Source organism: Brachyistius frenatus, unplaced genomic scaffold (genome assembly GCF_029030835.1).
Source record: "Brachyistius frenatus isolate BFR_SWC_R1_liver_20210118 unplaced genomic scaffold, ASM2903083v1 Contig_225, whole genome shotgun sequence".
Lineage (NCBI taxonomy): Eukaryota > Metazoa > Chordata > Actinopteri > Embiotocidae > Brachyistius > Brachyistius frenatus.
Genome location: NW_027210824.1, coordinates 1 through 72089, shown reverse-complemented (window position 1 = coordinate 72089; position 72089 = coordinate 1). Strand labels below are relative to the sequence as shown.

At 42.2% G+C, this 72089-nt stretch overlaps 4 protein-coding genes across 9 annotated transcripts; all 4 read right to left on the bottom strand.

Moving 5' to 3' along the window:
- Positions 1-17793: 17793 nt before the first annotated feature.
- Positions 17794-37001, bottom strand: LOC138633528 (protocadherin gamma-C5-like). 6 transcript variants are annotated; one of them, XM_069719804.1, is made up of 6 exons: positions 36455-37001; positions 34397-35805; positions 25977-26035; positions 24946-24999; positions 22297-22394; positions 17794-20569 (listed from the first exon to the last, which is right to left on the bottom strand). In XM_069719804.1, exons 1-6 carry the CDS (start codon positions 36846-36848, stop codon positions 20286-20288), a joined length of 2298 nt encoding a protein of 765 aa, XP_069575905.1. In that variant the 5' UTR covers positions 36849-37001; the 3' UTR covers positions 17794-20285. The 6 variants fall into 6 exon arrangements, with proteins under 6 accessions (XP_069575905.1, XP_069575906.1, XP_069575907.1 ...); XM_069719805.1 differs by lacking the exon at positions 24946-24999 and having other exon boundaries at positions 36455-36999; XM_069719806.1 differs by lacking the exon at positions 36455-37001 and having other exon boundaries at positions 34397-36397.
- Positions 37002-37674: 673 nt separating this feature from the next.
- Positions 37675-55263, bottom strand: LOC138633541 (protocadherin gamma-C5-like). Its single transcript, XM_069719827.1, is given in 4 exon segments — positions 37675-40093; positions 52744-52751; positions 53574-53740; positions 53743-55263. Coding segments are annotated over 4 exon segments (3987 nt in total). The 5' UTR covers positions 55151-55263; the 3' UTR covers positions 37675-37689.
- Positions 55264-60304: 5041 nt separating this feature from the next.
- Positions 60305-64060, bottom strand: LOC138633531 (protocadherin beta-15-like). Its single transcript, XM_069719808.1, has one exon. The coding sequence runs from the start codon at positions 63809-63811 to the stop codon at positions 61343-61345; it is 2469 nt and encodes an 822-aa protein (XP_069575909.1). The 5' UTR covers positions 63812-64060; the 3' UTR covers positions 60305-61342.
- A 3759-nt stretch (positions 64061-67819) lies between these two features.
- Positions 67820-70365, bottom strand: LOC138633533 (protocadherin beta-15-like). The gene has a single exon (XM_069719811.1). The coding sequence runs from the start codon at positions 70253-70255 to the stop codon at positions 67820-67822; it is 2436 nt and encodes an 811-aa protein (XP_069575912.1). The 5' UTR covers positions 70256-70365.
- Between the last annotated feature and the right edge of the window lie 1724 nt (positions 70366-72089).

Genomic DNA, 72089 nt, shown 5'->3' with positions numbered 1-72089 from the left:
CACGTGGACGATGAGGTCTGGTAAGCCTATTACACCCCCAGAATCGTTTTGAGGCAATTCATCTAACATGGTGCGCTCACTCTGGAGCCACTAGGGGCTTGACAGAACTTCTTTTTTTTTCCCACACTAGAGCTTTGTAAAACCTGCAAACAGACCTGATGTGTAAAGCAGCTTAAATCTCAGGGGGGGGGGGGAATAAAAACTGTCTTCAATGGGACAATCACAAAATATATCAGCCATCTCCACTGACTGACTCAGAAAAGTGTCCTAAGTCATGCCTTCTCCTGATCTTCTCCCTTCAGTGGCCGGCCCACGTCAGTGCTGGCCCGCTGTAACAACACGTCCAAGAACTCCCTGCTGCATCATATCAGCTGCACAGATGCCTGCCAACGCAGCAGAAGTTTCCCTGGTCTCAGCTTTGTTCTAAAAGGTGAGCGGATTCATTTCTTTTAACATCCTTCCTTCCACGTGTCCTCAATATTTCACTGGCAGGATATTCCCGTTTGTTGCAGCTTGTTCAGAGGGAAACCTGTGCATCTGCTTTTCATTTAAAAATGGAAACAGAAAAACATCAATCTTGTCCCGTGTTCTTAAGACAGTGCAGTTTATTTAAATCTAGCTTCAAATTTTTCGTCTTTCTTTTGAGTACCAGTCCGTTTTTTTTTTTTTTTTTACTAGTGAAGATGATAGATTCCGCCATCTCAGTCGGTCATGTTTATTTGGCAATAAAATTTCCAGGGGAAGCTGATTGGCGCACTTAGTTTATGGATAATGTACCTCAGTATGAGCACAGTTGGAGGGTTTTATTTCACAAGTTTAAGCCTTTAATGTTAAACTCATAACGTGTGTTCAGCGTTGTAAAAAGTATATTTAACGTTTCTGAGATAATCCATTTTTTATTTTCATGCCAGTATTTGTCAAAAATGGCCAGACTGTCTTTAGCCTGCCTTTTCATTTTAAATGGAGCATCTGCTACGTGCACGGTCTTTCAGAAAATAATGAGTTCTTGGGAAGTCATAATGACTTTTGAGAAAGTATTTCACGTCAAACACCTGGAGAATGGGACTCCATTTCCCGCAGCGCTCCCGTGCGCCGTGAACGAAGGCCTCTGCTGTTTAGTGAACCTGAGCAGACACTGCTGTCCTTTCACCTCATTTACTGGCCTTGTTAATTTAACCAGAGAGCCCCGACTTCCCTTTCATCATTTATGACCTTTTCTTTGGGGCACACACATGTAGGCCATAAGGCGGTAATGATTCTGGCTTGACTCTAAAGAAGATGGTAAATCAAAAATAGTTGTGCATTATTTCTTTTTCATATCTGCGTGTGTATCTGTCACACTTCCTGTTTCTTTGAACACAGAAATAGGCCTCGCATCTGATTCTAATCGACGCAAACTCCAACGGGGTCAGTAGTTCTTTGCTTTTCAGTGGTATTTGTGCTCCTTATGTTCTGCACATGAGCCTCATTGACGTGATTCATGTGTCTCTGTGTGGTAGACCTGCACTGGGAATGTTAGTAATGCAACAGCATAATTAGTTTTATTAGTATTACTAAAAGCAACATGGCAAATATTTAGAAAATGTTAAACCTTTTAAATGACAGAAATAATGTAATTCCCGTACCTCCGTTTCATCCTTATAGGACCTGATTTACGATACAAATATTCCTTTTAAATATACCTCAAAGTAAAGTAGTTTTATCCCCTAATCATTAACATACAGACAGACTAAGGAACATAAAACAACAACAGTTTTTCAAAACAAACATTTAGGAAATAAATTTCTCTTTAAGATAAGATGGATAGTTAGATGCCTTTGTCCCCTCATGTCGGTGCGCTTTAGCACTTCTCTCTGCAGAATGACTACAAAACATCCTTGCATGTTACTGCTTTTCTAAATGTTATCACTTGTTCCTCTGTGAAATGACCCCGACTAAAATACTGAAGACACCAACTAGTAAAAGAAAAATATGTTAGCCCTCAAAACTATATCATAAACAAGTTTATATTATGCCACTCGTTCTTTACTTTAAAACGGGTTTCTTTTTGAAGGGGGTGGGGTTTCACAAGTTAATTCGTTTTTGTTTTCTTCTCTTTAACCTCTTGACTCAGTCCTTTAGTTTATACAGTTTTTCCTCATTCACTCTTTCTTTCTCCGTTTAGCTTATGTACAAGTAGGAACCTGAATTTTGTCCTCAGACGATCATGAACATTTGCACTGCACCGTATGTCCATCACGGGGAAACATTTACTTCCAAACCAAAGAAACGAGGACGATGAGGCTTTTAAAGACAAGGAGGGTAACAGCTCTGCAAACAGATGATTTACACAACAGCAGCATGAAGAGGTCCTCTGGAGAAAGAGAGCCTGAGTGACTACCAAAGTTTTGGAAAGAGGGAGGGAGGGAGAGCGGGGAAGTTTGAGAATGAATGAAAAAGAGGAATTACAGAGGAGCAGATGAGAGAAACTGGGAGACTGAAACAAACAGAGTTGATGGGAGGAAAAGTTGGCCATGATGAAGTGATTAACTAACAAACAAAAGCGGAAGTCTCTGGATTAAAAGGCTGCAGACTTTGTTCTCACACTGACAGACAGCTGTGTGTGTGTGTGTGTGTGTGTGTGTGTGTGTGTGTGTGTGTGTGTGTGTGTGTGTGTGTGTGTGTGTGTGTGTGTGTGCGTTCTGGACTCATGCCTGCTGTGTGTATATCCTCTTCTGTAGAGTGTATTTTGCACATTTGCAGCCTATAGGTGGGCGTGTCTGAGCATAGGCTTATGTTCTGTTCCACTCCTGCTTGTGACTGTGTATGTACCCCACACATGGTTGCGTAAACATGCGAGCACATCCTGTTCATGTTAGCCGTAGGGAGCCTAATGCAAATTCGGTTTTTGACTGCTAGTTTCAAGTTTTATTGCCGCAAAGCAAAAAAAAAAAATAAATAAAACATCTCTTTAAAATGTGAGCGTCTGAAAGCACAAACAGGATCTAGTGATTTCTGACACAATAAAGGCATGTCGGCATAGTTTGACTGTTGTTCAGTATTTGTCTCTTACAGGTTCTACAGGTTGTTCGGGCTGATTCGACCCCCTTAGTTTACTTATCGTGTTGACTGCGGAGCTATATTGTGTCATTATGTAGGGTTCAGGTTATTTTTCTTGCGTGATGTCAAATGTATGTTGTAGTGACTGCACACTCAGCGCATTATAATCAAAGGTTTTTTGTTTTTTTTCCTCCCCTGAGAAGAATTATCAATTTTCACAGCAAAAGAGATATACTCAAAAGCTTTTTCAAAATGAGGGGTGGCACGCTTCAGACAAACTTTACAAACATAACAAATAAGCAAAGAGATGAAGATTATACATAAAATGTCTTTGCAGATTAAGTTTTTTTTCTCAAATGAGATACTATGAATTGATCAGCTTTTTTTGTTGTTGTTTTTTTTTTAAAATTGAATCTTATCTGCCTGTGTAAATGTGATTTAAAGTTAGAATAAAATCACTCGACTGAAGTCAAAGGCAGATTGTGGTTGTTGGTAAACGATACAAATGCTGATGCTACCAGTGGAGCCTGCAGACCACAGGTGTCGTGAGGGAGTTACACTATATGAACTCCACGCACTGCTCTTCCTCCTTAACGTTGACACTAAACGGAAATCAATGAATTCATTGGAAACATTTGTATTAGCAGATATACAGTGATTTGTCCATTACCTTTACAAATAAACAGTATATTTTAAGATTCTAGTTCAGTTTTTGTGTTAGAAATGTTTCTATTAATTTAGGTTAGACATATGGTTATAGTTTATATTCAGTGTAAGGATGGAGGCTTGATTGTGGTTGGATCCATAATGATGTCTCATTACTATGAGTTTCAGGTCCTCCTGATTCCCAGACTCCCTGGGTCTCTTGTTGTGACATTCTGAGGAGTTGGGGGAGATTTGTATATGTGTGTGTCTCTCTCTCTCTCTCTCTCTCTGTGTGTGTGTGTGTGTGTGTGTGTGTGTGTGTGTGTGTGTGTGTGTGTGTGTGTGTGTGTGTGTGTGCGCGCGCGCTCTTATATGCATGAAGGGGGTCTGCTGAAGAAAAGAGGTCTGAACAAAGAAAGGGGGCAGTATAATTGGCTTCAACACTGCCAGACGACACAATGACACTGCCATTGATAGTGGAATGGGTTCCTGGGAGCGGTGGACCAATGGAAGAGCAGGAGGCTGTTTTTCACAGCCTCTGATTGGCTGGCGGAGGGAGGCTGTCGGTCTCCAGGTAGCAAAGTGAACCTCGCAGCATATCTGCCACCTCTCTGCCTCCTGGAGGGAGAGAGGGAGAGAGGGAGGGAGGGAGGGAGTGACAGATAAGGAAAAGGTGTGACCTCAGCTGTGGAGAAAAGAAAACAATGAATTTACATGCACAGAACATATTATCTTTTGTTCTCTGCATCATCTCCTCGGTTTTATTCCTCATCTCTTTTTTTATTTTATATTTTTTACTGCTATTTTATTGCTTTTCTATTATTATCTTATTATCTTATTGCTTATGTATGCTGCTGTAGCGAAAAAATTTCCACTTGGGGATTAATAAAGTAACTACCTACCTACCTACCTCTTCTCGATGAAGCTGTCTTTTCCCCTGACCCAGAAGTTTCTGTGTGTGTGTGTGTGTGTGTGTGTGTGTGTGTGTGTGTGTGTGTGTGTGTGTGTGTGTGTGTGTGTGTGTGTGTGTGTGTGTGTGTTTGCATTTCTCTGACTGCCATTAGCATCACCATGCCAGGGCTCTGAAACAAATGTGTTTCATTTGACTTTAACTTGGCTGTACACTCCACAGCTCCTCTGTCTTTCTCCCAGTCTCCAATTCTGAGAACTGTGCTGTTTAGATTGGCCATTTCTCAACTTTCCCGCTGCTTCAGGAGAGAAATACACACTACTGTGGCATTTAAACTGCAGGCAAACAGGCTTTGAGTGACTGCTGATGAAAGCAAAAAAAAAAAAGGGCCTGTCTGATGTTTTTGAAAGACAGTATGTGTATGAGTGTGCACATTTGAATATGGGCTGAATGTGTGTCTGTGCTTATTTGCATTGCTTTGAATTTGCCTGCAAATGAATGCATAAATTCACACGCCTGCATGTTGGCCTGTAAGTGGTCTGTGATCTGCCCATTTCATTCAGTCTCCCTCCATCGGTCATAATAGCTTTAATGATATCTCCTTGATCAAATTATTCGGCTGTTTGTATAACACCCTTCCATGTGGCACGCAATTAGCAGATAATTAACATGGGCCAGGGAGTGTCAACCGATTGGCTGTGCCATCACACTGCTGAGTGACATCTCCATCATCACAACGCTAGCCGTGGTCACCCCAGAAGCAGCGAGGTGCCGCGATAAAGACCCCCCCGTCTCATGCAGAAATCTGTCAGTCCGCTTCTGTGTCCTTGTATTTCTGTTGAGCTGCTTTCAGTATTTACGATTATGTTTCTCTCTCTCTCTCTCGTTAAATGTCCACGCATTCCCATGTGAATACTTCGTTTGTCATTGCGTCCACTGTATTTTTTCCGTCTCGCTTCCTCCACGCTCTTTTCCTCCTGGCTTCTTACATCCCTCCATCTCTCTTTGTTTCAGACTGTCTCTCCATCCCGTTCATGCAGGTCATCAGATTATTATGGCTATTTGTCCTCTGTTTGCTTCTTGTTTGTAGGTTTGTTCATGTGGAAGAGAAGCATGTCTTGCACTGAAACAATGTGATGTGTCTGCTGAGAGAACAGCATGTCAGCATGAACTTATGCGACTGGCATCGTGTGTGTGTGTGTGTGTGTCTGCCTGTCTTCCTGTTGTCCTGTCTGTCTTCCTGTCTTCCTGTCTGTCTGCCTGTCGTTAAAGAAAATTGTGCACAATCTTTTTTTTTTTTTAGAAACAACGTTTGACTTTTGAGAGGCTGAAGAAGAATTGAGTCCTGTTCTCAGCGTTTCTTCCTTTCTGTTCTCCTTGTTTGCCTTCTTCTGTTTTTACCTCCTTTTCTACTTCACTTTTCTTCCCTGCTCATCATTCATTCCCTATTGTGTGTCGTCATTGTTTTTTGGTTTAATTTACAGGATCTTTCCACGGTCCGCTGGCATGAGGAAAATATGAGAAACATCATACTCAACATGCATTTCTGCACCAGGATGTATGTCCGCAGCGCCATTTCAATTTTTAAAGCGTCCCGCTCCTCTTCTGCCCGACATCACCGCCAGCCGCACGATTCCTGACTCCCTTCAAGACACGTAAATATGTACAAATGCTAACTCCACAACTTTTTCTTTTTGAGCATTTGTCTGTCCGTAACGCAACCTGTCATGGGCTCATCCCAGAAGATCTTTGTGTCTCTGGGGATGAATTTCTCCCCCAAATATGAGCGAGACAAAGAGGGAGAGGAGGGTCTGCCTCCTCTGCAGGCTGTGCTGAAGGCTGATGCAAACAGAATATCAATAAGCACCCGAGGTTACACTGCCACATTCATGCCCGTGGTGCTCTCTTTACCCCCTCACTTTATCTCTCTCTCACGTGAGCTGATATGGACTGCATTGGTGTGGACACAACAAACCTGACATTTGATATCGCACACAGCTCGGTGACAAGTTGACAACACACAGCCAATGTTGAGTGTCGTCCTGTGTGAGCCGTGCTTCCTAATCTTGTTGACGGTCCTGACAATGTGTTAATGTGACCAGAGCTGACCAATGTAAGCCTGCATTGTGAGCCAGTACACAGTATGTGCATATAAATGTGTGACATTGAAAGCCAAAACGTGCAGCCACAACTCGTCCGTGTCAGTGGGTTTACATTTTTGAGTAAAGAATCACGTCCTGCCCTTTTTAAAGACGGATGATCCTTTAGTTACTTCTGTGTTTTTGAAACGGTGATGTTCTTTAGCTGATCGTGAATGTTTGTTTAGCGAGTTTCTGCAGTGGATTTAAATCATAGTGCTTCTCTTTTGTGTTTCATGATAGTGTAGTTTGTTTCTTAATATGCTTTGTTGGATTGTGCTAAAGTACATGTTCTCTCAAGGCAGAGAGAGAGAGAGAGAGAGACAGAGTCTCTTAATGAGACACAAACTTTGATATAAAAGTCCCATCATAACCTCAATATACTCTACACCTCGGCATGAGGATGGCGAATGTGGTGAAGCAGTAGATGATGACTGAACAGTGATGTGTAGAAGATGAAATGATCCTATTGTCCATGTGGAACCCCTGAGGCTGTTGTGTCTGTCTGGAGGACTCAGGGTCTGATCACAAGGGTCTGAGCCCCCCCCCCCCCCTCCCCACCATGCAATGAGATCACCCTGTTTGCTTACTGTATGTTGTGTGTTATGTTGTTTCACATGGTTCACTTTGTTGTGTATGATTACATTTTCATGTCATTGGGATAGGAGCGATACAAATCAAAATCAAGTGACTTTGTGTTTCTTTGTGTGTGTGTGTGTGTGTGTGTGTGTGTGTGTGTGTGTGTGTGTGTGTGTGTGTGTGTGTGCGTGTGTGCGTGTGTGTCTGCCCTTCCCTCTTGCCCTTTATATGTCCATACACATTGGTGGAGGTGGGGAGTTGTCAGTCAATTGACCTACATTAGCTGAGCATGCAGAAGTCTGATTTCCTCTGGGTGCAGTAAATGTGTGCGCGTTAATGCGCACAAGTCTTGTAAGTGTGTGTGTGTCCGTCCGTCCGCCCGTCCATCCCCTATAAGTTACCATCCCATTTCAAGTGGTGAGTATGGGGTGAAGACAGCAAGCCTACATCTGCAGTAACATTTAGAGGTTAAACAGAGCAGATTCAAACACAGAAATACACGACTCTCTCAAAATTTCAAAACCCTAAAGATGCAAATGGATCTTTATTACTCGATAAATCTGTGCAGCGATGCTTCCGAGTGTCTTTTTTGTCGACAGTTTCATCCTTTATGATGATGTGATTATGTAGAAATTTGTGCAGATGTTCAAGTGAACAATGGTTTTCACCCTGACACTTGTGATCTTAAACCAAAACACACACACACGCTATTTATTTTTACTTGACTTTAGTGCTGAAAGGCATTGTCAAGAAAATCTGTTAATTGTTTCAGTCACCTGACATAACCAGTGTAGACTCTGAGGATTGACGCCCTGTGATCCATTTGGATTATTGGTAGGACCAAACAAACTGAATAACACCAGCTACTACCAAGAATATAATGATGGGAATTTTTTTTTTTATTATTGATTGAAATTTTGAAAACTAAATGATAAAATTTTTAAAAAAAAAAATACATCAACTGATGAAGAAGATGCATACTTGTAGCCCCTTGGATATTAAGACAGATGTTCTGGTCTGTGTGTGAAGGATAAGAAGAAAGCTAATGGGAATTGTTTCAGAAAGTGGGAGTAACTAAGATCATTTTTCATCATTTATATTTAAAGGCTAAATAAAACACAAACACACCCTCATGATAGTCCTAATTTTTCCTCTGATATGAGACGAACTGCTGAGAGTGGAGACAGACGAGCCCCCCCCCCCCCAAAAAAAAAAAAAAAAAATCCCACCACAATGCCAACCATCTATTGGAAGCAATGACATCACGCCCTTGCCTGGTAACCATGGTTACATTTACCCCCTGCTGGCAAAAATCAGCACTCATACCAGACTTTCCTTGATTTCTTTTTTTTTTTTTTTTTTCTTCTTCATTTTTTCCTCCCCGCCTGTCTCGTCTGCTTCCCTCACCTCTCTCTCTCTCTCTCTCTCTAATTCATTGTTTCCTCTCTCATGTCTTTTCTCCGTTCCTTATTCCTTTATCCTTTATGTCCTTTCTTTTTCAATCACATCTCCTCCATGCATTCCTTTTTTTTTTTTTTTTTTGGGTCGTATCCTTTGCCATATATTTCCTACAGCTCCTCCGTTCTCAAAATATGCTGAGGTGATGTATTTTATTCTTTCACCCCCCCCCCCTCTTTAAAGGACTCTCCTCCTTGGGTTTAATGGTAAAACGGGGGCTAAGATGGCATCACGAGAGGAACGGGAGAGAATGAAAACAAATACACACAGCTAGAGATGACCCACATGGACTGAGAAAACACAATATGTGAACATGTAGCTGCAGAAGAAAAGGCAGGGCATCTTAAACCGAACGCAATAAACACAGCAGATGATGCTCGGTCAGGCATAACATAATGACCGGAGCAGAGGCGATGAGATGAAAAGATCAGGGCTGTAAACAACAACTGAACAGAGATTTGTGGACGGTTGCAGCTGGACGTGCAGACGGTACGAGTCACCGCTCTATACTGATAACATAAAGGACAGATGGGTCAAGTGCTCCATTTAAAAAAAAATCTCTTCCAGAGATGCAGCTCTGCATAAAAGGGAAGGTTCAGAAGCTCCCACTGTACAGAAGTACATGGGGATAGGGGGCAGTGTGCTGCATTACAACCAGTTTCACAGACAGACGGGCAGACAGGGTGGGGGGTAAAGGAGAAGTATTAGAAGCCATTGTGCAGCTGTATTATAGTAAGCAGCTTACAGGCCCTGTGCAGGGCTGCTTCTTTATGGGTGGGGGGGCAGAGAAAGGACAAAGAGGCGACACAGAGAAGAAGACCAGGGGGCAGGGATGGCAGGGGGGACAAGGAGACTCGTCCTGGAGTCATCCCCAGTCGGCAGATGTTTTTTTTTTTTTTTATTTTTTTTTTGTCTTTCACAAGCACCAAACCTCCTTCGTTTTCCTTTTGTCCTCTGCTTGTGCTCTCATCTATACTAATTATTTGTAGTTTTTCCCCTTTCCTCACCTCTTCACGTGCTTCTGCCGAGTCCCAGTGATCGACTCCACGTGACGCCAACACCTCTCCCCTTTATGCTACATGTTTCCAGGGAGGTAATCACCCCGCCACCATCCCTCCCCACCACCCGACTGAGTCAAGAGGGGAGGGGAATGGATGGTGGAGGTTGCCATGGAAACTGGGAGTCTTCTGCCAGCCGACATCATCTGCTGTTGAACGGCACGGAGCGGCACATGAATATTTGAGCTTTATGGACAAGGACAGACGAGTGACACAAGTACTCTCTGGACTTCCACCGCCCCTTTGGATGGAAATACAGAGAGGTCACTAAAGCAGGAGAGGAGGGAAGGCAGCGATGGATGGATGTGCTAAAGAAAGGCGGGGTCACAAAGAGTGACTGACAGACCTCCATTTTATCTAGGGCAGAGTCTGGTTATCGAGGTTAGCAAAAGAGAGACAAGGAAATGGATGCAGGGATGACAATAGAAAAAATTAGGGGGGAAAAATGAAAGGATTTTGACCAAGGAATTTACTTTTGCGTGTTGATTGAAATGCAGAGTACAAGATTGGAGGGGGAGAACAAAGGGAGTGAGAAATGGAGGGAGGGATGGTGGGTGACGTACCATGAGAGAAGTAAATTAGGGCACTGGAGCTTGTTTTTCCTCTCTCTCTCTCTTCCCTCCTCCTTTTTTTTTTTCCTCTTCATTTCTCAGAACATCCTGCAGTATTTTCTAATTAATCCTCTCGGAGGGTTGTTTTCCCATCCTGCTGTTGGTGCACACACAGACACGCATTCATGTAAACAAGCTAGTCATGATTCATGCAGATTTTCCAAATGAGACAGTGAACTGACTTTGGAGGTTTAATTGTGTACAGTCTGACTGCACTGCGTCAAAAAGCACAGAAACCAGAACAAATATGTTCACCGTTTTCTCATCACCGGCCCACCGCTCTCAACCTGGCTTCACAAGGATCTCCTGGCACTCATAAACTATGTTCAGTTTATATAATAGAGTTTATATAATAGAAAATTAGCCTTTCATCAGTAAGAATGTGACTACCTTTTTGGTACGGTGATCAGTTTAATCCTCTGGTATGTCTTGTATCTGAGTTGAATTCCCATAGTTCCAGAGTAAATTACCAGTTTTCTGAGACTCCTCCTCTGCTGATGGCTTTAACACCTGTCCCTGAGGTCCTGCCAAGCAACAGACTCCCTCGTGTCCCACCAACACTGCTAACATTCAGACCACTGTCAAAAGCATGAGATATAGTTCTTAAAGTATTCCCATGCTCCCGTTTTGTTGATTTCATGTGTTTAGGCCCAGTTTGTTATTCCCCAGTGTTTCACAACTATGCAACTTTCTCATATTTTCCCGTCGTGTGTATGTATGCGTGTTCTGCTTGGCTTTCTTGATTGTGGATTTCTATTGTGGTTAGAATATCTGCTCATTCCGGAGACATTTGTGGAATTTCTAATAATGAAAACATTCGACCTGATTGTACCACTGCTAGATTTTAGTGGGCAAAACTGACACACTAGTTGGTTCCCGATTAATTTGACATGGACGAGAAAAACACTGAACATATGGTCCATCAGCTCATCATCACCAAGTACACTAAAAGAAGAACTAGGAATAAGATGGTGTCAGTTTTATTTGTTGTTTAAAAAAATAAATCTGCCAACCTGCACAACTAAAGCTCAAATTATTCATTATTTAATCTCAATACAATGCAAAATGTAAAAGTTTATTTTGCTGTATATGGACTAGAAACTAAATGTAAATCATCAAGAAAAGAAATAATTTAAATCACACAAGTCATCTGAATTTGTATTGTTTAACTTGAATAACTGCAATGGATTTTAGGTTCTCCAGAAACACTGTGAATGTGCTGTCCAGATTCCATCTAATATACTTACACTACTGTAAAGTAAAACAATGTTGCAAATGCAGTATTTCTGCAATTTCTATCGAGACATAATAATTATAATCCAGATGACATTAGCTTTGCTTTTGGGTAAGGATTCGTTTAGCTAACAATAACTATCACGCCACAATTATTTAAGGAATTAAGCAAGCAAATGTTTTGTATTTTACACATTTTAATAACTAAGATTTAATATACTTGTCTGGATGGCATCATATGTTGTTCCAAAACCTGGATATATTAGATTAGATTTGACTTTATTAATCCTACAGTGGGAAAATGTATATATATATATATAGTATATATCAGCAATAATGGTGCCTTCCCAGGTGTTCAAGCTACCCATGCCATGTGCACTAATGCACCCCCATACCGTCATGGATGGTGTGTGCTGATAATGAGCTCAATGGTCCCTCTCCACTTTAGCCCCGAGGATGCAGCGTTCTTGATTTCCAAAAAGAATCTCAAAGTTTCATTCGTCAGACCACAGGACAATGTTTTCCACTTCTTGTAAATTTATCTTCTACAGACTCAGGCCCAGAAAAGTCAGCTGCCTTTCTGGATCATGTTTATGGTTTCTTCTTCGCCTGGTAAGAGTTTTAACCTACATATGTAGATGCAACAATGAACTGTGTTCACAGACAATGGTTTTTGGAAGTGTTCCTGAGCCCGTGCAGTGATTTTCACTAGAGATTTGTGATACTGTTGTTTTCACCTTGCAGGTTTGAGGCCCAAATTAATAGTTCAGGATTTTTCATTGAACTGTAAAAACGTAGGTGTAAATAAATAACATCGCCACAAAAAAAAAAAAGACCTGTATAAACTGTTGCATACCACCTGCCAATCTTGGTGATGCTGCAGATCAATGGGAATGAAGGAAATGGTTAAAAACCGACAGACAGTAGGGGCATGTGGACAAAGTTTGCCTTCAGGGCTACACAAAGTGCTGATTGGTCAAAAATGATTTCTGTGAATTTGCTCTTGATTGCCATTCCTTCAAGACCTAAATGTGTGGCACGAAGTGAAATTGAATTTTAAGAGTTGAATTCTATTTGTGAGAGTTTAATTTTCTGTGAGGATCAAACACAGTTTTAGAGCAAATAAATGTAATTTCCTAATCGGTCAAAAACATGCAGACAGAAGGACACGAGGGAGAAATCTGCCTTCAGGACTACACTGGGTCCTGATACAATTTCAGAACAAATGAATGTAGTTTCATAATATTCTGTACAATTCCAAGTTTATTGAAAATCCCTTTAAAACTAATGTATTCAATTTGAAACCATAATAGTTAGATTTAGATTTTCAATGCAATTATTTAAGTTAAATGGTACAAATTCAAATGATGTGACTCAAATTCATTCGTTTCATGCAAAGTTGAGAAATTCAAATATGAATGATTCAAATTCAGTTTCTAGTGTCGTATTTTTGCCCGCTGCTGTAACTGAGCGCAATGACTCCCTGGAATGATGTTGCTTTGTGGCGTACGCAATAGCTGTTTGTGGAGTAAAAGTTACAGAACTCTCAATTCCAGCAGACATTGGGGGTGAGAGCAGTGGGATCATTCACAACTCTGACCCATTTAAACTATGGGACGAAGTCACAGAACGTTGACAACAGTTTCTAATTTGTTTAAACAACTAAGATGCAACATGTTAGTCATTGAACTGAAGAGGTGTTGTTAGGCAGATATTTAAAGTTTGGACAGAGCCGGGCTCTAAGCCAAACTCCATACTTAAGAATGCATTAGGGCATCAATCTACTCCTCTAATTCTCTGCATGAGTAAATAAGAACAATTTTAGAAATGTCTGACGATTTGTCAAAGACATGAATCAACCTTTTCAATGAGATTTAAAGTGTCGATGTTTGCGTTGCATAAAATTGATTATTTTGGTAATGATATGGCTGAAAATGGGTATTTCCCGTCAGTTTTACTTCCTTGTTTTGAATATCTTTATTATCTCTCATCTCTTATCAAACAGCCAGTTTACATAAGACCACAGTATAAACAGAGTTGTATGTTCAAGATGGCCTCCCCTCTGAATTTCCAATATAAGGCGGGTCCGTGTTGGTTCAGGGGGACGGAGGGAAAGTGGAGAGTTGCTTGATTGTGCACGCTCGTTAGCCTGAAATATCCATGCAGCAGCTGCACCATTTCCGCGGCAACACCTGTCGCCATGGCGCTGAGTTGTCGACATGCCTTCTGTGTCAGTGTCTGAATGTGTCAGGAGCTGCGCATTCGCAGCGTGCCCAAACCTTTGGGAGCGCACACACTGACGCACACCTACTTCCCCAGCTCCAGCGAATGCCCCGGCATGTCCAGAATTTAATACGTACAGCATGACATCCTTCGTGTTCTGCGACGCCAACATGTTGCCGCTTAAATGCACACGCCTCTGTCTGACAGCAACGTTTAATGAAGCATTGAAATATAAAAGCAATGAGAGTAAATCGGTTTATTTTCTGGTTTCCTCTCTGCTCGTTCTATTCTTTCTATCGTCATTAAAAAAAATTGGGAATTTTCCGTTACCATGACAACCGCAGCGGCGAAGGCAATGGATTAGATACTCTGCACTGTGGTGAGGGTGTGGTGGCTGGATGTGTGTATGCGTGTGTGTGTGTGTGTGGGTGGGTGTGTGTGGGTGTGGGTGAAAGAGGGTTGCATGGGGAGGCTGGGGTGGGTGGTTGCGTATGGGGTGTGCGGCTTGTAAAGAAGGATTGGGGTTATGGTTGAATGTAGATTTTAGTGTGTGTGTGGGTATATGTGTGTGTGTGTGTGTGTGTGTGTGTGTGTGTGATGTGTGTGTGTGTGTGTGTGTGTTGGATAGTGTATAGCGACAGGGTGGGGGTTGATGCCCTCAAACCACATTGCACCAGATGGAAGCTTTTGATCTCTTAAAAACACTCATTGTCCTCTCCTGTCGGGCGAACTGAAACCAAATTACAGCTTTTAATTTAGCATTTTCTGGCCATGTCCTCTGAGGAGATCATGTGACTTCACTGTTTTACAGACATGCAACCGAGCAAAATAAGACCCCACGCAGCCCTTCTTTTTCTCTCAAGCTAAATCATAACGAGACAACTAACCCGGTCTCTCCATCGGCCTAAATGCACCCCGCTCTCTCCCTGAGTCTGCCTTTCCCTGATTCATTCCCGTCTCGCTCCGGTCTGATTTCCATCCTCCCAGCTGAGAAAACAGGCACAAGAGCTCTTGGCAAAGGAGAAGAGGCGAGAGAGGGAGAAAGAGAGCCACTGAAAGAGTAGAGAGGGGGCTTTTCAAATGAAGAGAAAAAAGGTTTGCTGCTTTGAAAGGGAGCATTGTGTTGTTCTTCCACATTGCTCTATCTCTGCGATTTAGTGGATCCAGCAACCAGCGCATTACTGTGTCTCTTTAAATCAGGGTAGCGTTAGCCGTAGCAACGTTCCGGCTCCAATGCTGCTTCTCAATGGCCTCCTCTCCTTTTTCCAGCCAAAGACCACTGAACTTGTTAACTCTGCCTGATGGGCACATTCCTCTCAGCTGACATGAAAACAGGCTTTTTGGAAATGATGTCGAAAAATTGGTAGTAAGTTTAGCAAAGCATAAAGATGATGATGATGATAAAGAATATAAAAGTACATTGAATGCGTGTCTTCATACTTTGTTATGCAGGGTTGTCAGGGAGTATTTTTAGAGCTGGCTAAGTGTGCCAAAAGTCCTGTTCATATTTTATAAGCAACCTCCATCCAAAAATAGCAGAGCCTCTTTGACTGTGACTCTGCATTTCATGACAAGAAATCACATTAACCTGTTTCCGGGTCTCTGAAACTACGTAATCTCCATCAAGTGTGTCATTTGGATTTAGGCCCTGCTTAAGTTGACCTGTGCATATAGGCATGATCCCAGTTTGATTCCCTGCTAAAGTCCAGATTAAGCTGGTCTCTATCACTGCTGTGTTTCCACTGTGCATATCCACAGAGCAAAGCTCTGTCCTCCAACATGTGGTGACCCAAACACTCTGCAGAGACAGCTGCAGGATGGGAGGAAGGAGGGGGGCAGGGAAGGAAGAAGAGAGGAAGCCAGTAAGAGGAGGGTGGGGGTGGACTCTGACTCCTTCCTTTCACTTCACTACTGAGCAGGGGGGAAAAAACTGTAAAACAGGCGCGGAAACTCACTTCCTGTCCCGCCGCTAGCAGCCGATTACATCACGTCCTGCTCTCTCCTCACACTGATCTGATCCTCCTTGGCCTGAAATAAGATACTTGTTTCCTTTCGGTGGACGTTCCTGGCAGCAAGCACACTGAAAAAAGGACATGAGGCAGCCCAGCTCTTAGTTCCTGTCTTGTAAAAAGAATTTAGATAAATTAGAATACATTTGATTACGAGGCTATTCAGGAAATGTGCTTCTCAGCCCTTTTATTTGTGGGTGGGTTTTGAATGTCTGACTTCTTCTGACTCATTGAGTGACCAGAGAGCTGCCACATGCCTGCTCGCATGTACATATGCTACATTTAGGATGTGACGATGCCTGCTTGTCTGCCTCGCGTCCAGGCTGTCTGACTAATGTTGTTACCGCACAAAGCTGCTCCATTGTCGAGCTCCAATCTACCAGGGCTCCCCGTCTCTGGACAACTCCGCTATACATCACTGGTTTGAAGTTTTTTGCCCGAGTGTGACTGTGTTTGGGTTCACTATTGTGTACACCCCTGTGCGCACATAATCAGCAGGAATGTGCTTAATTAAGCGAGATAGAGTGGGGGGCACGAAGGGGGCAATAAAAGAACAATCTCCCCATTCTGTTGGGTCTTTCCTCAGGGAAATGGGTGACACATGGTGACAGTGAGGACAGCGGAAGTCTCTGTGAGTCACAGGGTGACAACCATCAGCTGACAAAGTAACTCTAAAGTCATTTTAAATCCTCATAGTATATGCTTCATGTACCCCGATGAATAACAGTTATGAGTTTCCTTTGGTTGTTAACCAGAATCAGAACAGCTCTCAAATGGAAGCTCAGACTCGATCTCCAGTGAAGAAAACAGGGACGAACCCACAGTGCTTCATTCCCTCTGACTCATGCACTGGTGTCTCTGTGTGGGATTTTCTTCACTCGGCTCTGCTGTGTTTCCTGCATACGAGTCTGTGTGTTGCCAGGTTTGACTAATGGAGGAATATGTTTATCTTCCTGCAGGTCATTCAGCTCTGCCGGGGGCCGACCCGGAGCCAATAAAGGCCACTGCACGGGTCTGTCGTGAAGATGTGCAGAAGGGAGGAAAAGTATCCATGGGCTGACAGTTGCCGTGGCAACCATAATATAACACAACGGAGAAGCGTGAGACGAGTCAGCCATTTTGGGTATGAGATTCTGCAGGGACTGATGTCGGAATGCCGATGAGTGAATAGCTGTTGTCAAATTCAAATGATTTTATTTTTATTTTAAAAATAAAATGTTGAAATAATAAAATATTTGCGTTCGCTGCAGATTTTTTTTAAATTTTTCTTTCAGGGATGCTGACAAATGTCTCAGGAGTCTTGCATAATCTTCGGGCTGTAACCTTTCTTTAGAAAAAACCTGCCTCAGCTGGCGCTACTGTGGCCTGATTCACGAACAACACTCGCATCATCTCCATCCCTCCTTCCATCCCCCAACATATGCAGCAGCAAGTTAAAGCCTGCTCCTTTTGTTTTGCTTCGTGACATCCCATGTCCAGGGCTATTTATAGGGACGCATGTTATTGTGTAAGACCCTGTGAAAGGCACAAAGAGCCTGAGCAGCCTGCCATGTTCCCCTATGGTGTCCCCAGGATGTGTGTGAGAGTGAGACCAGTCCTTAATGAGTCTATTTCTAACTGACAACACCCCTGGAAATATTTTGTGTCTCCTCATATTTAGTCTTTTTCTGTCTCATTCAACCCTCTCACAGCCATAAAGACAAACACCTGAGAGTGCTGCAGTCACAGACAAAAAGCCCCAAGAAGGATTTTTAAAGCACAGCACACTGCATTTTCACAAGTGAGTCTTAATTAATTAATAGGATTAAAAGTGTAAATGAAGCTCAAAGTTAAGCTGTAGCTAGCTGAGAAATGACACATATTAGCATTAAAACAAACCACACATGTAAGTACTTTTAAATGATTTCAGAATCTTTTTATTTGAAATGTCAGTGTTCAAGAGAAAATAAAACAGCAATATAAATATTAGCATAAAAATAAGAGAGTAACACAGGGGTAAAGCGTGGGGGGGGCCTAAGCATTTGATAAGAAAGATAATACAGGAGGATAGAGTAGTATTAATTCAGCAGCGGACGGACTTACACATATATAATATTTATAATCATTTGTTCATATGGACAGAAAGAGAATGAGAGGCATTCTTTCACAAATGCACGAGAAAAAATTCACCGCAAAAGAACATTAAGAGGTTACAGAAGGATAGAAACATTTCCATATTTTTTTTGTTGTTTTGTTTCTTTACAGGGTGATAAAAGATAGTAGAGAGAAAATAAACACAAAAATATGCGCAACACATACCACAAGTTAACTAGTCTACGTGTGTCACTTTGTTTACTTATCTAAAGTTATCTTTAATTAATTTATTTACACTGAAGAGTTAGTTGGCTTCCATGGTGCTTAGTTACTACATTGCAACACAAACTGTTGAAGAACATCTCAAATTTTTATTCATTGTTAATTTTTTTTTATTTTTTTTTTTTTTTTAACTGGTTTTCTTATTTTTCTTGAAAAACAAAATGCAACACATTCCAGTAGTAAGCCACGCCTTGTGGAGAGGGACTTTTATTTTTGAAAATGTTGGACGTGGTCCCTACTATACAAACACCTGGCTCATACCAATCGACGGGACTCGTGTTTATTTACAGTGGGGAAGAGCCTCACAGGACAAGGGAGCGGGTGGGGAGAGGCGAGTGGCAGAGAGGTTAAGGTTTCCCATTGATTTCAATGGAGGAGAGAGATTTCAAAGGGCTTGTGAGTGGTTATCTGCTCACCAACAGGGACGACTGTTCTTGGCTCTGTTGACCTCTTCCTGGGTCAGTGCATTAGAGAAAGTTCATGGGGTGGGCGGGTCAACAGTGGTTCCTCTGTACATTCAGTGGGTAGAGCCAAGGTTGTTTACCACCCCTCTGGTCAATACAATGGTGCCACCTCAGTCTGTTTACCTCTCACCGCACCCCGTCCACTCCCCTTGACCCAGCCTGTAAGCTGCCTTCTGTTCATGCAGTTGTATCTGGCCAGGGGGCCTGACAGACAGATGGATGGCAAAGTAAAGACTTCATATCTTATACAGTTCCTCTATGCTATCGAATCAGTGTCGCCCAAAGGAAACAAAAAAAATGTTACTGTTTCACATCAAGAAGTTTCTTCAGCACTTCAGGGTAGTGAAGGCAAATACTCCATCAAGGCCCTAGAGGCCTACAAAGTGTCTAGAAACTCCTAAGCACTTAAGTTTACCACATCTACATGTATTCCCTAAAGACTGAAGCGATTACTACCCCTACTTTATCTCATCTTCATAACACGAACAGTGCATTTCTCTTTGTTTGGCTCTCGACGTGGGGTAGTGAGTGAGGGAAGGACACGAGCTGGGTGTGAAGAGGAGAGGGCAGGGAGGGGGGCGCAGGGCAGCCATGGTGTGTTGGCGCCCAGCTGGAGGTGTAATACAAGGAGCCCCGTCCCGGCTGCTGCACCACCTGCGTGGCTCAGCGCCGCGCCGCCCCGCCCTCTGCCGGCCCGTACTCCGGGCGCATGCTCAGGTCATAAAAATATCAGAAGATTAAAGTCTTATATTTTTGTTTTTAACTATGATTACAAAAGTAATTTTTCATTTTGTGTCAAGTAAATGCTACATGTGCATTATATTGACTTGCGATTGGAGAGAGGATAATAGATTCAGGATGTCCTCCTCTTTGCTTTTGCAATGCATAGTTTGCAACTCTAAACTAGTACGTGTGGTTTGAACTTTAATGAGCATGCAGAAGAGTTTGTAATACCTGTCAAGCATCAGCCTTATATTCACCGGACCTATGCTTTAAAACCCTGCAAGGCTGACCCCATATAGAAATCTAAGGAATGGTGACTAGCGTACTTTACAATAGCTGACTTTCCACGTCCGGGGAAAGCGCACAATAAATCCAACATGAAAGACATTAACGTTTCATTTCTGAATACATCACTGCGTATAGCCTTGTCATCCCAGCAAGGTTCCTTACACTGAATCTCTCTGTCCAAGTTCATTTTGTTTTTTTTTGCCAAAAGAAAAAAAAAAAAAAAAAGGGGGGGGGGGGATAAGACGATAACCCCCCATACCCTGCCAAAAATATCTACCGACAAAGATTATGTGAACAACACTAGACCTTTAGCACAGCACAGGTTAGAAACACTAACAGCCTTCAGCACATTCAGATTCTTTGAGCCCTTCAGGACACTTTCAAAGAACCATTAACATCGTCCGTGTGGTCAAAAGATTTGCCGTCAATGTTTAGACTGGCTACCATGTGACAGCAAAGCAGTGAGATACCTAATGGTGAGGTGTGGGGGGTTGAATTTCTCTTCAGATCAGGCTGCGTTCACCATTCCTTCCCCTCTCTCTCCGTCCAGATCTACTTCTTCTCCTTCTTGGTGGACTTCTTCTTGGAGGCGGGGGTCTGGGCGGCCTTGGGGGGCTCGGGCTGGGCCGAGGCCTGAGGTGGGGGCAGGGCCTGCTGGGCGGCCTGCTGGGCCGTAGCCTGCTGCTGCTGGGGGTTGGAGGTGAGGGTGGCCGTGCTGCCGGGGATGTAGACGTTCTGGCGGTAGTCGGGTACGTGCTGCAGGGTGAACTGGGGGCTGTAGCGGGTGCTGAGGCCCATGGTGCCAGGCCCGAGGGTGGCCGTAGCCTCGCTCACTTCTGGGGGGAAGAGAGACAGAGTGGGGGGATAAGGGATGAGGAGAGGAGAGGAGAGGAGAGGAGAGGAGAGGAGAGGAGAGGAGAGGAGAGGAGAGGAGAGGAGAGGAGAGGAGAGGAGAGGAGAGGAGAGGAGAGGAGAGGAGAGGGATGAAACTTGTTAGACATGTATTTGAAAGTTTTAGTTTGACAGTGTTACACAGAAGTGGTGACGTGAAAACAGGTCATAGAAGGAGATCAAACTAATTTTAATTCAAGCTTCTAGGGATACGATGCTTGATTGAAAGGAAATTCAGCATGAACATTAGATCCAAACATCCTCATAGAAAAACATGAAGTGTAGTAATGAGCTAAGCTAAAAACAGAGACCATGAATGGATACAAGTATGAACAAAAGAGGCAGAGAAGATGTTGCAAAGCGGTTGATTGTGTGCAGATGTTATTTTTTCTTTAACAGGATTGATGATATTGTCTCTCTGACACACTCCTCCGTGGTTCTGGTTTTCTATCCGGCATGGTCTGTGCCTGTGTGTGCATGACGTAGCAGCTCGGCTCATAATTCTCCCACAGCCCCTGCATTGCAGAGCCAGAGACAGGAACGCTCCCTCCCCCATCCCGTAGTTCCTCTCAGCCTCTTAAACACACCACAATCGTCCTGCTAACTGCGCTGCCTTCCAAAGAGCCAAGGTGATAACAGAAGACAGCATTTTTGAATACTTTCTCCTCTAATGATAGTCATAATGATTTGATTATGCATCGTGCTTATCAACATGTTGATGTTAAAGAGAAGAGATGACCCTCAGTATTTATCACATGCACATGTTGTTCTTTTCTCCCTGTTGGCTCTCATTCTGTCTCCGCAGTGTGTTACCATCATGCCCAGCACTTTTCTCTCTCTGTCTCGTGTGTGCGTGTGTGTGTGTGTGTGTGTGTGTGTGTGTGTGTGTGTGTGTGTGTGTGTGTGTGTGTGTGTGTGTGTGTGTGTGTGTGTGTGTGTGTGTTTGTGTGTGTAGGGAGATATGACTTGTTGAAATAACACTGGAAACAATGACTTGAGCCTGTTTGGCAATTAAATCTTGTCGAGTTTGTCCCCCCCATCATCTCTCTGTAGTTTGGTTTAGCCTGTCACTGGATTGGGTTTTGCTCAGCCTAATTTTAAGGCCAATTTTATGTGTATTTTTCCATGTGATTACAAAGCTCTCCACAGTGACAGCCTGAAGATGAGTCACTGTGTCAGGACAGGAGCAGAGGAACAGGACAGGAGGAGGAGGAGGATATGTGTTGTGGAATATGGAAATCTTTAGTTTGGGCAGAACACGAATGCTGTATGTTACATAAGTGTTCATGCAGTGCTGCTTATAATAAAACAATGGGCATGTGACTGGTGTGTACAGTGGAAACCTGTATTTCTCATGTTATTAAGTTCAACACGTAAACTGTTCTGTATGAGAAGAGCTGCTGGTAGTTACGTCTACTGTTTGATGATCTGAGGTGTCCTCTGGATTGTTATTAGCACAGATCCACTACATGGAAATGTCAATATGGGCAGAGAGCACTTTATCAATGAGTGAGTCTGGCCAGTTGCCCTCCAACCAAACAAGGAGCTAAATAAACCACCACTTCCCACGCATCCTGGTGGCACATATGCAAAGAGAAATAAATTGGTTGCGAAAAGAGAGGATGAATTGATTAGGCAGGAAGGAAATAAGATGACGAGGTATAGGACTCACCGTTAGCTGCAGCCATCAGGGCCTGGAGCTGCTCAGCTTCAGTAGGGGGCTGGGGCCAGGGGCCAGTTCCCATGGCAACCTCAGGTCCTCCAGTTGCCCTGTAGCAAAAACAAGGAAAGAGCAAACTGTAAATAACTGGTGGTTTATCCTCTACATTGTGTGTGTGTGTGTGTGTGTGTGTGTGTGTGTGTGTGTGTGTGTGTGTGTGTGTGTGTGTGTGTGTGTGTGTGTGTGTGTGTGTGTGTGTGTGTGTGTGTGTGTGTGTGTGTTGAGCTCACTGGCTTGACTGTTGGTGGTGTGTGACATTAAAGCAAAGCAGCTGACAGCGATATACACAGCTTCAGGAGAATTCAGCAAGAATAACACAGAGGATGTATAGTTTACAAAACGGGGTGTGTCTTAAACAAACGCACACTCTTAAATGTGTCACAGCAGTAAGTGTGTTCACACAGCCACCGCACAACACTGACACACTCGCCGGTATAGCCGTGAGCACTGGGCCGTCTAGTAAATCTGATTAAATATTTAATGATCCCACCTTTAAAGGAAATAGCTGTCTGCATACTCACACATGCGAGCGCTCAGTGAGCACTAAACATTTCCACCTGGGCGAGCTTCATGTTCAGGGGCTGCTATATTTAAAGTCTGCAATTTGCATGTCGGGGTAACAAAGGAGAAAGCAGACCTGTGATCTCGTATGCTCGCCTCCTTATTTCCCTTTCTATACAGGTGACACACCAACGCGATCTCCACTACTGACAATTAGGTCACAATGGTTTTAATCCTGGCTCTGCACCTGTTCCCAAAGTGCTAATAAACCCAAAGTGCTGGGTTTTTAGATGGTGGTTTTTAATTTGCTACAAAATTGCTCAGTGCTTCAGAAAAAAACAAATATCATTTCAATATGCAAGTCACAAAAATCATTTAAAACCCGAATGAAAGCATGGTGGCATGGTGACTGTTTTGGCTGATAAACCACCTCAGGTCAGTAAGTGGAGGGCAAAGGGCGAAAGGTTCTGGTGCTGTGTGCAGCTCAGTCGATGACATGCTAAATCATGATGAAACTGAGGTCTAAAGTAAGACTTTCCAGCAAAAACAAGGTTTTAATAATGAATGAGGAAGGCAAGACTGTAAAAGGTTTTAGCCATTTAAGCTGTTTGCATTTCTAAATTTAGATTTTTAGTCATGAAACATTACCATCCCTCCTATATTCATTCTGCAGCATATCACTGACTCTGCACAATACGAGTTATTAACTATCTTCAAAGAGTCCTGAGACTGATATAGTATGATCCTCACAGACCTCTGAACATGGACCAACATTGATTTGATTTAACCGTTTTCTGTTTACTTCCCTTAACGTAAAATTAATTGATAAATAAAGTTTTCAGTGTGTTTCTCTGAATTGTTTTAATGCCTAAAACCTTAGCACAGTAGATAGTGGGTTAGATACAACTGGAACACTCTTTTCTACTTAAAACCACCTAAAAAATATATATATATTGAACAAATTGGTCTGCTCCAGTGAATTAAGAGAAAGTAAAGGGCACAACAAGAGAAAAAGTGAAAAAAGAATTCTAACACAAAAACTAGGCTGTGTTTGAGCGCAGGTTGCCAAAACTCTGAAGTGGTTTTCAGTTCAGTGCCAGAGAGAGACCGAGGGAGAGAAGCATGCACGATTTGTGCCAGGCAACCAATGAGAAACAGGCTGAGTAAGAGCACGGTCAGTAAAGCAAAGGAAGCCATTTTGTGCCTCTTCACAAAACTTATGATAAAAGGGAACGCTTCACTTATGCTAAATTAGCATCACATCCTTTGGTTGTGTTAAGTGTTTCCTGTGGCCAAGACTATCTTTTCCTGTGGGCACAGTGGTCCAGAGGGACATCCATGATTGTCCAGACAGAGCTATCATTTCCCCCCTGCAATCTCACATGACGGGTTTTATCTCTCACGACAGCTCTCCTTGTTTTTCAGAAAACTACGAGGACACTTCCAACTTAATTGGAGCCCTTTCCTCCGCTCACATGGTTTACCTGCTGATATCTGTCTCATCTGCATGTTGACCTCGAGACTTTAATGTGGACTCCTGTTTACTTCATTTGGGGACATTTTCAACCTCCAACAGGCATTTTTTGTGTGGTTTTTTTAAGAAATCAATCACGAGACAAATGCATTGTCCTGCAGTTAATAAATCACATGAAAATGTCGCATGTGGTGGTGTTGAGCTACAACCATCACAGACATACATCAAAGGCGGTAAGCCGATCTCACAGAAGGAGAGAAGAGAAGAGCTCTCAGACTCTAATGATTATATGTATAGCACACATACAAGGCATAGCAAGTCTACAAAACACTGCACACGAACTCAAAAGTGTCACAATCCTTTCTACACCACAGCAAGCATTGTGGCCTATGCACATCGATCAACAAACCCCATCAAACTTTCAGGGAGACTAACAGAAGCTATGGGTTAGGTGCATCTACACACAGCACAGCACTCAACTGCGGTGCACTACCTAAAAGTTGCTCTCGACCCTTAGCAGCTGATCAAGTCCCTCTTCCACTGAACAGTGACTCGACAAAACCGAACCCTGATCAGCTGCTGAGGACAGAAAGCGATCACACAGTGTCTAGGGTCTAAATTAGTACCTTGTCCCACTCTTCGGCGTCCATCGTATGTGTGTACCGTATGGCATGTGGGGACTAAAAACACAACAAGTTATACAGTCTGAAAGCACGGTTGTAGGTTTGACTTAAGGTTGGGGTTAGTGTTAAGGAAAGGAAAATTTCAGTGGAAAATGTGTCTGTCATTGACTACACCACAGACTGGAAGTTAGTTCGTCTTATTTCTTTAGCACCAAGATGAATTGTGTCCCGTGATAATCTCTTCTAAACTTGTGTTTGTAACATTTTCCTGATGACAGAGCTTTTCGCCCCCAGCTGGGGTGTTTCAGGGTGAAGCCTTGACTCACAGAATGTGTTGTGCAATCATTATTGTGACAACTCTCGCTGCACGCGCTCCATTTTAGCCCACACAACATGGGCAAATCAACCATCAACACACATGCTCACTAAACCACACAACTGAAACAGAGACACAATTCATATATTGCCGTTTAACATGTAAGTTACTGATATCGAACATGAATTTTCAGTACGAGCTCTCCGATGGCAGAAAATAAAGAGAGAGCAAGAAGGATAAATAGACTCTCCCATCCCCCCACTAGCTCTGGAAACCGTCCCTCATCAGTAGTACTGAGTGATGGCGCGCAGGCTCGGGGAGCGCAGAGAGGAGAGGAACAGCAGGGGAGGGGGAGGGGGAGTGGAAGCTGCGGCAGCCATTTTATAAAACAGCCTGGAAACAGGCAGAGATGCTCCTTCAGGAGTGAGAATCATGAATCTGAATTCACTGAGCAGCATCAGGTGATGAAATGCCTCAATATATTGACCACTACAGTGTAAATCATAGTGACAGTAAGATGTTACATTATGACTTTGTACTTTACAATCTGCACCTTGCAGACAGCGAGTTGTTATGGTTACGACACTCACTACCATCCGCTCCTTTTATTCCTCATTCTTCCTCTTTCTTTGTCTTTATGATAAGCAACGACATGCTCCTCATATTGCTGTATGTTTTACCACTGAATGTGTGTGTGTGTGTGTGTCTGTTTACTCACCCGCTCGGTCCAGGTCTCTGTCCCTGTGTAAAGCGCCAGTCATTGTTGGGCGGCTTTTGCTGTGAAGAGAACAGAAAATGCAAAATGAAATGCATGTTTCAAGGCAACAACAGCGAGATGTTTCTAAGGCACACGTTATTGTTCACAGGATATTGCTTTGCAGATGTCACATCTGTGTGTGAAAGTGTTTGTCTGCGTGTGTATTCCTTTGTGTGTTTGTCTGTTTTAACAAAAAACCTTTTCAGTTTTTCCAGTGAGGCTCGACTAAGGTTTACAGATGGCCACCTATCTGTGTGTTCAAGGCATCCATGTTGCTCCAAAAGCTTTGTGGGGCATAAAATGCTGCAGAGAAAGGCACGCATGCACACGCATAAACACACACACACTGGGGTTCTGCTTATGAAACTGGGACTCTAACTAAGAACAAAGACAGACAGTATCAAAAGAGAACTACGTGTCCACTTAAGTGAGCAATCAGCTAGATAACAGAAAAATAAACCAATGCAGCCAGAAGATGAATCAGACGTCCAAAACATCCTTATAAAATGAATTATCTCACTGGATGACAAATGCACATAAAAAAAAAAATCTGTCTAAAAGACAGAATTTAACAGATCATAAGTGGGAAAAAAAATAGAAATGTAGAGGGAGAGATTGATTGGATTCCCTTTGTACTTGCAAAAATCTCATCAAGAGAGTCCTTGGAAAAGAAGTAACTTTGTTAATGTGATACCAAACTTCATGGAGAAAAAGCTAAAGTGAAGGCAGAGCAGTAATAAAAGCCTCTCTCATGTATGATCCTGCTACTCTCTATTAATGTCTTCAAGCCCACCACACTCTTGTCTGTCTCTACCTCACTGGCCATGTCACTGTGTCTTTTCCATCACTCTAGCTCTTTCCCTCTCTCTCAGGCTCTCTTGTTGTGCAGTGATGCGGTGAATAGACCTCTGGCTTGGCTCCAGATTCTGCTGCCTAATCGACACAAGAGCTCCCAGGAGAGAGAGAGGCCGGCAGGATGATGTGCTGCATTATTAAAAGAGCTGTCTTGCCCATGGGAGTGATGGAAAGAGGCAAGAAAGTAGGAGAGAAAAATGAGAGAGAGAATCGCCCAAAAGTACCTGCACAAAAGGAACAGTGTTATAAGATAAACTAATGACTATCAAGAGTGGAGCATCTATTAGAATGCACGGAAATATTGCAACTTATTGAATGCACAAGCACAACAGGCAAGGAATTAGCAAACTGTATAGTGTTTTGTACCTACGCAGATAGAGCAGGTAAGAAAGAAAGAAAGAATTACAGGCAAATCAACAGCAAATAAAGTAGGGAGGGATAGAGGAGACTGTTTGTGAGGACCTATGAAAGGAGTGAGAGGGAGTGTGAATGATGAAGAATTGATGAAGCTGTATCAGGAATCAGTTGTTACTCAATAATACAAGATAATTACTGAACAACCCCTTTAATCTACGTTTTATTAAGTGAAAATAGCTGTCAGTGGATTCAATTTCAGTGTTATTCTCATAGCTCAGAGTGATTATCGCTCTGAGATAAAGTCAGGACTGCGTGGTCATGTCTTCATAACAAACTGCAATGCCAGAGTTCACAAGTTATTGTATGTATTATTGCAACATGAAATACTCACAGTGGGTATCTGAACTCTCACCCTCCTCTAGATCAGAGCTTGCTCAATGTTTAAAGTCTAAAAATTGACTCCGAGACGCCTGCGTGTGCGTGGGCATGAAAGTGTGTTTGACGGAGAGAAAAAGATCAGTACCGAGTGGAGGCAAACATCCACAGAGAGGCCCAGCATTCCAGCTGTGTGACTCGTTTTCACCGCACACATTCACAGACACACACTTGTCATTTCCAAGGTTAGATCCCACTGCAGGCATGTGGAGGGAAGGCTAACAGACTCTGTGCTACAATATTGCACCCCGTTGCTAGCTTTAGAAAAGCACCTGATGCACTGTTATTCTGTGTGCTTCATTATGGGGAGCATGGTGCAAACTGCTCAGATAAAAACTCAAACTGAAGGACTTTCAAATGGTCAACTGAACCTCGATCTTACAAGTTACTTAAGTTAAGGGGGTTAGGACAACAACCGTTTTCAGGGAAGACAAATCCCACGCCAGGTTTAATGGTTTGCGGGGGTCAAAATCGAATTGATTTTATTTCCATTTATTTGAGCATCTTTTGCTGTGATTGTTTTTATAACATGATATGTGAAATGAGTTGATCACTAAAGAATGAAGATGAAGGTATTCAAAATGCACACGGCTTCTTTCTTTTTTCGAGAGAGAGCTTAAGAGGAGGAGAGAGAGAAGGTCGGACAGACTACTCTCAGACACTCTCTGCCAATACAGAGATCCAGGGATTACAACTCTGAGGGTCTGACTCCCACAGAAAGACCATCATACTAACCTGGCAGCCTTAAACACTGTCAGTCTGCCTCTGCTTCCCTTACATGAATCAAAGGGCTTTAAATGACCTCCAGGTGAACTACAACCTGGCTGAGTTCATGAGCTAACACACTATGAGTCAGTTATCATCTTTAGAGAGAACTGGATTCAGAAACAGGAAGGTGGAAATCAGAATATTTAACGTCCAAAATGCTGAACCTATTCCACTGTTACTGCACTAAAAGGTTAGCACTGACACAACAGACAAACACAAGGCATGGTGTTTGAGTTTAATCTTCTCTTAAACAAACACCATGACTCAACTGACAAAAAAACGTTTCGATGAAACTGAGGCAGTTTGTCACATGTATCATCCATAATAAAAAAAAAAACTCTATTTAAATAACACTTGGCTGAAACGTGCTCACCCTTAAAACCTCCCACAGACTCAAAAACATAGAGACTCATAGATTCAGATCCTGGGACAAGTGATGCAATAAAACGATGGACGAGACGAGTGATAATATTCAACTTATCAAACTTAAGAGGCTCAAACGTCTGCAATTTTCTGTGTTAACAGATGGTTCAATAGAGTGTGCCAAAACAGCACACTGCAAATGAATAGAGGATACAAAGAGGGGCAGTGGGAAGGCACTAAGGCCCCGGGGTCCTGCTAAAATTACACACTACTGGAGGGCTCCTCGCGCCCGATGCTTTGTACACACAATCTCATGCATGGAAGCACGTAAACACGCACGGTGATGGCTGCAGTGTCTGAAGCCATTAAAGCCTGTGCCGTCGTTCACTGTGGCGCACGTGCACAAAGCCATCCAATCCCTCAATCTCCATGTTTTTTCTCTGTTGTCCTCATTGAACACGTGTCACTAGAGCAAGGGGACAGATGGCACCCCGCTGACCTCAGGGACAACCCAATTCAGTGCAGAGTCAATATGATACAGACTCATGAAGAACATGGGAAATACAAATGTATTAAACACATTCTAGACACCAGAACACTGTCAGCCGTTTTCCACCCCCGACAGCGTACTTCCTTCACATTACACCAGTAAATAGTTTGTCTGTGTCCCGTCCATTTGGTCACTATCTGGTTAGCCTTCATTCAGACCACACGCTGAACACATGGAAAGGAAGATCTAAAAATGACAATAAGAACTGGCTGCACAGATCACACACCCCAAGGACAGCCTCCCTCATGTGAGGCTGAGTCCTGGAACCAATCACCAAAAGTTCAGAGGACAACAGGAAGTCACGGGTCAGGCTACTGACCCCTTGAATTCCTGTTTTTCAGCTCCTGCTTTATTCTTTGGCTCTTTCCCTACACCCCTCTCACCATATTCTGTCCTTCACCCCCCATCTCGCCCCGTCATCCTGTTCCCCTCTGTCTCCCATCCATTCCACTGAGCCAGCTCTGCAGGACCTATTTTCATCTTTTTGTCTCCTCTCCATCTGCTAGCAGCACTTATGTTTCCCCCTTTCCTCTTCCTTTGCTATGACAGCTATCTTCAACTATCTTCTTTTATTTTAACCTCACTTTCTTTTTATTTGCAGCTTTCTTATCCATAAAGAAAAGCATTCTCGGTCCCTTAAGTAGCTTCAAGTCAAAGATAGTAACCACATTTTTAATAGCCTCAGGTGAGATTAAATATTAAGCTGTTCTTCACAGCGCCCAAACCTGTGTAGTAGAACAACAAAGCTCTAAGAGCCTTTCACTGTGTAGAGGGAGGGATCCTCCAGCTAAAACAAGCGGTGTTACAGATAACATGCTGCAGACCTACGTGACTGAGGAAGTCTACTGTCAGGAGTGAACGCATCAAAACAATGTCACTAACCCATATAGCGTGACCATATCAAAACAAAAACATGTTTTTATGCATTTCCAAAACCCATATATCCATGCTGAAACATCTATATTGGTCTGGAGTGCAAAGATTGCTCTCTCAATTAAGCCCTCACCTCACTGATTGAGTTCATAAGGTGCTTCCTGCTGAGCGTCATGTTGAGTGTGTTGTTGTGGCTCAGCATGGGTGTCTTCATAAATACAAAGTCACTTCGGCTTGACAGAGTAGAGTAGCAGGGCCTATAGGTGCGTGTATGTGGCTCCTGGGAACCCCCCACAACCTCCATATATCGTATGGGTCCATCAGTGTTGAGCTGCAGGTGCAGGTCCTTGCTGGGCCTCTGATGGTAGCGGCTGGACCTGTGGCGTCCGAAGCAGCAGCACTCAGAGCCTCCCAGCCCCGGGCCAGGGTGCCTCAGGCAGCGCACCATGAGAATGACAAATGTGATAAAGGACACCGCTGATACACAGGCTAGAGAGATAATAAGATACAAAGTGATATCCGACATCCCAGTGCGGTGGTAGAAAGGTGTGTGGCGAGTGTTTACTGGAGTCTCGTTGGCCGTGCCTTTCTCATCCACAGTTACAGTAATGTTCACAGAACTGGACTTTGGTGGGTCTCCATTATCCTGGATGATGATCATGATATCATAAGTTGAGCCCCCTTCTTCCTCGGCCCATTTCCGGGCTGTGCGGAGCTCCCCACTGTGTGCCCCAATACGGAACATGCCAGCATTTGGTCCAGGGACGATTGAGTAAAACAACCATGCATTGTGCCCGCTGTCTGCGTCCACCCCTACCAGTTTGTTTATGAGGTGCCCTGGGCCGGCAGATGGGGGCACGGTGAGCTGTAATCTTTTGTCTTTTGGGTAGGAAGGGTGTACAATCACTGGGGCATTGTCATTCACATCCACCACAAACACATGCACAGTGACATTGGTTGTCCGTGGGGGCACCCCAGCATCCCTGGCCTGCACCTCAATACGGAAAGCATTAAGCTGTTCATGATCCAGAGAGCGCATGCTGTAGATGTGGCCGCTCTCTGGGTTAATGTACACGTAAGAAGATATGGGTGAGCCCTGCACCATGCTGGGAAGGATGGAGTAGGAGATGCGAGCATTGTCACTCAGATCTGGGTCTGTGGCGGAAACTGAAGCAATGGGGGCACTGGGAGCGTTGTTCTCTGGGATGTCCACAGAGTATGAAGGCTGGGAAAAGGTGGGGGCGTTGTCATTTACATCAGAGAGCTTCACCACGAAGGTGGTTTGTGATGAAAGTGGAGGAGAACCAGCATCCGTGGCCTTGATGACCACTGTGTACTCTGGGACAGCCTCACGGTCCAGCTTGCCTGCAGTGGTGAGCCTGTAATGCATTCCAAAAGCTGAATTAAGTTTGAATGGCAAACCTGGTGGGACACTTAATGTCACCTCCCCATTGACACCAGAGTCCAGGTCCCGTGCACTTATGAGCGCTATCACAGTCTCTGGTGCTGAGTCCTCTTTGATGGGGCTGGTCAGCGACGTCAGTGTCACCTCCGGTGCGTTGTCATTCACATCGATGATGTCTACTATGACGTTACAGGAGCCCTCCATAGCGGGAGAGCCACCGTCTCTGGCCTGCACTGTGATGTGGTATGCAGTGGCTTTCTCATAATCCACATCACCCTTCACACGAATCTCTCCGCTTTTAGAATCCACACTGAAAAGTTTGAGAACGTGCTCCTGTGTGTATTTACTAAACAGGAACGAGATTTCCCCGTTTATGCCGGAATCCGCGTCAGTCGCGTTTAATTTTGTCACTAAAGTGCCCTGTGCAACATTTTCTTTCAGCATAATTTTCTTTACCGGCTCGTCAAAGACGGGCGCATTGTCATTTACGTCGAGAATTTTAATGAGCAGAAGTGTTGAGCCTGATTTTTCCGGCTGTCCCCCATCTACAGCAGTGAGCAACAGGCGAAACGAGGCCTGTGTCTCCCTGTCCAAAGCTTTATCCACCGCCAGCTCTGGAAACTTGCTGCCGTCACTTTTAGTCTCCACATTCAAAATAAAGAAGTCATTGGCTGCGAGATGGTAAGTGCGTAAAGAGTTGGTACCCACGTCCGGGTCATGTGCGCTCTCCAAACGGAACCGTGTGCCCGGCGCGGCCGCCTCTGATATCTCCAGAGAAATGTTGCTGGTTGAAAACTGCGGTGCGTTGTCATTCACATCCAGAACGTTCACCACGATGCGGTGAATCTCTAAAGGATCCTCCAGAAGTATTTGAAGGTGTAGTGAACACGCTAAACTCAATTCGCACATTTGTTCCCTGTCGATTTTTTGATTTATAACCAAATCGCCGGTCGCCTGCTTTACCTCGAAGTAGTGTATTGTTGATTCCGAGACCACCCGCAACCTCCTTTGAACAATCCGCTGAGCAGTGAGACTCAAATCTTTAGCGATATTCCCAACGACAGAGCCCGGGCTGAGTTCCTCAGATACGGAATAGCTGAGCTGAGCAGAGGCAGAGGAGACGAAGGCTAGGTAAAAGTAAATCCTCCACAGCCTCCCTCCTCTGGAGCGCTTCCTCTGTCTGGAGTCCATTGTGCTGCGCTCCGAGGATCGGGGGAATGGGAAAGTTTCGAACTTCTTCTCTCACCGTAACGTCTCCATAGTCTTAAAACGAGGCTGCCATGCTCGATTGTAAACATTTCCACTTTAAAAACCGAGCGACGGGAAGTTTTGATGTGATCATGACGGCCGTCTTTTCAGAAAAAAAAAAAAAATCGAGGACAAAATTTAAAGTATTTTCTTCCTCCGCTGAAACTCTGCTCTGTCTCCTCCGCCTCACTCTCTTCATGGGCGGGGAGAGGCCACGGAGGCCTTCCCTCTCATTGGAGACAGGGCTGAACCAGCGCTGTCACACATCTCACACACACACACTGAAAACTTTTCAGTGACTCCACTTCCACTGACAGGCGTGCACAACCTTAATTTGCCTTTTAAAAGTTTACGAGGGCAGTGAAAGCGGAATAACACAACACTGAATATGTTAGGTCTGTTAAAAATGTCACTTTATAAATCATGGAAAAATATACGCAAAATCAATGTTATCATAATACCGTTTAAAGATCAGTCACGTGCTCTTATTAAGTATTCATCATAGTCAAAACAGAGGCGGATCAAGCAGATGTGATTCAAAGCAATGTTATTTGTATCCGCATGGGGGCGTTGTAGCCAAACTGGTTTTCCCTTTTGGCCAAGAAGATCAAAGTTTTAAAAAGAGGATTCATTGAAAAGTCACGCTACTAAGTGTATTCCAGCGATAGAAATTCATACAACGGACAATTTAAAAAATAATATCCATGAAGTCTGAATTTAAGAGTATTTTTTTTATGGTTCAGAGAAAAAGGCCAACAAATAAGTATTCTTGTTGCAAACGATACGAATGTAGTGTTTTATTTTAATTATTGATGAAACAGAGGCATTAAAAAAGATGAATATTTTTTATTTTAACATTAAACTCCCCCTCTGCTCAAATTGGATTTAATAGTTGAATGTTCGAACTTCACTTTGCGATATGTGATGTATGTGCACAGTTTAGGACCTGCAGGCTGTTTTCACAATTATTTGCTCAAAGTGCAAAGATTCTCTGTGCTCATTAAAAAATGGGATTTTTAAGGGATGGGCCTAAGAGTATGATGTGTGACATCACAAATAGTACATTTAGCCCAGTGAGAACGGCTTTTGCAGTCAAGTAGCCTATTGTACTACTTTTGTCCAGCAGTTAAAATTATAAATGAAATATATTTACATATCCTTAGATACTAGATGGTTGTTTTTTGTTTGTTTGTTTGTTTGTTTGTTTGTTTTTTTGGGGGGGGGGGTTATGTGGGAGACGGGTTAGATGTTATTTTAAGGACTTTTACAAGATAAGTGAGATTTTTGTTACAAAACCATATCAAACATAAATTATTATTCGAAATAGAGTATTTTGTATAACTCCTAAAATATGTCGAGCTGGATCTATATGAAAAGCAACATCAGATTGACATTATTGATGTCCAGCTAAAGTAGGCTGTAAAAATAATTATGATCATTATAATAATGCAAAAAATGTCGTCGTATTCCTCAGACTTATTTTACAATAGAGGCTACTCAAAGTACTTTCACAAATTTTGTGCTCACCTGCTGGCTCTCAAAGGTCCACGTGCTGTCAGGTAAAGACGCATCCAGTACACTGATCACCTCCTTAAAGTCTGTGGTGCTGCTGGGTTTTATCAGAGTGAAATCACTGTACTCTGACATCGGAGACATACAGGACCTGAAGGACTGACTCTGAGACAACATGTCTCCTCCCAGGACCTCCACGTATTTTATAGGTCCATCAGTGTTGAGCTGAATCTGCAGGTTTCTGTTGGGGTTCTTGTAATCATCACAGTCGCTCCGTCTCATGCAGCAACTATCGCTGCTTCTGCTGTTCCTCATGCATTTAACCGTTAAGATGAGAAAAGTCACCAGAGAAAGCACGGACACCGCGGCCAGAGAGAGGATCAAATAAAGGGTGATTCTCCCAGTTTTCTTGCTGGGCTCGGCCACTTTCTGTCGGAGGTCTAAGATGGGCTCATGGAGACCGTCCTCCAGCAGGATGGACACCGTGACGGTGGCGGACTGAAGCGGTTCCCCGTCGTCCTTGACCTCTATAAGCAGCCTCTGAGAGGAGTCGTCCTGCTCGGACACAGCGCGTTTAGTCCTCACCTCCCCTGTGTACAGACTGACGGTGAACAGAGAGGCGTCTGTGGCCTCCGCCAGTTTGTAGGAGATCCAGGCGTTATGACCCGAGTCAGCGTCCACGGCCGTCACCTTAGTAACCAGGTGACCCGCTTTAGCGGAGCGGGGCATTCTCTGATGAGAGAGGGAGCCCATAGCGGCGGAGGAGGGGTAAATAACAGCGGGGGCATTGTCGTTCTGGTCCAGGATAAAAACATGGACAGTGGCGTTGCTGCTGAGAGACGGAGAGCCCTGGTCCTTTGCCTGAACCTGAATCTGAAACACCTTCAGTTTCTCATAGTCAAACGAGTGCATGCTGTAGATGCTGCCGTTATCCGAGTTAATGTAAACATAAGACGACACAGAAACGTCCTGCACTTTAGAGTCCAGGATAGAATAAGAGATTTTGGCGTTTTCACCAAAATCCAGGTCAGACGCTGATACTGAGTACAGTATAGAGCCCGGGACCCCGTTTTCTTTTAAATACACATTATAGCTTCGCTGAGTGAATATAGGAGGGTTGTCATTCACATCAGTGATGCTGACAGGTATAGTTTTCTTACTGGACAGAGGAGGAGAGCCTGAATCGGTGGCTGTTATCTCAATATTATACTCTGAGAAAGTCTCTCGGTCTAAAGCACCACTTGTAACCAGTGCGTAATTATTAGAAAAAGAGGGTTTCAGATTAAAAGGAGAACCCTTGGGGAGTTGTAATGTCACTTTACCGTTATTACCAGAGTCAAGGTCTCGAGCACTAAGCAAAGCTACTACAGTACCACTTGGTGCGTCCTCGCGCACTGGCTTTGGTTTTGAAGTCACAACAATTTCTGGAGCATTATCATTAACGTCTATGACATCTATCTGCACACGACAGTGACCCTCCATTTCAGGAACTCCTTTGTCTTTTGCAGTAATTTCGATTTTGTAGGACGCAGCTTTTTCATAATCTATGTCTCCTTTCAAATATATTTCTCCACTTAACGAATTTATTTCAAATACTGATAACACAGAATCTGGTGTACGTGAACCAAAAGAGAATTCAAGTTCTCCGTTTGGTCCTTCGTCAGCATCAGTTGCTGTGATTTTGATTACAAAAGTATCTTTGGACTATTCTCTCCGAGAGAAACTCGATATGTGTTTTTATCGAAAACTGGAAAATTGTCATTAACGTCAAGCACTGTAATTGTTATTTGTGAGGTACCAGACATGACTGGGTTTCCCCCGTCTAATGCAGTCAGTAGCAGCTGATGAACTGCCTTCTTTTCTCGATCAAGGGGTTTCTCTAACACTAACTCTGGCACTTTTCTTCCATTTTCAATCTCTTTTATTTTTAAACTAAAACAGTCATCTTTGCTAAGTGTGTACGATTTTACTGAATTACTCCCCACGTCGAGGTCCTCTGCGCTCTCCAAAGGAAAACGAGTTCCCACTGCTGTCCAACTCCGCTATTTTAAATATAATTCCTTTGTGAAAAACTTGGAGAATTGTCATTGATATCTCTTATTTCCACCTCTATCCGGTGTAACTGTAGCGGGTTCTCAATGACAACTTGCAGAGGCAACACACAGCTGGCGCTTTGTCCACATAAAGCCTCTCTGTCTATTCTGTCATTCACCACCAGCTCGCCCTTCCCCGCATCCACACTGAAATACTGCTCACCAGCCTCAGAGGCGACACGCAGCTTACGGTCAAAAATATCTGATAGTCCCAAACCCAAATCTTTAGCAAGATTTCCTACCACAGAGCCCTGCTTTAGCTCCTCTGGGATGCTGTAACGAGTCTGTCCGTCTATTGTACTCCACAAGAGAAAGAAATGATGCCACCAAAGCGCCAGCCATCTCCAGTCTCGGTATCCCATTCTCTTTGTCATCCCTTATCCGTTAAAATACGTTATTTCCCATCGACAAAATCAAAATTAATATCCACTTCCAAGGTGCATTAGCAATACCCATGGAAATATATGAAGTATTTTTGTTCATATCTGAAGCTTAAATTAGTAAATTTGGTTCTCAGCTCCGAGATATGAGCGCATCCCATCGTCCTCCAGCTCGTTGCATTGTTAACGTTTATGGTACTGTGGCTGCAAGGGGGAGGGGGTAGATCTCTTTGTACAGTCCTGCATGCTATTGGAGCAAAGCATCTATCACTGACGACCAATAGGAAGAGGGCTGAGCACTGCTCTGAAAGACACAGCTCCGCTTATGGAGCGAGCTGCACTGCTGTGTGTGAGGTGTAAATCATGTCATTCCTCTGGCTTTAAAGTTCTGTTGCCGATACGTTACACCTTTTATACAAACAAACAAATTGTGTATTCACATTAAAAAAAGTATCGAGCAAAGTATTAAATGCAAGCCAAATAAAAATAATAATAATAAAAAACACTTTGTAAAAAGGCATAATCATTTATAGAAATCACTTTTGGTTGAATCAAAACATACAAAACTGTTGCCAACACCATGAAGTATCCACCACATTTTTTGTTTGGGTTAAATAGCCACAATCATTTTGGCAATGGCGAGTTGTTGAAGCAATAGTTACCTGTCGAAGACAATTTCTGAGTGCACTTATATCAGGTGTATATCAAGTGTTAACAACATCTGTGGTGCTGACAGCATATTTAAGGAAATAAGGCTGATGAAATCAAATTGGTTTACAATGAAACTGCTTTTATTAAACTACAAATATCACGGAAAGTTATTCAAACATGGACATTAAAAAAACTGCCATGTGCTCACCTGCTGGCTCTCAAAGGTCCACGTGCTGTCAGGTAAAGACGCATCCAGTACACTGATCACCTCCTTAAAGTCTGTGGTGCTGCTGGGTTTTATCAGAGTGAAATCACTGTACTCTGACATCGGAGACATACAGGACCTGAAGGACTGACTCTGAGACAACATGTCTCCTCCCAGGACCTCCACGTACTTTATAGGTCCATCAGTGTTGAGCTGAATCTGCAGGTTTCTGTTGGGGTTCTTGTAATCATCACAGTCGCTCCGTCTCATGCAGCAACTATCGCTGCTTCTGCTGTTCCTCATGCATTTAACCGTTAAGATGAGAAAAGTCACCAGAGAAAGCACGGACACCGCGGCCAGAGAGAGGATCAAATAAAGGGTGATTCTCCCAGTTTTCTTGCTGGGCTCGGCCACTTTCTGTCGGAGGTCTAAGATGGGCTCATGGAGACCGTCCTCCAGCAGGATGGACACCGTGACGGTGGCGGACTGAAGCGGTTCCCCGTCGTCCTTGACCTCTATTAGCAGCCTCTGAGAGGAGTCGTCCTGCTCGGACACAGCGCGTTTAGTCCTCACCTCCCCTGTGTACAGACTGACGGTGAACAGAGAGGCGTCTGTGGCCTCCGCCAGTTTGTAGGAGATCCAGGCGTTATGACCCGAGTCAGCGTCCACGGCCGTCACCTTAGTAACCAGGTGACCCGCTTTAGCGGAGCGGGGCATTCTCTGATGAGAGAGGGAGCCCATAGCGGCGGAGGAGGGGTAAATAACAGCGGGGGCATTGTCGTTCTGGTCCAGGATAAAAACATGGACAGTGGCGTTGCTGCTGAGAGACGGAGAGCCCTGGTCCTTTGCCTGAACCTGAATCTGAAACACCTTCAGTTTCTCATAGTCAAACGAGTGCATGCTGTAGATGCTGCCGTTATCCGAGTTAATGTAAACATAAGACGACACAGAAACGTCCTGCACTTTAGAGTCTAGGATAGAGTAAGAGATTTTGGCGTTGTCACTAGCATCAGGATCAGTTGCTGATACTGAACACAAAATGTTCCCTGGAGCATAATTTTCTTTTACATAAACTAAATAAGAAGGTTGGGAAAAGATTGGTGGGTTATCATTAACATCCAACAATTTAACAAATATTATCTTTTCACTCGTTAAGGGTGGTTTTCCAGAATCAGTAGCACTTATTTTTACACTGTACTGGTCATTTTTTTCTCGGTCGAGTGGGCCATTCGTCACTAACGAGTAATGGTTGGAGACCGATGGATTTAACTTAAAGGGGGATTTGGGAGATACGCTCAGAGTAACCTTCCCATTGTCACCCGAATCGGGGTCTTTCGCGCTGATTAATGCAATGACTGTTCCGATTGTAGAATCTTCTGGAACAGGTGTGGTTAAAGATGTAACAATTATTTCAGGAACATTGTCGTTTACGTCAACTATTTTGATTTCGACGCTACAGTGCCCATCCATCTCAGGATTTCCTTTGTCTTTAGCAGTTACATCAAATCTATGTAAAGAGTTTGTTTCATGGTCTAAAATCCCTTTTACAACAATAGCTCCAGTGGAAGGTTCAATGTCAAATAATGATAAAATCAGATCTGTAGTTTGCTCTGCAAAAAAATATTCAATTTCTCCATTTAGTCCTTCGTCTACATCTGTAGCTTTAACGTGTACTATTTCAGTTCCAAGTGTTGCCTTTTCGCTGACATTAGCCTCATATACGTGTCTTTCAAATTGCGGTGCATTATCGTTGTTGTCAAGTACTATAACTGTAATTTCAGATGTCCCTGAGCGCACAGGGTCTCCACCATCTACAGCGGTGAGGATGAGGTTGTGTACAGAAAGCTTTTCTCGATCTAGAGGCTTTTCAAGGATCAGTTCAGGGATCTTCCTTCCGTCTTTATGATTTTTAACTGTCAGTTTGAAATGATCATTTTTGCTTATGAGATAAGAGCGTACAGAATTAGTGCCGACATCGGGGTCCTGTGCACTTTCTAAAGGAAACCGCGCGCCTGGATTTACCAACTCTGCAATTTTCACTACTTTGTCTTTCGTAAGAAAACTGGGAGAATTATCGTTTGTGTCCTGTATCTCAATTTCAACTCTATGCAGCTGCAGGGGGTTATCTATAACGAGTTCCAAAGGCAACAAACATGACGGTCTTTGCCCACACAGTTCTTCCCTATCTATCCTATCAATCACCACCAGATCTCCCTTCCCCGAGTCCACATTAAAATACTGCTTACCAGCTTCTGAGGTTATCCGTAATTTACGCCGATACAGTTCAGATATAACCAAACCCAAATCTTTGGCTAGATTTCCTACCACAGAGCCCTGTTTCAGTTCCTCCGGGATGCTGTAGCGAGTCTGTCCGTCTATTGTACTCCACAATAGAAAGAAATGATGCCACCACAAAATCACCTGCCATGTCGGTAATTTGCTCCACATTATTCCACGTTCCATAAATCCCGTATCTTTTCACTCCGATCAGCTTCCTAACTGATGATGTATAGAAGATGTATAATCCAATGCGTCCTCAAATATATCAGTAACAGTCATGCTTTGTGTATGCATATGCATCCCTCTCCTCCTGTGCAGAACATTGCAACGGTTACGAGGCTGATGCTACTCGGTGAGCCGGAGTAGATCTCTTTGTACAGCTCTGGATGTCATTGGTGGAGAGACTCTGCTTATTTCCACCAACCATGGCATAGTGGACGTCTTCAGAACAGTGACGTAAAAGTATAATCCACAAAGAAATTACACTGGTTATCATTAGTCTATTATATGAAATATCATCATTTACGCATTAAAAAGCCTCCTCATCAGCCCTTTTAAAATATGCATTTATAAATATAGAGTATATTAAGACTATATCATACATGAATTATGAAAAACAGGTGCAATAATAGATAACAACAACAATAACAAAAATAGTAATACAAAAATGAATAATAGACTACTGAGTACTTCGACAAATCAATGACTGATCATTGCATGGTCACACATGCAATGATTTGTGTTAATCCGTCTATGCTCTTGCCTGTATGTACTTGCAGCCGTGCACATGCCTTTGTGGCAGACAAGGCTCTTCGTTGCCTTCCTGTGGCCAGAGAAAGCAGTGCAGCCTGCAGACGTCATTACGCCTTCACAGCTCTCCACCCGCCTCAGAGAAATAATTCTGATAACGTAAGATACCCGTATGGAGGTCTGTAGAGCAAGTGAAAAGGGAGGAGGAGTGCAGAGTGCAGATGGCAGATGGCGTAGGAAGGTGTTCACTCACGCATCCTGTCTCTCTCGCTCTCTCTCTCTCTCTCTCTCTCACTCACTCACTCTCTCACTCACACAGAGATGGAAAGGAGGGAGCGTTATTTACACAAATTTCGCCGACAAATTAGATATTTTGACGATAGATTACGCAGTGTTACACTGCCGTAGTTCTGAGATGATTCCATTTTAAACAACTATGCACCATAGTTTCGGTAATATCCCTCGGCTAACAACAGGCATTATATATCGTCATAAATTATGATATTAAGTTCAAAACGCCTGAATTAATGATCAAAATATTAAACTGATATATTGTAACATGTACAAAATAATGTGAAAAATATGCAGAAAAAAACCTTTAGTGTTTGCAGTAGTCACATTCTCTAAAAGGAGCTGGGCGACAGCGGGAGATGTAGAGAGGCAGTGTGAGAGACAACCAGAGGGAGGGGGAGAGAGCGACGGAGCTACTTTCAGCACCACCGGTGTGGACAGCGCCACACAGGCGGCCAACTGCTGCTGCTGCTGCATGCCGAGGCAGCCAGTTTAATAAACTCTCACTGAAGACAGTCATGATAAGAAACACAAGAAAACCTTGAATTTCACCTTTTTTTTTCTTTCTTTCTAACGGTACACAAGAATACAAACAGGAGGAGACTGTCCCAGAAGGAAGTTTTACTATTGTAATGACAGGACATCAAAAATAGTAATGGTCAAAAATATACCAGTACACTTCTACTAAAGTTTGAGCACACATATTATATAGAATTGTGCAAATGTTGTACTTACGGTCTTTCGTCAGTGAGGAATTGCAAAGTTCAGAGATGTTAGATAATGACATAACTTTAGCGTTAGTGTTTGTTCAATCAATTCTTAATTTGTTTTGGTGGATATTTTTTCTCCTAGTTTAATGACGGTATTTCCAAGGCTGACATTTGTAGGCATTAAGAAACATACACAGAGTGAAATTCTAAAGCATGTGTGACAAGTATAAATATTAATGATATTATCATTTTAAAAAGACTCCATTCATATTCATAAAGAGGTTGAAATATCGAGTGATTTACTCATTTTTTATTTCATTTAAAAAAAAAAATTAAATAAAAAATTCATTCATTATTGTTTTATCAATCATCCGCTAAATAGCCTGATCAGCTATCCTGAGATCGATTGCTTTTGTCTTCGCCTGTAAACCCGGGGGATTCGCGGTGTTCTCCTCATTCTCCTCAAATGCGTTCACTGAGGAAACAACACCACATCACTCTTGTGATTATTTCTCCCCGTTTTCAGGTATGCTGATGTTGTTTTACAGTGAAGTGTTTGTAATGATTTCCTGATGAGTCAGAGGTGACGAGAGAATGTGTATGTCGTGTTTGGGTAAGTTAATAGAGTTTTGTCGAGCAGTGTAAAGTGTAGTCGCACGTGTAAAATTATGATTGTTAATTGTTAACTACAGTGGTGTGAAAAAGTGTTTTCCCCCTTCCTGATTTCCAATTTTTTTTTGCATGTCTGTCACACTTAAATGTTTCAGATCATCAAACAAATTTAAATATTAATCAAAGATAACGCAAGTAAACACAAAATGCAGTTTTTAAATGAAGGTTTTTATTATTAAGGGAGAAAAAAAAAATCCAAACCCACATGGCCCTGTGTGAAAAAGTGTTTGCCCCCTCCTGTTAAAACATAACTTAACTGGTTTATCACACCTGAGTTCAATTTCTCTAGCCACACCCAGGCCTGATTACTGCCAAAATTCCTCCACAGCTGTAAAAGACTCATTGCAAGTTATGGCAAACGCTTGATTGCAGTTGTTGCTGCTAAGGGTGGCCCAACCAGTTATTAGGTTTAGGGGGCAAACACTTTTTCACACAGGGCCATGTGGGTTTGGATTTTTTTTTTCTCCCTTAATAATAAAAACCTTCATTTAAAAACTCCATTTTGTGTTTACTTGTGTTAATCTTTGACTAATATTTAAATTTGTTTGATGATCTGAAACATTTAAGTGTGACAAACATTGCAAAAAAAAAAAGAAATCAGGAAGGGGGCAAACACTTTTTCACACCGCTGTAGGTTCAACTCGTAACGTCACTGAGTGATGCAGCCATTTTGTGAATTCACCTGTCGAGATAATGCATGTATGTGAAAATGTTGATTGTTCTGTTAAAGTATATGTTGAAAATGTATGTAAGTCATTCCAGTAAATGCGTTCTTTGAGGAAACATCACCACATCACTCTTGTGATGATTTCTCCCCGTTTTCAGGGGCGTAACATACACAATCGGAAGCACATGCATGTTGTTCACTCTTAAAGCTTAATGTCAAACCTCATATTGCCTGTGATGTCTTCAGGTGTTGATGTTGAATAACAGGACACATTAGTGCGCTGTGCTGATTGCATCTCTTTTCAATACGTTCAATACATTGTCTGTTTTTTCAGAAAATGTATGATATTTGTTTGTGAACTAAATCAGATGTCGTTTTTCAAATATGTAATGTGGTGTTGGCTTGTATTATAGAAAGTTATTTGTGTGGTATTTGTTTAATTAGTTACAGATACACTTAGTTACCATTTTATTTGGCACACTTAGCAGTTTAATTGACCGCTGCAGCAATAAATCATCCCTTCATGAAGGTTATAATTTTCAGCTGCTACTGAAACTGTTTAGAGAGGAAACTTTATGGTCCTTTTGAAGGCTGCACCATGTGATGCTTTATAATGTTGCGCTGACGAATGTCTCCATTATTTTGTCCACCTCACTTACAATGGTGTGAAAAAGTGTTTGCCCCCTTCCTGATTTCTTATTTTTTTTTTTGCATGTTTGTCACACTTAAATGTTTCAGATCATCAAACAAATTTAAATATTAGTCAAAGATAACACAAGTAAACACAAAATGGAGTTTTTAAATGAAGGTTTTTATTATTAAGGGAGAAAAACAATCCAAACCCAGATGGCCCTGTGTGAAAAAGTGTTTGCCCCCTAAACCTAATAACTGGTTGGGCCACCCTTAGCAGCAACAACTTCAATCAAACGTTTGCGATAACTTGCAATGAGTCTTTTACAGCGCTGTGGAGGAATTTTGGCCCACTCATCTTTGCAGAGTTGTTGGATTTCAGCCACATTGGAGGGTTTTCCAGCACGAACCGCCTTTTTAAGGTCATGCCACAGCATCTCAATAGGATTCAGGTCAGGACTTTGACTAGGCCACTCCAAAGTCTTCATCTTGTTTTTCTTCAGCCATTCAGAGGTGGACTTGCTGGTGTGTTTTGGATCATTGTCCTGCTGCAGAACCCAAGTTGGCTTCAGCTTGAGGTCACGAACAGATGGCCGGACATTCTCCTTCAGGATTTTTTTGGTAGACAGTAGAATTCATGGTTCCATTTATCACAGCAAGTCTTCCAGGTCCTGAAGCAGCAAAACAGCCCCAGACCATCACACTACCACCACCACCATATTTTACTGTTGGTATGATGTTCTTTTTCTGAAATGCGGTGTTACTTTTACGCCAGATGTAACGGGACACACACCTTCCAAAAAGTTCAACTTTTGTCTCGTCAGCCCACAGAGTATTTTCCCAAAAGTCTTGGGGATCATCAAGATGTTTTCTGGCAAAAATGAGACGAGCCTTAATGTTCTTTTTGCTCAGCGGTGGTTTTCGTCTTGGAACTCTTCCATGCAGGCCATTTTTGCCGAGTCTCTTTCTTATGGTGGAGTCATGAACACTGACCTTAACTGAGGCAAGTGAGGCCTGCAGTTCTTTGGATGTTGTTATGGGGTCTTTTGTGACCTCTCGGATGAGTTGTCGCTGCGCTCTTGGGGTAATTTTGGTCGGCCGGCCACTCCTGGGAAGGTTCACCACTGTTCCATGTTTTCTCCATTTGTGGATAATGACTCTCACTGTGGTTCACTGGAGTCCCAAAGCTTTAGAAATGGCTTTATAACCTTTTCCAGACTGATAGATCTCAATTACTTTCTTTCTCATTTGTTCCTGAATTTCTTTGGATCTCAGCATGATGTCTAGCTTTTGAGGATCTTTTGGTCTACTTCACTTTGTCAGGCAGGTCCTATTTAAGTGATTTCTTGATTGAGAACAGGTGTGGCAGTAATCAGGCCTGGGTGTGGCTAGAGAAATTGAACTCAGGTCTGATAAACCACAGTTAAGTTATGTTTTAACAGGAGGGGGCAAACACTTTTTCACACAGGGCCATGTGGGTTTGGATTGTTTTTCTCCCTTAATAATAAAAAACTTCATTGAAAAACTGTATTTTGTGTTTACTTGTGTTATCTTTGACTAATATTTAAATTTGTTTGATGATCTGAAACATGTAAGTGTGACAGACATGCAAAAAAATTGGAAATCAGGAAGGGGGCAAACACTTTTTCACACCACTGTATGTCAATCAAGGTACACTCGATAAAAGAAACACCTCTCTGTAGAATGCAATACAGTTCAACATCATCAATCAAAACTATCATGAAGTTGAACTGACACCTCTCCAAAACAGTTTCAATAAAAACTGGACATTATAACCTTCATGGGGGTATGATTATATGCAGGACTTTGTATTAGTCTGTATTAGATTTAGCTACTGTAGGTGTTCCTAATAAACTGGACACTGACTAAATGAAGAACACCTAACAATAAGATCCAGTCCACTACAATCACATCAGAAAATAAAGCCTCAAACATGAACATGGAGTTGAGTCATCACTTTGCTGTTTGAGTTGATTACCTTTGATAGAAAACTGTAGATATGTCTTCTTAACATGCTGTGTTTGTGTCACACTAGAGATATTTTTCTATCCTGCTACTTGTGCTCTACGTTATTGATCTACTTTTATTATATTTAATGACTGTCATGTAATACTTTCTTATTTATTATACATGTTTATAACAGATGGTGGTCCAGATCACTAAAACCAATGTAATATTCTGGACAGTATAATCAGTGAAGCACAAGTTACTTTAACAGCTTGTCTTCCCTGCTAATACTGTCCTTAAACCATGTAAGCCTGTTAGTGGGCAGAGTTTGAACATCCTGTTCAAATATAATGTACTCCTGCACCCTGAAAAAAATAGGGTTATTATAAAGAAGCTAACTGTCTACTAAACTACAGCATTAATTGTGAATTGTGTCCATGTGACGAAGAGTGTAGTGTCACACCCGCGTCAGATAAAACACTGGCATCATGTTTTGAACATCAAACCACTCACACTGTCACACATGAACTCTTGTCAACAATAAATGCATCCATCTATGCCTGATTGAGAGTCATTAATGAGAGTGTAGTGTTTTGTGAGGTATGTGAACAGATGTGTGGGTTGTAGAAAATATGATTAACTGCCTCACTCAGTGCCAATGTGTGTTGCTCTGACACTGCTGTTGACCAAATCACTGCTACAGTTTGTGTTTGAATCCTGTCACTGTATGGTGATCCAGAGTGTGCTGTTTACCATCAGTAAACTGTCCTGTTTTTATTGCTGTATGTGTTTGATAGCAATCCTGTGAACAATATAGATAGAAATATTTCTTACCTTATTTGGTGAGTCAGGATTTAAGAAGAGTCGGGGAGAAAGCAGGAGCAGCACCAAGCAGGAAGGGGGGGGGCATGAAAGAGAAAAACAAGAGAGATAGGATGTCAGTTAGACTGGTGGTCAGTGTACTGAGTCGGGCTTTGGGAAGTAGAGCAACCAGCATACTTACCATGTGGTTCACAACAAATAGGATGGTAGTTTTGAGTCATAGATGCATACAATTTCGGTTTATTTTTTATTGACAATATATTGTTACATGTGATGGGGTTGGGAAGTGTGCTGTGTGTGGACAAACTACTACAATTTACAAATGAGGAAAAGTTGATCAGAATTAGAGCCCAACTGATACTGGATTTTTGGGGCTGATGTGAAATTTATAATTTCCGATATCAATATATGGGCTGATATTCTTTAGATATACTTTACATACAGTATACAGTGGTGTGAAAAAGTGTTTGCCCCCTTCCTGATTTCTTATTTTTTTGCATGTTTGTCACACTTAAATGTTTCAGATCATCAAACAAATTTAAATATTAGTCAAAGATAACACAAGTAAACACAAAATGCAGTTTTTAAATGAAGGTTTTTATTGTTAAGGGGAAAAAAAAAAATCCAAACCCACATGGCCCTGTGTGAAAAAGTGTTTGCCCCCTAAACCTAATAACTGGTTGGGCCACCCTTAGCAGCAACAACTGCAATCAAGCGTTTGCGATAACTTGCAATGAGTCTTTTACAGCGCTGTGAAGGAATTTTGGCCCACTCCTCTTTACAGAGTTGTTGTAATTCAGCCACATTGGAGGGTTTTCCAGCACCAACCGCCTTTTTAAGGTCATGCCACAGCATCTCAATAGGCATGATGTCTAGCTTTTGAGGATCTTTTGGTCAACTTCACTTTGTCAGGCAGGTCCTATTTAAGTGATTTCTTGATTGAGAACAGGTGTGGCAGTAATCAGGCCTGGGTGTGGTAGAGAAATTGAACTCAGGTGTGATAAACCACAGTTAAGTTATGTTTTAACAGGAGGGGGCAAACACTTTTTCACACAGGGCCATGTGTTTTTTTTTTTCTCCTTTAATAATACAAACCTTCATTTAAAAACTGCATTTTGTGTTTACTTGTGTTATCTTTGACTAATATTTAAATTTGTTTGATGATCTGAAACATGTAAGTGTGAGAGACATGCAAAAAAATTGGAAATCAGGAAGGGGCAAACACTTTTTCACATCACTGTATCTAAACACACACTTGTTGCAATTCTCCCTCAAATGAGGTTATCAAACACTTGACACTTCTGGCAAATATATTTCACAACTGTCCACTGAAACAGTAAACTTCACTGGGAATTTAATGATAATAATAACATAAAAAAACACCAGTAATTTATAATTTAGATGAAGCATCTTTTTCAACATTATGTTCTGTAAAATCAGCGCATATTTGCTAACATATATGATGATACCAATATATCTGTGATAACCTGATGTATCGGTTAGGCCTGAATCAGAATATACTGTACCAAAATATAAGAGCAAAAATTAAACAACAAAAGTATGAAACTAGCTTGAATAGTCTCATACTTTTGATTAGTAGTACATTTATAACTGTATTTTCAAACAGTACAGACTAGGGATTTGGCTGTAACCTTAATTGATGAAAGACTGAAACAAGTGTCTGAGCCTCAAGTATCAAACAATGAGCGTGCACATGTGATCAAGACTCATGTGACTGTGTTTTTGTGTGTATGAGTAAAAGAGAAAGACAGATAAAGAGAAAGTATGTTTTAGAATTGCTGTTCTTGGTAGGATAATTGTGATGACAATAACGAACCAAAGAATAAAGTTAATATTTTCCATAAAAAAGAAAAGAAAAGGGACTATATTGCTGAGAAAGATGGAGAAAAAAAACTCTATCTCAGAAGATAGCTAATGATAGAATTCAGTGTTACAGGCAACTGTGGCTGCCTTTACCCCAAAAAATGTCAACAGCCTTCACTGAATAGTTTAAGGTGTTTGATAATGTCCTACAATAGAAAATGGGAACATCAATTGCTTCCCTCTTCAACCAGAAGCACAAACATGCTTTGATACTATTAAACCAACCACTTCAGCCTCATCCACAACATTAACCTGATCAGGGCTGACTTGGGGAAACACTGATGACATCATCAATGTATGAATCGCAACCAAAATACTGCACAGCTGCACAAAAGCACTTCCCTCATGGCAACAGCAGGGGGCCTCGAGGCGATGCCCTGAGACAAATTCATGCCATATTAATGAGGTTCTTTGCACTGTGACCCCATGTTTCTTACAGCCGATGTGGGCATGAATGTCTTTGTGAGAACTAATCTAAGCTTCTTATGAAAAGCAAAGAACCAACTGCTTTTTTTTTTATTAGACTGATGAACTATTTACTAAACTGTACATAATGTTCACACTTTATGCAAATGTACAAATTTTAAATAAAATTATAAGATCACAGTGTTGCTCATATCTAAAACAAGTCACCAAGGGCAACAATGAAACAAAAAAGGACACAAAAAATCTGCTGTTCCTTTCATAGAGAATAAAAAAAGAATTTGATAAAAAAAAAAAAAAAAGAAGAAGGTTAATCTAAGTCATCGCACTCATCATGGGCAGGGCTTTGATGAAACAGGGGCATTAAAAACAAACAGGGCAGCATAGATCAGAGTAAACATCACAAGCAGCCATGATCGCCCTCTCCCCCTCCCTTTTCTCCATCATCAGCCACCCCAGGTCTGAGGACGCTGCACCTCTTTCCCCAAAAAAGGGGGTGTTTTGTGTCCTCTCAGTATCTAAGAATACATGGAGCCATCACACATCAGAGGATGCATCTGCTGCTGATCCCCTGTGGCTCTGTGAAAATGGTACAGTCCTGCCAGTGAGTCAGCTTGTTGCTATGGCAACCCATCCCACCACCCTTGCTTTGCATCCCACTCTGCTTCATGTAAGCTGGAAAGGTGGGGGAAAAAAAAAAGGAGCTACAAAAACAACACGGAGAATGAAGAAGACAACAGGACAACACGAGAAATGTTGCTCAGACACACACATATGTACACTGATAACATCAAATAAAGCACATGTTTCGAGACTGCTGGGGACAAAGGAGTCTCTTGACAAAATGACTGGAAAGCAGTACAAAAGAGATATTTTTTCTTGCCATGAACATGGCAACCTACTGAGGGATGAAATGACACCACATGGCGTATAATGTCTTTTTATAGACAGGACAAAATGTCCTACACTGAGCAATCTTCCTCTCCCTTTCTCTGTGTGTCTTTCTTTCTCTGCAGCACAGTGCAGCTGGAGAGGGGGAGGGGAGGGATGCAGAAAATGAGATCAGGAGTAAAAAGGAAGACTGCTAAAAACCAAGAATGACTGATGAACAGTGGACATCCAGTTTCAGTCACAATTTAACACAATGTTAACTGCAATGAGTTAATTGCAATTCTTTTAAAGAAACATATAGGCAATTTCCCAGTTTGGATAGAAAAATAACAAAATCAACATATTCTATTATAATAGTGTGGAAAGAATACTGGTCATATAATCTAACTACACTATAACATCATAACATTTAGAATATATTATTATTTACTCCCATTGAATGCAAGGCTTGGACCCATTGACAGAGTTTGACATCTTGGGAGATTCAAACATGCACATACAATTATGCCCTACATGTTCCAGGTAATCCATAATATAATCCTTCCCAGAGAAGCAATCAGTGCACAACTTTGCAATTCCTCTCCTGGAACAACAACACACACTGACAGACAGACACCATCTTTTGTATGTTTTCAAGCAAACACGTATCCAGTTTACCTGATCACATGCAAAGAAAGGCAAAGATAATGATACTACATGTGAGCTTGCCTTTATTCCCTTCTCAGTGGACTTTTAGATAAACACTGGGAGCAATTTAGATTTTCCTGCCATCAATACAATGTACCCAAGGCACAAAATATATTTAGTACTATAGTAAACTGGTAAAAATATTGTATTTTAAAAAACTTAAGCAGGATGGATGACTGCTGAAGAGGAGCTCAAAGCTTAAGTTTAAGGATACTCTCTGACTACTTGGCAACATTGTGTACATTTGTAAACGTGCATCTTTGTATACAGCAACAAACCAACAGTTCCAGAGAGACTAGCAGCAGCAATCAGCTTATGGAGAGAGTATTATGTATTACAGCGGTGCACTTGTGTGTACTTTTATTTTCTGTTAATGTCATGCTCAGTGTACTAAAGTGCAGCATGTCTGCTCCACAGAAGTGAAGTCACACTTAAATATCCCCAACATCACAGAAAACTGGGATATGTTGCTGACAAAAATACAGTGAGGGGTTATAGCGTAAACGTTAACCACATCCCGAAACCCAGCGCACAATGCGTTGATGAGCCCCATCGGCATAAACATGGGCACACAGCTGCTCACCAGACAGCTCAGCGTGGAGGGCTTGACACTTAAAAAACAGCATAGGCCTGTGGGAACCGGGAGCCTCTGCGTGTGGCTATAGTTTTGTGGTCAGTAACAAGTTTGGCAAAGTCATGAATGGAGGTTTGTGTAGGATTAAAAAAGGCTGATGACAGCTTCAAAGAAGGTTTCATAAACAAGAGAACATTAAACAACCCGCCGAACCGGCACAGGGCATTAAACAGGCTGAACCAATTAGCTGGTTGCAAAGATGTTTCTGTGAGCTTTGACCCCTACGGAGCCACTGTGGTCAAAAGGATTTATGGTACTCAGTAAAAAAAACGTCACCACCATAAACATGAGGAAATGGGACGCAGTTCAAACAAGTAAAGCAGACACAGATGTCGGTTGATTATTATGGCAGAGTGCTTCCAGCAGATATGGGGGACTGATGCAATTAACCCTGGTTTCTGCCTTGTAGTTGAACTTTTCACACACACACACACACACACACACACACACACACACACACACACACACACACACACACACACACACACACACACACACACACACACACACACCCTTGACCATAGACTTTACTGTTAAAACACATACACCATCCAGAGCAACCAGACCATGCATACTATTGATCCAGTGCTTCCTGTGAAACTGGACAAAATACAACAAACCTTAAACACATCATACAGCCATTTAGTCATCACTCATTCATGGAGCTAAATGTTTCAGTGAAGCTTCATGTGCCCTAAATCTAAAGACAAATGTACTTTTCACCAAATGTGAAAGAATTTGTTTTAAATATTTTGCACACATGCCTTTATTTTGCTCACCACAGGCTTCATAACAATAGCAGATATTTGTGCAGTCGACCACACTGTTACTTTAAAACACAACCCAGAGCTTTCATATTCAGCTAATAATAGAAAAACCCTCCCAGATGGAGGAATAAGCAAATCTAGTCTATCGCCATGTCACTCTTATTAACAGTCTATATAAAGCTGATTAAAATCCTCATTTTACAGACTTAGACTCATTAGATTTGAGGAAAATCTAGGTCAGTTGTCCTATGTCATTTCACATTTTTGTTACATACATTCAGGCTCTGCCCTGATGACCAACATCACATGTCGTCTGTTATATAACTACTTTCTCTCTCCCTGTCTTGTTATCACTTGTCTTCCATTACTTTACATTGAATCAAGACATATCTCCCTTTGTCTGGATCTTCTACAATGCAGTCAGTAAATGCTACCAGATATCACTATTTCACACCTAAAACGTCCCTATTTTCTCCCTATTTCAGCAGACAAAGAGGGCTGCAGATCAAAATGGCTGCTATGCATCATGAACACAAATGCTGCACAGGGATGGTGAGACTGTGCCGGCTACCACGTGCATCTCCCCCTCCCCCACCGCCTCTCTCTTCCTCTCCATCACAGTTTTTCTCCCTCGTTCTCAATCTCCCCTGGATCAGCAGCGACTGTTTCCACTTCCCCTCTACCCCATTTAGAGACTTTAATCAAAAATATCACATCACCCTAATCATTTTATCTATCGATTAAGAATAACACCCTTTGATATAGTCAAAAGAAATCCATCCTTAGTAATTTCCTATGTACCATATGCCCATGCCTGCATCGTGTTATGAAGAGAAGTAGGTCACTGAAAAAGTAGTGCACTGCGTGGTTGTGTGTGTCTGTGTGACAGCAATCTAAGCTTTAATAGGGATGAAGCCCAGAATGGTTTTCTTTCATTGTATCTTTTTTTCCCCTCACACCTCTGTCTGATAAGACACAGTAAAATGTACGTCAATCTGTCAACCAGAGGACCCTCTAAACATGGGAAGCATCATTTTACTTGGTTTGTCTGCACATGACATCAGGTTTTACTGTAAATTGTTGCATATGTCTGACAGCACGAGGCAGCACACAACTGATTAATAATCAATATGCAAATTTGTTTAAATTAAGACAACACTGCTAATACAGTGAGGGGGATGTAATGTCAGGAAGTAAGAACAAAAGGTATATGACACAGTACACCTTGCAAAAAACATATATAACCACATAGAAGTACAGCCTCTCTTCAAAGCATGCCAGAGACTCAGCAAAAGTGTGAGAGGATGTGCAGTAAGTATATGGAAAATTAATGAATGCATTTTGAAAACTGAAATGCAAAAATGGGAGAGCAGTCTTGAAGAGTATTTTTGTGACAATGGGCTGTAACGTGGATGAAACTGGGGCACAGAAAACAGTTCAATGTGGATGTTAACTGTGACAGGGAAATGGATGTCAAGTATTAAATGCCCATTTTCCAAATAAATGACACTGTTTCATTTTCATACCACAAAACAACTATATATCTCTTTAAATTCAGCCACCAAACAATCTAAAAAATACCTGTCGACTACTTTAGGCACAATGACACTGAGTAAACCGTTCAGTGAGGAGGATAGTGGTGCCAGAAATATCCAAATGATAAGTAAGCAGGAGCTTAGCTGATTTACTGACAAAAGCAACCAAATACATGCACTCACACACAAACAGAACTAGTGAAAAATATGGCAACACTGGTTTCAAGGAGGCAAGGAAGTGGCTTATCTCACCTCTGTGACCATATTCTCTGACTCTGTTTTATGCCTTGGCATTGTCCTGGTGGCACTATGGTCAACACTCAGAGTGCTTTGACTGAAGGGTCGAGAGGCCTTAATGTCACTCATCCGAGAGTCAGTAGTTCCATACACCTCGTAACTGAACGCTTGCTTCAATGTAAAGTCAGGTTGTCGTTGTATTCCTTGTCTTGTGTAAAGTCGGTGAACTCCGACAGCACTTCAGGGAAGCTGTCCGCCACCGCCACGTTAACAATGACTGTAGCTGAACGAGAGGGCTGCCCGTTGTCCTCCACTATAACGGTCAGTCTTTGTTTCACAGCATCTTTATCAGTGACTTGGCGGATAGTTCTGATTTCTCCATTCTGTAAGCCCACTTCAAACAGCGCCCTGTCTGTGGCTTTCTGCAGTTTATAGGAGAGCCAGGCATTCTGTCCAGAGTCCACATCAACAGCCACCACTTTAGTCACCAGATAGCCCACATCTGCTGAACGAGGCACCATTTCAGCCACCACAGAGCCACCAGTCTGGACCGGGTACAGAACCTGAGGGGGGTTGTCGTTCTGGTCCTGGATCAGGATTTTCACAGTCACGTTGCTACTGAGTGGAGGAGAGCCTCCATCCTGCGCTTTGACGCGGAACTGGAAATCTTTGATCTGCTCGTAGTCAAAAGAGCGAACTGCATGGATGACTCCACTATCAGCAGATGATGCACTATTGGTATGCTGTGAAAACGAATAAATTACCTCTTCATTTGTTCCCTTATCATTATCAGTAGCACTGACTCTTAAAATAACAGTGCCCTTTGAGGCGTTTTCAGGAACTGTTACACCGTAAACAGACTGGCTAAATACTGGTGCATTGTCATTTGCATCCAGAACAACGACGTTTATTTTGACAGAGCCCGATTTCTGTGGATCACCACCGTCAAATGCAGTCAGGGTTAATTTATGCTCTTCTTGTTTTTCTCTGTCAAGCGACGTGTGAAGAGCCATTTCGATATATTTTGTTCCATCAGACCGAGATACAATATTCAATTTGAAATGATCTGTTGGGTTGAGTTTGTACGTTTGAATGGTGTTATGCGCTACATCGGGATCTCTGGCACTCTCAAGCGAATAGCGAGCCCCTGGTGAGGCAGATTCAATAACCTGGAAATTGTATTCCTTCTTGGAAAAAAATGGAGCATTGTCATTAATATCTGTAATCTCGACATCTATTCGATGCAACTCCATCGGATTTTCTAGGATTATTTGGAAATGAAGAGAGCAGGGCGACACTTGCTTGCACAATTCCTCCCTGTCTATCCTTTTAGCCACGACCAAAGTTCCTTTTTCTGCATTCAGACCAATGTACTCACTGCCGTCCTCGGTAAATATCCGTGCCCGCCCAGATTTCAGCCGTTTAATATCCAAGCCAAGATCCTGAATGATATTCCCAACAAGCGATCCCGTCGCCATTTCCTCGGGTATAGAATAACGGACCTGACCGACAGCCATTTCTGCACAGATGCAGAGAAGCAGCGGCCACCATGAAAATATTTTAGTTTTAGCCACACAACAATGAACAGCCATAATGACGCAAACCTTCACAACATCCAAATAGAAAAACGAAACCACCGTGTCAAAATCCAACCAAATATTTGATCAAGGGTTCAGTGCTGAGTGGAGGGCGGCTGGCTTTGTCAGGCTAGTTTCGAGTAAAAGCTAACCTCTAGAGGAGAGTCTGGTTCATCCAGGATGTTCTTCTCACTCTGTATCCGCTGCATCGTCGCTGTAGAACTGGGGTCCATTATCAGCACGTTCTGACTACCGGCTCTGCCGAACTTACAGTCACTCTTTCTGGAGTCTGTCGTCCTGCACACCTCGTAATTGTACACGTGTTGGAGAGTCCCTGTCCCCAAAGTGTCCGAGTAACGTGGTGGATAATATGGAATCACAGGGAGGTTGGAGTGATACATGATGCGAGACTGTCTCCATCTGTAGATCTTCACTGATATAATAACCACTAAACACGTGATGAAGAGGAAGGAAACTACAGCCAGAGCCAGCACTAAGTAAAAAGTCAGGTTGTCGTTGTATTCCTTGTCGTGTGTAAAGTCAGTGAACTCCGACAGCACTTCAGGGAAGCTGTCCGCCACCGCCACGTTAACAATGACTGTAGCTGAACGAGAGGGCTGCCCGTTGTCCTCCACTATAACGGTCAGTCTTTGTTTCACAGCATCTTTATCAGTGACTTGGCGGATAGTTCTGATTTCTCCATTCTGTAAGCCCACTTCAAACAGCGCCCTGTCTGTGGCTTTCTGCAGTTTATAGGAGAGCCAGGCATTCTGTCCAGAGTCCACATCAACAGCCACCACTTTAGTCACCAGATAGCCCACATCTGCTGAACGAGGCACCATTTCAGCCACCACAGAGCCACCAGTCTGGACCGGGTACAGAACCTGAGGGGGGTTGTCGTTCTGGTCCTGGATCAGGATTTTCACAGTCACGTTGCTACTGAGTGGAGGAGAGCCTCCATCCTGCGCTTTGACGCGGAACTGGAAATCTTTGATCTGCTCGTAGTCAACCGCCGTTAATATGAGCGTGTGCTCGCTTTGCTTCTCGCGGTCCAAACCGCTCCGAAGCATCATCTCGGCGTATTTACTCCCGTCTCCTCGAGTATGTTGTTTGAGAACAAAATGTTCGTTCGCTTTTAAAGAGTAACTCTGCAGTGAGTTGATCCCTACGTCAGGATCAGCTGCGCTATCAAGCAAAAATACAGTCCCCGTGGGCGTCGACTCACTAATTTCCAAATTAATTTCCTTTTTGGGAAAAGCAGGAGCATGATCATTCACATCTTGTATTTCGATGGTAATGGAAAACAATTCGAGTGGATCTTCAAGGACAATTTCTAAACTAAAACTACACGGAGATTTCTTAGCGCACAATTTTTCTCTGTCGATTCTTTCATTGACAACAATGTGCCCTTTGTTCTGGTTCAGCTCGACATATTGGTTGTCATCACTTCCGACCAGTCGAGCCCGACCAGAAACCAACCTTCTCACATCCAAGCCCAGGTCTTTTGCAATGTCTCCGACAAAAAGTCCTTTCCTCATCTCCTCCGGTATAGAATAACGAATTTGTCCGCTGACCGCAGCAACAACGCAGTAAAGCAAAATGGAGACTTTCCAATCCAACGGGGTGCCTTTGCTCCTCAGATTATCCATTTCTGTCCAAGAATATCAGATCCAAAACGACACACTTATCCGTAAATGGGGCAAAGCGTCGATCTCGCCCCCCAATATATAGCCTACAATTTACTTATTTTGTACAGTCTAAAATAGAGCCAGTGGATATATGCACACAGCCGTCGCCTTTTCCCTTTAAAGACGGGTGGTGACTTTGTTTCTGTGACAACCCCAACGTTACACAAGTAGTTTGCTTAGACAACAGCACTACCAACAGTAACCGAGTAAAACAACATCACCAATGATGTGTGCACCAACACATCACTGTAAGTCTAGTGTATCCAACATTTCTGTATCCATTACTGTTGCAGAATTTCAACTCTAAAATCCAGTGATTTTCTCAGTGAAAAGAGAAGGGCCAAAATATGACAGCATAAATTGCCACTATTTTTAGAAAAAAATTATGTATCATCGTTAATTTAGTGTATTTTATTATAAAGTGTCACCTCTATGTAAACAGACAAAAATACAAAGGTAAGCCATGTATTGGGCAGGGAAGTGGCTGACAGCAACCACAACTTCCTCTGAACAGCAACCCCAACAGTCTGCGTGAGTGAACTGATTGATTCAATAAACAACATGCTCGGAAAAAATTGTGGACATGCGCACAAACATATAGTAAAATAATACAGTTGCAGAGAGGCAGACAGATACATAAATAAACAGTGCTACATAGATAGAGATATACAGAGAGATAGACAGATAGATAATCGCCTCTCTCCTGATCTAAGCTAACTGATAAGTCCAGTGACCTACTTTTGAGCAGTGGAATCAACATCAAAACTACTGCAACACCCATCCACAGGCATGAACTGATGCTGACAAATTTCCCAGCAGTACATTCCATCTCCATGCAGCTAAATCTGCACAGGTGGGATGTATTTTTAATGGGTCACGATAGTGCCATGCACCGTCCCCCTGCTCACATATGCTGCCGCAGAGCATAATATTCTGCACATCATGATTGTGCATTATTCAGGTGATGAGTGCACAGCAGCAGCCAGGACTATTAATATTCATGTAGTCAAAAAATCTCAAGAAGAACCACGTAGCACACACAAACAACAGCAATGTAGCTGCCTGCATTACAAGACTGTTCCCAAAAATTAAAACCTTAATGAATATGACTTTCAGATGTGTCTTATAAACACTCCTCATGTACTTAGCTGTACGCAATACAGTTGATATATGGTGAAAAAAGATAACGAGAAAGAGGGAGAGTAGAGAAAAGAGATGTTTTCATAGTTATTGTGGAAGTGGAGTATGGTGTCCATAAGGCTGTCATCCTGACATAACAGAGTGATAAATGGTAGTGTTCTGTGAGATATACAGAGAAAGGAAAATAAAAATGTTCTTACCTAGCAGATCAAAATGGACGTTTCATCAAGGAAGTGCACCCAGGAAAGAAACAAGAAAAGAGACAACAGTTAGTATGTATCCTGAAGAAAAAAACAAAAAACAGATCTTGTGACATTCTTTTATATTCATGGTCATGATATTTATATTGACATTGAAATAATCAATCATAATTGAGGTTGTGACATATCAAACACTTTGACGGTGTTTAACTGTGTAAAATCAACAAACTCTTGCATACATGTAATAAATAGTCTCAATCCAAGATGTCCAAGTTGCATAAAGTTGTTTATTTCTTGATTTAAGAGTACTTTGCTGGTTTTGGTAATTAAAATAAAGCTTGTCAATCAAGTGCTCTGACTACCTTGAACTTAGTTGGCAGCAAGCATGTTTTTGGATTACTGCCATCAACATGATCGACTTTGCTTACAACATGGCATTAAATTTAGTCCAACCAGGATCTGAAATTGATGTCTACACAATTACTAACTGAGAAATATTGCCTCTGTCTTACAACTCAATACACACAATGCAAAGATGTGCAGCTTTAACGTGTTCCAAAAAATTTCCCACTCTTAGATAGATATCCAAAATGTGTCAGTGGTTCCTAACATTTCATTCCATACTGTGCAGAGGGTGTTTCTATAAAACACCCACCATTTTCAGAAACACTGACACGTGGTGCTTGTCAAAAATATATAACAATACTATTAAACTGCCATCCTTTTCTATCATTCTCCAGTATTGTCAACCACACTGTTAAATGAGTGTTCTTGTGACCTAGATAAACAAAAACTAAGCACTGCTTTTTCCTCCCCTCCTGCCATGGCTGAAATTAGGAGCACAAATGGTCCTGCAGCTATAACAGAAACAGAAACGCATGAATTCACAAGGCGATTCTTTTCACGACAAAACCTTTCTGCTTCACCGCTGCGACAAGTCAGTGAACTGCAGGAAAACACACACATACACACTTTGTGACACAGAAAAACAGATGCACCCTCACCAGTTTAACTGTTGTATAAGACTCTAACCACTGACCTGAGTGCAGCTCAGAACTCTTTTTTGCTTTTCAACATTCATACCTTAAAACGTATTCTATTTTCTGTTGTTAAAGTAACTTCAAAATTGCTTTTCTTTTGTACTCCTGTTGTCTCTTATTTTTACTGTGGTATGTTCCATGTTGTATATCTGAAACTTAATGCTAATGTGGCCTTAGTCTAACACATTTGACATAAATAACGAATAATAGCAATACCTCCATGGTGTCGACAGTTTCGAATGTATATTACACTGTAAAATAACATGAATGCACAAGCAATGCATTGTCACAAGACAATTACCTTTCACTCAAAAGTAATGTCTAATTAATTGTTAAATTGTTGTTTTTATTTCGTAATTATCTGTACATATTTATTTAGTATGATAGTGATTTACATGCGATAGGGAGCTATATTTGTGCTGCACAAGACATGCTGATAAACATTAGATATAAACAGCTTATTGAAAATAGTGTGGATATAATGTGCAATCTGCCTATCCAAAGTGCTCTTGTATTTTAAGTTATTATATTTAAGATGCTGTCAAACAAAAACCTGAAAGAAACACTCACGAAAAGTGTATTGCATCCCAACTTCTGTAAGAAGCACAATTAAAGTGAATAATGCAAATCTGGTAGACAGTTGCAAAGGAGAATAAAGTTGCAAAACTTTTAAAGACTGTCCGCAATAAACATATTGAAAACATATTTCTGAAAATTGACCTGATGATTCATCAGGCTTTCATGTCTTCATTAATAACGTTTGACTGAAAATTAAACCTTTTCAATAAACTGAATGCTGACAGTGAAGCTGGTCTATACATTCTCTTCTATGAAGCACATATGAAAGAGATAATTGCCTTGAAACAAAAGCCAACAAACAAACAAATAACAACAAGATGCCTGTAATTTCAAGCTTTCAACAATGTGTTGGTGTGTAAGCTGACACACATCATAGGAGATTTTTTTGTATTTAATTATTTGTTATTATGATCACCATAACAGCAACCAAGAAAAACAGGAACAAGTTTTTTATTTTTTGTCCTTCACTCATGTTCTTTAGAAATTATATATATATATAAAAAGTAATTAGTCACTGGAAAAAGGAAACAGAATTTATTACACAGGTTTATTTTTCATTAAATGCATATGGTTACACATTCTTCTATTCATTGCATGTAGTTCAAAGCTTTTATTGTGTCCCAGCCACAGGAAATCTTGTTATTTTCTGAAAAACATTAACGTAACATTACCAAAACCTGTCTGTGGTGCATTCCAAGTCAACAATTTACTATATATATATATTTTTTAACATAACATAAACAGAGGCCACAACAAATATACCATAAACAAAGCAAAAGAGTAACAGCTACATCAACTCAACACAATTCTCAGAAGATAAAATTATGAACATAGAAATCAGAAATGTTGACCATGCAGTTTTAATTAGAGACAAATCAGCTAATGTATTTGAATGATTATATCCTCTTTTAAAGTAACAGTCAAATGTTTACGTAAAATGTTTAAGGGGAAAGAGAAACTCCTAGCTTGTTTTTATATCATTAACATTTCTGTTTTGGTTAGCATGAAGATATTGAGGGGAAATGAGGAGTGAGGTTGGCTGGCATAAAATGTCATTTTTGTAATGCAACAAATTTTGGGAGATCATTAACTAGTGACAGACTAGATGAATGAAAAGAGAGAGGAAGTTACCATAAACAACTTCCCACTGAAAATAATTTCAGCCTTTGATAAAAACTGTCATCAAGCATACAAAATATGTGTTGATAAAATAATTACTTTATTTATGCTTCTGTGATAATATTTTTGGAAAATATGCCAGAGGTGTAGGTCTATCTACAAGGTTAAGATTGTGTTCAAGGTCAGGTCGTGCAGGAATGAACTTGAGGTCATATATGCCTACAAAACTACAATTACAAGATGCATTGATAAAATATCCATGCACAAATACTTTCGTAGAAAAGAAAACACACTTCAAACATAGACAATCACTTCATGTATATTTCTAATAATTGTATAGAACCATAACATAAATGCAATTATACGGTATTTGATAGTCAGAAGGTCATAATTAAATTCACAGCACAAGGGTTATGTTACACCATAAGCTATGGCCGACTATTATTTGACCACGTAACACGGATGCGGTGCCCCTGCCCTCACTTTCAGGCTACCTCTGTCTGCACTGATGCGCCTGAGTGTGTTCTTCTGATAGGCTGCACTTCTTTTCTTAAGTGTGTCAGTGTCTGTATTTGATCCGAAGCGGAAATCGCCTCTCCACGACCCAGTGGTCAAGAAAGGGTCATACCGATCATCTTTCAGCAAGGTCCCACAACGGCTGAAATCTGTAAAACTGGGGGTGCAGTAGGTCGTGGGGAAAACGGGGAGACTAGCTGCGGTTGACCGGTAAACGTAACCACGCCGGCAAAGTTGAAAATAAAACACTCCGCTGATTAAAAGGATGAAAAGAGAAGAAACGGCAAACAGAGCGATGATCAAATACAGCGTTAAGTTATCGCTGTCCTGCGATTCATCTGCGAACTCAAACAGTTCGCTTAAAACAGGTAGCCCGTCACCAAGCATTATGCTGATCGTCGCAGTGGCGGAGAGAGAATCGGGCCCGTTATCTGTCACTAAAACTACCAGAGTTTGTTTCGGTTCATCTTCTTCCATAAATGTTCGCACCGTTCTGACTTCTCCTGTGTGCAGATCTACCATGAACAGGTTAGGCTGCGTGGCTCTGATTATTCTGTAGGAAAGCCAGGCGTTATGACCAGAGTCAGCGTCCACTGCTACCACCTTAGTAACCAAGTAACCTCTCGGCGCCTTAATTGGCACCATATCTTCAGCGATGAACCCGGTTGTCTGAACAGGATACAGAACAACAGGTGGATTGTCATTTAGGTCCTTAATAAAAACATTCACAGTGCAGGTGGTGGAAAGTGGAGGCCCGCCTCCGTCTCGAGCTATCACCTTAATTTGGAAGTAAGCTGACTGTTCGTAATCAAAACGCCGTGATGTGAAAAGCTCCCCTGTATCTGAGTTGATGGTAAGGAAAGATGACGCTTCTGAGTTTGTGTCCTTTGATATCTGGTATAGTATTTTAGCATGAGATCCATCGTCACCGTCCTCTGCTTGGACTTTCATTACAAACGTGCCAACTAGTTGGTTTTCCAAAATGTTGGCATTGTACTCGCTCTGCATAAAAGTCGGGGGGTTATCATTTACATCAATAATCAGTATTGCTATAACTTTGACACTAGAGAGTGAAGGCGAGCCCGCATCTGTGGCCGTGACTGTGATGTTATACTCTGGTTGGAGTTCTCTGTCTAGGATTCCGTCAGTCACTAACATGTAATAGTTTTTTACCTCTGACGCTAATTTAAATGGAACATTGTCTGAGATTACGCACGTGACGCGCCCACTGCTTCCAGTGTCCGGGTCATAAATGTGAATCAGAGCAACCATAGTCCCTGGTTTAGAGTCCTCGGCCACGTTAGCAGAGGCTGATTTTATTTCGATCACCGGCCTATTGTCGTTCACGTCGATGACATCAATAATAAGTTTACAGTGAGAGGCCTGGCCGCCACCATCTTTAGCCTGAACATCCAGCTCATGCGAGCTGGCCTCTTCATAGTCAATAAGACCTGCCACCCAAACTTCTCCACTGAGAGGGTTAATTTCAATAACTCCTCCCATCTTGTCTGACAGGTGACTGAAGGAGTAGGTTATGTCCCCATAGACACCCTCGTCTAAGTCCGTGGCATTGAGCTTTGCTATGACAGTCCCTACGGCCCCGTTCTCCCGCACAGATGCTTTGTAAATTCGTTGGCTGAAAACTGGGACATTATCATTGGCGTCCAAAACACGGATAAGGATAGAAGCAGTTCCTGATCTGACTGGATTTCCGCCGTCAATTCCATTGATTTTCAGTACATGCTCAGCTTGTGCCTCCCGGTCCAAAGCCTTTTTCAGAACCAGCTCTGGATAAGCATTGCCGTTTATTTGGGTACTCATTTCCAGTGTAAAATGATCATTGGGGCTCAGTTTATATTCACAGACAGAGTTGGTGCCCAAATCGGGGTCATGCGCGCTCTCCAAGGGAAAGCGCCTCCCCAGAACTGTGGATTCCACTAAATCTAGTTGTATTTCCTGTGCAGCGAACAACGGGCTGTTGTCATTTATATCTGCAATATCCAGAACTATGCTGAATGCTTGAAGGGGATCTTCAAGTAAAAGCTGATACTGCAGGATGCAGACAGTCGCTTGCGCGCAGAGCTCCTCTCGGTCTATCCGTTGGCTGATGAAAAGATTGCCGGACGCAGTGTCCAGTTCACATAGCTGGCTTGTTCCTTCTGCAACAACACGGGCTCGACGAGCATCAAGCTCCGTCACCTTCAGCCTCAGATCCCGGGCAACATTCCCGATAACCGAGCTCCTCTTCATCTCCTCTGGAAGAACATAACGGACTTCGCCAAACGAAACACCAAAAACGAGGCTAAATAATAAAAAATGCAGCGACCATTTTAAGTTTATTCGATGATCCATTGTTAAACATGCTTTCAGACAGAGATCACCTATCGCCATCATAGCTAAATCCTTAACAAATACATCCAAAATCGAACTGAAAATGCTGCTGTAATCCAACGGTTCCCTGCTTCTCTGCTGAGTTAATCATGCTCTATTAGGAAAGCTGTCAGCTCGAATTCCTCTCTCTCTATCCCCATTTCACCATTGCTTTCTCTCTCTGACTCTCTCACTCTCACTCACACAGGCGCACACAGGCGCAAACAGGCGCGCGCGCGCGCGCGCGCACACACACACACACACACACACACACACACACACACACACACACACACACACACACACACACACACACACACAGTTTCTCCCTCGCTCCCTCACACACCGACGCAAACACAACTGCGCATGCATACAGCCCTCGGCTCTAACCCAATACTCTGGTTCCACTGACACAGATAGAGTGAGACACGAGCATCCATGAGTCAGACATTGTAAAAGAGCGTCACCAAGAGATTGAGAGAATAATTGCAGCGGTTTTCAGCATTATTTTGAGGAGGGTATCAAAATAAGGCCACGCAAATTCAGCTTCTGGGAACTCAACGTTATACGATATGAATATTGTCATCAAGTATGAAGCAACTGGGATGGACACAGTGAAGGAAAGACCTAAACAGTGTCATGTAAATCTTCCTGGAACTGGGGTGGGCTTGCAACACCACACTCACTCTATTATATAAGAGGCAAGTTGAAAAACTACCTCCTTTGTCACTGAAGAGGATGAACTATGACTCCAGTTCCTTTCTGGATTTGTTTCCTGCACCAGAGTTACGTCTACAAAAATATCACTGGGGCATAATTATCCAAGACTCAGACACATTCTGATTCAAGAAGCTGTGGTGGGGGTCAGATAGCTAACATTACTTGATTATATTAATTCATATATATATATATATATGTGTGTGTGTGTGTGTGTGTGTGTGTGTGTGTGTGTGTGTGTGTGTGTGTGTGTGTGTGTGTGTGTGTGTGTGTGTGTGTGTGTGTTTAGCTATTTTTTTAACCTATTATAGGTTCTTACACAAGCTTCTAAACACAATCAGTATTATCTTATTTTTTAATTGTCTATACATAAAAATAAGATAAAATAAAAATAAAAAAAACGGTCCATGCAGGTTAGGATGAGTCTCATGTCAAGGGACGGAAAACGACTTACATTCAATTGAACAGCAAATTATATTACTTGAAAACTAAATCAAAGACAGCAACAATAAAGGGAACAATTAAGAATAAAATGGCATTCAAATATATGTAATAACTCAAACTCACAAAAAAGTGGCAACAGAAGTAATGACAGATCAAGTGACCGAGAAGTGTTCAGCACCAAGGACAGAGACACCAGCCATAACGAAAAAAATGTTGAATGTTCCTACCTCAGGAGAAGCATCACAATCTCCAAAAACATCAGCAAAGTCTGATGGACTTTTCCTCAGAGTCTGGTCAGCAGGCAGCGTGTTGTCATTGTAAGACGTCACAAACTTAAAGTCACTGGTTCTAGAACCTGTTGTCAGGTAGGCGTCATAGTTGTAAGCGCTGCGTAAAGTTCCTGTGCCGTCAACATCTGCGTAATTAGGAGGGAGATAAGCGCTGGGGATGGCAACTGCTCCGTCAAACAACAGTCTGGGCTTTCTCCTGCGACAAAACCTCACACCGAGGATGATGATGATGAAGGTCAGAAAAAAGGTGGACACAGACACCAGCGCGATGATCAGGTAAGAGGTCAATTTGGAATTCTTCTCATCATAAGAAATATCTTTCAGTTCTGGCACCTCAGCCAAGTTATCAGAAATAAGTAAATACATTGAACAGGTGGCAGAGAGAGAGGGCTGTCCGTTATCTTTCACTGACACAATAAGGTTCTGTTTCATGCTGTCAGATTCAGAAATGTCCCTCTGGGTCCTGATCTCTCCGCTGTGGACACCAATAGTGAAAAGTCCCGGATCAGTGGATTTGACTATACGATAGGACAGCCAGGCGTTCTGTCCGGAGTCCGCGTCCACCGCTATCACTTTGGACACCAGAGAGCCTCCGTGTGCAGCTTTGGGGATCAGCTCGGTCATGAAGGAGTTGCCCTCCGGGGCGGGGTACAGTATCTGAGGAGAGTTGTCGTTCACATCCGATATGAAAACACTGACGGTCACGTTGCTGCTGAGCGGAGGAGAACCGTTGTCTCTGGCCATCACGTGGACTTTAAAACTCCTGAACTGTTCATAATCAAACGACCTCACAGCGTGGATCACCCCCGTGTCTCCGTTAACAGACAGATAGGAGGACACCGGGGCACCGTTCACCTCACCAGGTAACAGAGAATAAATCACTGTACCGTTTTGTCTCCAGTCGGGGTCTCGAGCAGTAACGGAACATAAAGTGGAGCCAGGTTTGTTATTTTCAGTCACATATGTGCTGTACGACTGTTCCTCAAACACAGGTGGGTTGTCGTTGATGTCAGCTACAGATAACTGAACAGTTTTAGAGGAGGACAGAGGTGGAGAGCCCTCGTCAGTGGCGGTGATTGTAATGTTGTAATCAGACACTAGTTCACGGTCCAGTTGTCCTGTGGTCACCAGAGAATAATAGTTTTTAATAGACGGGACCAACTTAAAAGGGACACCCTGCTGAATGGAGCAGCGGACCTGTCGGTTATTCTCAGAGTCTCTGTCCTGCACGTTAATGATGCCCACCTCTGTACCAGGTGATATGTTTTCTGGTATAGGATTGGTCAGTGATTTCAGATTTACAACAGGAGCGTTGTCATTGACATCAGTAACAGAAATCATTACCTTGGCGTAAGATGACAGCCCCAGCCCATCTTTAGCTTTAACACGTATTTCAAATGATGTGGTTGTTTCATAATCGACAGAGCCAATTACTCGTATGTCACCTGCTTTACGATCAATACTAAATATCTTCTTCACCTCTTCACTAACATGTCCAAAGTCATAAGTCACCTCTCCATTGACTCCCTCATCTGCATCAGTTGCGCTCACTGTAACCACTACGGTGTCTAAAGGAGAGTTTTCAGGCAGACTGGCTTTATAAACGGCCTGACTGAACACTGGGGCGTTATCATTAGCATCCAGCACAGTGACGTGTATGACTACTGTACCTGATCTCTGAGGGGAGCCACCATCTAGAGCTGTAAGGAGCAAATTTATCTCTTGTTGTTTTTCACGATCAAGCTCTTTATCAAGAACAAGCTCTATTGTGTTTCCAGTAACAGCCAAAATGAAATGATCGTTCTTTTTAAGGCTGTACTGCTGAACTGAATTTTGTCCTACATCCTCATCGTGCGCCTCCTCGATCACATAACGAGCTCCCCTCAATGCCGACTCTTGAATTTCTAAATTGATCAATTCTTCGTTAAATTGCGGCGAGTTGTCGTTAATATCTTGGATGTGAAGGCTAATGCGATGGAGCTCGAGAGGATTCTCCAGCACGAGCTCGTGTTTCAAGACGCACGAAGCCTTTTCGCCACAAAGCCCCTCTCGGTCAATCCTGTCGGCCACAACCAGTTCTCCGTTGTTCAGGTTTATGTCACAGTAACGTTTAAACGCCTTAAGTGACAAGACATTATATGCAGTCATAACACAGCAGGCAGGAGATGAAAAAAACAAAAACGGTTATCAGTTTTACTATAATTTCCAAAGTCAAACCCCGTGTCAAACGAAATATAAGTAAATATTTTGAGAGAAATTAAAAGAGTAAGAATACGTATAGACAATTAAAATAAAATGATTATAAACTATGTTTCTAACATAATAAATCTCCGACAGACTTCCACACTGGTTACATTAATCAACACCTTCTTACAATTGATTACAATTACTAATCCCACCATCTGAAAAATGTGAAGATACAATCAGAACCTGAAAATGTAAATGTCTTGTAAAAGAAAATGCATAAAATCAGCACTCACTAAAATATTGCCTCGCCGAGAGACAGAGGGAGAGCCTCTGCATGTCAGTGCAATAAAACAAAATGCATTTATATTTCACGTGAAATTCAGTATCAGTGACTTTAAAATGAACACAAAATGAAATAGCAGGAAGTTGTTCCTACCTCAGGAGAAGCATCACAATCTCCAAAAACATCAGCAAAGTCTGATGGACTTTTCCTCAGAGTCTGGTCAGCAGGCAGCGTGTTGTCATTGTAAGACGTCACAAACTTAAAGTCACTGGTTCTAGAACCTGTTGTCAGGTAGGCGTCATAGTTGTAAGCGCTGCGTAAAGTTCCTGTGCCGTCAACATCTGCGTAATTAGGAGGGAGATAAGCGCTGGGGATGGCAACTGCTCCGTCAAACAACAGTCTGGGCTTTCTCCTGCGACAAAACCTCACACCGAGGATGATGATGATGAAGGTCAGAAAAAAGGTGGACACAGACACCAGCGCGATGATCAGGTAAGAGGTCAGTTTGGAATTCTTCTCATCATAAGAAATATCTTTCAGTTCTGGCACCTCAGCCAAGTTATCAGAAATAAGTAAATACATGGAACAGGTGGCAGAGAGAGAGGGCTGTCCGTTATCTTTCACTGACACAATAAGGTTCTGTTTCATGCTGTCAGATTCAGAAATGTCCCGCTGGGTCCTGATCTCTCCGCTGTGGACACCAATAGTGAAAAGTCCCGGATCAGTGGATTTGACTATATGATAGGACAGCCAGGCGTTCTGTCCGGAGTCCGCGTCCACCGCTATCACTTTGGACACCAGAGAGCCTCCGTGTGCAGATTTGGGGATCAGCTCGGTCATGAAGGAGTTGCCCTCCGGGGCGGGGTACAGTACCTGAGGAGAGTTGTCGTTCACATCCGATATGAAAACACTGACGGTCACGTTGCTGCTGAGCGGAGGAGAACCGTTGTCTCTGGCCATCACGTGGACTTTAAAACTCCTGAACTGTTCATAATCAAACGACCTCACAGCGTGGATCACCCCCGTGTCTCCGTTAACAGACAGATAGGAGGACACCGGGGCACCGTTCACCTCACCAGGTAACAGAGAATAAATCACTGTACCGTTTTGTCTCCAGTCGGGGTCTCGAGCAGTAACGGAACATAAAGTGGAGCCAGGTTTGTTATTTTCAGTCACATATGTGCTGTACGACTGTTCCTCAAACACAGGTGGGTTGTCGTTGATGTCAGCTACAGATAACTGAACAGTTTTAGAGGAGGACAGAGGTGGAGAGCCCTCGTCAGTGGCAGTGATTGTAATGTTGTAATCAGATACTAGTTCACGGTCCAGTTGTCCTGTGGTCACCAGAGAATAATAGTTTTTAATAGAAGGGACCAATTTAAAAGGGACACCCTGCTGAATGGAGCAGCGGACCTGTCGGTTATTCTCAGAGTCTCTGTCCTGCACGTTAATGATTCCCACCTCTGTACCAGGTGACACGTTCTCAGGTATGGAATTAGACAGGGATTTTACATATATGACTGGAGCGTTGTCATTCACATCAGTGATATCAATAATAACTTTTGCTTCTGAAGAGAGACCATAACCATCTTTGGCTTCAACAATCACTTCATATTTTGATCCTTCTTCATAATCTACGTCACCTGTTACAATGATTTCTCCTGTTTTCTGATCAAGTGAAAAAAGCTTTTGTGATTTATCAGACAATCGGCTAAATTCATATGTAACCTCTCCATTCACGCCTTCGTCTGCATCTGATGCACTTACAGTGATAACTGGGGTTTTCAAAGGTGAGTTTTCAGGTAACCTGGCTGAATATACAGCTTCAGTAAACACGGGGGCGTTATCATTAGCATCAAGCACGATGACGTGTATGACTACAGTCCCGGATCTCTGAGGAGATCCACCATCTACAGCTGTGAGCAATAATCTCATTTCCTGCTGCTCCTCTCGGTCTAACTCCTTATCCAAAACCAACTCACAATATTTACTGCCAGCTTTTGTCGTTTGACTACTGAACACAAAGTGGGCGTTTTGTTGCAAAGTGTAGCTTTGAACAGAATTCTGGCCGATGTCTGCATCTTGTGCTGCATTAATACGATACCGAGCTCCTTTGTCAGCTGACTCTCTAATTTCCAGTTTTATAATATCCTTCGGGAAGATTGGTGCATTGTCGTTTACGTCCTGCACCTGCAACGACAACCGGTGTAACTCCAGCGGATTCTCTAATAGCAGGTCGAATTTTAGAATACACGCAGGCCTTTCTCCACAATGCTCCTCTCTGTCTATTCTTTCCGCAACGAATAAATCTCCGCTTCTCAGGTTAATCCCGACATACTGTCTGTCGCTCCCATCCAAATCAACACGAGCTTTACGAGCAGACAGTTTCCCCAGCTCCAGTCCGAGATCCTTGGCGATATTTCCAATAACAGACCCGTGCTTCAGCTCCTCCTGGACGGAATAGCTCAGGTCTCCGCGTGCGTAATGCACCACAACAAAGAGAAAGACAAAGCCGTAGCTTTGAGGAACGCACCGTCGATTCACCATCGTCAAACAGGACTACACGTGAAAACACGTTAGCTCCAAGTGTTAAAAATACGTTTTTCGATCAATCAGTGCTCTCCAACGATTTGTCGCCGATGTTGTAGACTGTGGAGAACACACTGGTCGATCCCAATAATGGGTGGTGTGCAAGGCGGGTAGAACATTCAACTGCTTAGCTGGTCTATAGTGACACCGTGAGTACAAATGATATATAACAGTTTTGGTGCAGTGATGTACGTTTTCTTAATGTATTATCACATGTTTGCCTTTATGGTTAATTTAAAGTACAAACAAACAATTGAATACATTTTAATATGATTGTTAAAACTGTAATGAGTAATTCTGAGATTATTTTTTTAACCTTTTCTTGAGCAAAGTGAATTCCTTAATTACTGTATGAAAAATGTTTTATAAAGAAGATTGTATCCTCAACAGAACTACCTCAAGCATTTTGAAGTGATAACGGCAAAATCATTACCTAAAAGTTAATCAATAGATGGACACGTATTATTTGTGTTAAAAACAAAGTGCTTCCAGATCCTCTAGAAACTATTCTCTCTCCCTCCTTATCTCTCTGTCTCTCTCAGTATCATAAATTAGATTTGAGATGATTTCCTGTTCGTGAAATGTCAATAAAAATGCATCGAGCTTTTCCAAAGACCAATAAAACATTATAAGGAAAAGTAACTGAACATACAAAATATATATAAAAAGAAAATAAAAAGAGGAGGGCATCAGTCTGTCTTTAATATGGCTCTTAAGGTACAAAATAGGCATTTGACGCCAACTTTACCTTGGGATTGAAAACAGAAGGGTAATAACAATATTTCTTGCAAATAAATATTAACTCCTGAAAGTAAATTAAAGTAAATCGTTCATGAGATTATTTTCTAAATATCAAAATTCTGTGCAACACACAAACCATTTTCACACCTTCCACATTTTCCACTTGTTTTTTTTTTTTGTTTTTTTTTTACCTCAATGAATACGCCTGTCATACCGAGGTACCTTGTTACTTCCAAAATGAAGCAAACATGTCTGTTAAAAAATAAAGTTAAACTGCAATCCTAAAAATGTGTAAGATGAGAAGTCAAAGACAGATGTCAGTTGCTCCTATATATCAATCACAACCACAATTCAACAGGTTCAGCACCATGGACAGAGACACAAACATCAAACTTCAGCTCAACTCAAACGCTAAAGGGAGAAACGATGCTGCTGTGGTAACTGACAGACAAGTTCTGTTAAATGGAAACGAAAAAAACAAGTTTCGCAACCTCCAGTGGAGATAATGAAAAATGAAAAAAAGTGGGAATTTACGGTGAACTCTTGATGAATTAACACATTTAATGTGAGTTTTTAGAAAGAAAACAAAATTATAAGCAATGAAGCATGTAGCATCTTGTAACATGAAATGAATTTACACAAGTTATTTGTCTAACATCGATATTGATAGAGGAAAACCATAAATTATGAAATTATGAAAGTACTGTCTGGTTCATTTAACTGCAAATAGGTAAACGATATGTGACACCTGTTCCTACCTCAGGAGAAGAATCACGATCTCCAAACGCATCAGCAAAGTCTGATGGACTTTTCCTCAGAGTCTGGTCAGCAGGCAGCGTGTTGTCATTGTAAGACGTCACAAACTTAAAGTCACTGGTTCTAGAACCTGTTGTCAGGTAGGCGTCATAGTTGTAAGCGCTGCGTAAAGTTCCTGTGCCGTCAACATCTGCGTAATTAGGAGGGAGATAAGCGCTGGGGATGGCAACTGCTCCGTCAAACAACAGTCTGGGCTTTCTCCTGCGACAAAACCTCACACCGAGGATGATGATGA

Excerpts from the sequence above, each read along its gene's own strand:
- LOC138633528 (XM_069719801.1), bottom strand. The coding sequence starts at position 32,812 with ATGGACTCCAGACAGAGGAAGCGCTCCAGAGGAGGGAGGCTGTGGAGG. Across the intron at positions 26,036-30,349 it reads TTATGAACTCAATCAGTGAG|CAAAAGCCGCCCAACAATGA; the intron begins GTGAGGGCTTAA and ends TTCTCTTCACAG. Across the intron at positions 20,567-22,296 it reads CCTGATGGCTGCAGCTAACG|TGAGCGAGGCTACGGCCACC; the intron begins GTGAGTCCTATA and ends TCCCCCCAGAAG.
- LOC138633531 (XM_069719808.1), bottom strand. The coding sequence starts at position 63,811 with ATGATGGCGATAGGTGATCTCTGTCTGAAAGCATGTTTAACAATGGAT.
- LOC138633533 (XM_069719811.1), bottom strand. The coding sequence starts at position 70,255 with ATGGTGAATCGACGGTGCGTTCCTCAAAGCTACGGCTTTGTCTTTCTC.